The 52821-nt window shown below is 42.6% G+C and overlaps 1 long non-coding RNA gene across 1 annotated transcript; it reads right to left on the minus strand.

Annotated features, from left to right (window-relative positions):
• Window positions 1-10421: 10421 nt before the first annotated feature.
• LOC118856129 lies at window positions 10422-28513 on the minus strand. Its single transcript, XR_005010833.1, has 3 exons — window positions 28419-28513; window positions 24918-25043; window positions 10422-11083 (listed from the first exon to the last, which is right to left on the minus strand). It is a non-coding gene; the product is annotated as an uncharacterized LOC118856129 (long non-coding RNA).
• Window positions 28514-52821: the final 24308 nt, after the last annotated feature.

Below are 52821 nucleotides of genomic sequence, written 5' to 3' on the forward strand. Positions count from 1 at the left end.
GAAACAGAACTGTAGATTGCCCATAATTGCCCAGACATAATAATAATTCATAAAAACTAAAGAACAGCGTTCTCTTTTTTTAGTATCAATATTTATTTATTTAGCATGAAAGATTTGCAAACATCACAATAAATACAACTTTTACAAATGCATTTTGAAAAATATGTGCTGGCTATTTATTTTGGTTTCCGACTCTTAATTACTGCATATCTCAATTTCCTTATTCCTTTGTGTTCTGTAACTACCTAACTTACACAATCCCGAATTTAGTTCCAATCAGTCCACTTCCCTTAGTTTGTGAAGACAACACATCCATTAGAACTCTTAGGGTACTGGGTTCCAAATGTCCCTCTTCTTCAGGAGGGTCGCTATAAGAAAAGTATCATCAAATATGGCAAATGATGTGGCAATCAAAATGTATTCTAACCTTCAAATGACATTTCTGTTTAAAATTAACTTCAACTAAGCCAGCTTCTTCATTTGTAATTAGCGCTAGCAATTGTACATTTTTAAAGCTACTAAGATAGTAGGTATCTACGGTGTCCCCATCACAGTCCAGGCAAATGAGATCATAATACAGGGTGCTTATTGGTTGACTGATTATCTGGGGTGCTTTCAATGAGCCGGCAAAAGATGAGCTTGCATCCCAATACTTTTATTTAAGCCATTTATTTTATCCACCTGTGCAATTGTCCGTAGAACGGTCATTCAAAAAATAATATCAGGATATCAACTGGCAGGCGAACTCCATTGAATCCGATGAGAAGAATGCAAAACTGAAAACAACACATCAGCAAGGACATCAGCAGCCCCTGATTAGAGCCCAATGCGTTGTTGTTGCTCAGTCACGTCTGACTCTTCTCAACCCCGTAGAGCATTCTGTCCATGATGTTTTCTTGGCAAAGATACTGGAGTGTTCTGCCATTTCCTTCTCCATCAGATTAAGGCAAACAGAAGTTGTTAAGTGACTTGCCCAGGGTCACACCGCTAGTAAGTATCTGAGTATTTGAACTCAGCTCTTCCCAACTCCAGCGCTCTGTCCACTGATAGAGCATAACGTGGTATACTGAAAAAAACCCCACCAGTTTTGGAGCCAAACAACTTGGATTTCAATCCCAGTTTTCCTACTTACCCTTGTGGCGTTAGACAAGTTACATCATCCCTCTAGGGATATCCTCTCATAAAATGATGGAGTTGGATTAAATTATCTGTAACATCTCTTGAAGCTCTAAAACCAATTATCCTATACTGCATCTCTAAGTTTAAAGTTTACAACACTTTCCTCACAACAGCTCAATAAGATAAGCAAAGCAAGTGTTATTCCCATTCTGCAGATAAGAAAATTGAGGCTCAGATAGTTAAGTGAATTGCTCAGATTACATACAGGTCACGAGTCTCAGATCCAGGACAAGAACCAGGTCTTCTGACTCCAAGACCATTTGCTCTTTCTGCTGCTCCATCCTGCCACTGGGGAAATTAATAACACGGACAATGCAAAATACTGCAGAAAATATGGTGGTAACAATTAGCATTTATTTATTACTTTAATGTTTGCCTGACAATATCCCCACGAGTTAAGTAATGCAGGTATTATATTACTCTCATTAGCCCCAGGATGAGGACTGTCTTGCTCAGAGTCACACAGTCAGTATGCCAGAGGCCAGATTTGAACGCAGGTCTTCCAAATTCTGTGTGCAGCACATTCTCTCCGTTTACCCTATCGTTTCACAGTGTAAGTCATGGGGTATTCCTGAGGGTGAGACCGTGGTTCTCTTTCTTTTTAATCCCTCTGTTTCAGCTTCCTCGTCTGCAAAATGGGCAACACCACCAGCTATTTCCCAGGGTTGCTCCCAAGGAGATAATGGTTGTGATGGATTTGGTAAACCTTCCAGTGCCATATATATGGTAGGTGTTGTTGCTATTGACACAGCGCCCCACCCCCATCCAGCCCCACAGCGCCCAGCCCAGAGCTTTGCACATAGGCAGCAGAGGCATGAGACAGAAGGCTCAGTGACCGGCTCTCTGACTGGGGTTTTTGACGTGTCTCTTCAGTTCATCTCAGGAAGAGGGAGTCTTCCAGGGCTTGCCTCTGGCATTTAGGTGAGGGATGGGGAAAGGATGGGATCAGGGCGTGGTTCCGCTCCTAGTACTCACAGGAGGTACAGAAATTGCCAGAACCCACACACAAATGCTGGAAAGTCGATTATACCTACATGTCGTCGCACATCCTCCGAACAGGGACAGATTAAAGAGATGAGAATTTTAATCTGGAAAGACCCAGGTGGAAAAGGGATAATCTGAGTATCAGTCACCTGAGGGTACAGCACGGAAAGCCACAGAATGTTAGAGCTGGAAGGTGCCTTGGAGGCCATTTAGCCCAATTCCCTCATTAAAAAAAAATATTAATAGCTTTGTTTTTTCATGACCTTTACTGAATATAAGCTCCTTGAGGGCAGGGCAGCTACTTCATTTTTGTCTTTTTATCCCCAGCACCTAGCACAGTGCCTGGTAGGTTGATTAATTGATAGATCAGTTGATTCAGTATGTCCCTCTCCCATCTCCCAAACCCAGAAATCCATAAAAAGAAAGAGAAAAAAAAAAAGCAGTTTAGCAAAACCAAAAACCAATGCATGAATTAAATCTGACAGTGTGCATTATTCAGCCCGCATAATCCCCCACCTCTACAAAGAAGGGAAGGAGGGACATTTTCAAAACTCTTCTCCTCCTCCAAGCTTCTTGGTCATCGTAATTATACAGGATCAAGCTTTGCCTTTTTGTTCTTCCATTTACACCGTTGTGGCCATGGTCTATATTGTTTTCCTGGTTGTGCTTTCTTCACTCTCGATCAGTTTGTAATGGTGGTCTGGCACACACCCAGACCACTTTAGATGGTGCCTCTCCAAGTGAAGGATCCTAGGAAGCTGCTTCTGGGAGAATCATGATGCCAAGTAAGGAAAGTGACTTGGAAAGGCTCCAGCAGGCATGGATCTTCTGTAACTGATTCCTGTCTGCTAACCACATGATGAGAGGTTTTCTGATTGGCTTCAGGGGCATTTAAAAAGGCCTGTCAGAGTTTAGGTTTGCAGCCAACCCAGTATCAATGCCCCTAGGTATAAAGAAAGTGGAGCCTTCCTTGGCGTTCTATCATCCCAGAGTCTGAGTTTTGAAGCCGGCATCACTGCGATGACCTGAGAAACAAGAAATAACCTTCGGGAGTGACTCCAGACCAGCAGTAGCTGAGATAAAGGCCCATCTGGGCCATCATGCCATATCTGACCATAAACTTGGTGGGAACAGAGCTATGTAGGAATTGGGTTAAGTTCAGAGCCTACAAACTTCAAAGACAGGGTTAGGTAGGGGACAGTATGCCCAAGGTATTGGCTGGGGCAGAAGAGGAGGAAAATATCTGTGTTTGTTCTTTGAAGTAAATATCCCTTTTTGAAAACTAATCCTACGCTATGTGGTTAAATAGAACTGGGTTGCTAGTCACTGGCCCCATAACAGATGGAGAGAACAGAAAGTTACCAAAGTGACCCCAATAATAATAATAATATTCATGTGGCACTTTAAGGTTTGCAAAGATACAAATATCTCATTTAATCCTCACAACAACCTGGGAAGGTAGGAGCTATCATTATCCCCATTTTACAGACAAGGAAACGGAAGCCGACAGAGATTAAGTCACACAACTAGCGTCCGAGGTTGGATTTGAACTCTGGTCTTCCTAACTCCAGTTCCAATTCTCTATTCACTGAGCCACCTAGCTATCCCACTACTAGGTCTATACTCCCAAAGGAATTTTTAAAAGAGGAAAAGAATCTATATGTACAAAAATATTTATAGCAGCTCTTTTCACGATAGCCAAAAACTGGAAACTAAGGCAGGGTCCTCCTATTGGGGAACAGCTAAACAAATTGTGACATATGAATGTAATGGAATATTATTGTGCCATAAGAAATTATGAAATGTCCAATTCAGAAGGAACTGGGGTGACCTTTATCAACTAATGTGAGCAGAACTAGTAGAGCAATTTATACAATGATGACGTTATCCAGAAAAACAACTTTGAAAGCTTTTGGAACTCTGATCAACACAGTGATAAACCAAGAATCCAAAAGGATGAAAGAGAGGATGAAACATACTGCCCGCTTGACAAAGAGGTGGGGAACTTAAATTTCAGGAAGATGTACGTTTTTGAACATGGTTAACATGGGATTTTTTTTTTTTGCTAGACTATGCTAGCTATGTACTGGGGAATTTGTTTTACAGATTTTTTTTTAAATCGCCCATGTCAGGTAGTGAGAGTAAAAGATTAATAACAAAATAACTGTTACTTAAAAATAATAAAATATCAAAATGGGGATGGGAGACACAGATGGTGGGGACCCAAGCCACTGGCATTAGAGAAGAGACACCCTAGAACCCTGAGGGGGTGATGCAGCAACATGGCGCTGCCTGAGAGAATAGGACAGTTCATATAAATCTTCATCTGATTTTCTGAATTCCTCACATTTGTTGCTTCTTAGTTAACAGTAAAATTTCATTATGTTTATGTGCCACAGTTCATTTAGTCATTCCTCAGTCAAGGGGTAAATATACCTTGCTTCCAATTTGTGGTTACTCCCAAAAGCACTGTGATAAACATTCTGGTGTATGTGAGACTTTTCCTTTTTATCATTGGCTTCCTGGGGGAATATGGTTAGCAACAGAATCTCTGGGTCAAAGAGTAATTCCAAATTGTTTTCCGGAACGCTAACCCCCTCATTCTACCCAGGGTACTGGAGCTCTGGGGGTAGAGATGACTTGCTCAAGGTTATTGAGAGTTAGTCACTGAATCAGGACTAGAGGTTAGACTTCCTGCCTCTTCATCCCATGCTCTTCCATGGCATGCACCCAGTCTTGGGCCATTAGAAGTAGAAGTCTCTTCCTTAGAACCACATTCTCAATATTTCTTCAATGCACTCAGCATTAACACTATCATTACCACTACTGACTGACATGATCACCTTCACCAGCATCACCACCTTTAGAAGCACCGAGGGCTTTCCTCTATAAGAACATTCCCACTTTTAATTACTGGGTATAGTTTCATAGAATCTAAGAGTGAGCAGAAAGGATCCCAAGGGCCATCTAAGCCAACTTGTGCCTAACTAAGAATCTCCAATTTAGCGTTCCTTATAAGTAACTATCTGGTCTTTGCTTAAAGACTTCCAATGATAAGGAACCCCCAATATCTTCAACGGGTACAATGAATAGAGGGCTAGGCCTGGAGTCAGGAAGACTTGAGTTCAAATACTTGCTAGCTGTGTCACTTAGCCCTGTTTGCCTCAGTTTCCTCATGTGTAAAGTGAGCTAAAGAAGGAAATAGCAAACCACTCCAGTATTTTTACCAAGAAAACCCCAAATGGGACCACAAAGATTTGGACATAACTGAAAATGACTAGACACTAACTAATGTATGGGAATGCCAAAATGCAGACCAACTAATTACAGGTACAGTACAGTTCCCGAGCACAGCCCTTTCTTTTTTTACATACTTTTTAAAATTTTCTTTTTTGTAGATGGTGTTTTTTTTTCCAGTTAAACATAAAGATAGTTTTCAACATTCATTTTTATAAGACTTTGAGTTTCAAATTTTTCTTCCTCCCTCCCTCTCTCCTCCCCCTCCCCAAGACAGCAAGCAATCTGATATAGACTATACATGTGCAATCATGTTAAACATATTTTCACATTAGTCATGTTGTGAAAGAATCAGAACAAAAGGGAAAAATGTAAGAAAAGGAAAAAAAGTGAAAATAATATGCTTCAATCTGCATTCAGATTCCATAATTCTCTCTCCAGATGTGGATAGTATTTTCCATCATAAGTCTTTTGGAATTGTCTTGGATCATTGTGTTGCTGAGAAGAGCTAAGTCTATCATAACTGATCATCATACAATGTTGCTGTTACTATGTACGATGTTCTCCTGGTTCTGCTGACTTCATTTAACATCAGTTCATCTAAGTCTTCCCAGATTTTTCTTAAATCTGCCTGCTGACCATTTCTTGTAGCATAATAATATTCCATTACATTCATATACCATAACTTGCTCAGCCATTCTCCAACTAATGGGCATCCCCACAACTTCTAATTCCTTGCCACCACAAAAAGAGCTGCTATAAATATTTTTGTATATGTAGGTCCTTTTTCTTTTTTATGATCACTTTGGGATACAGACCTAGTAGTGGTATTGCTGGGTCAAAGGTAGGTACAGCCCTTTCTTGTCTGAATTCTTTCTCTGCCTATATCCCTGAGGAGTTGGGCTGTTCTCAGTTCTACTCTTATTAATACCCTTGACCTAAACTCAAACTAAGGTGGCACTAACAGAGTGGAAGTGTTCAGGACAAGCAAGGAACCAGCCCCACTGTGATTTGCACCGGTCAGAACATATCTGGGTCACTGCATTTGGTTCTAAGTGCCACATTCTAGGAATGGCATGGACAAATTGTGATACATTCAGAGAACAGCTACCAACATTGTTGACAGGACTGGGAATCATACTATACAAGGATTGGTTGAAAGATCAGTGATATTCAACCTGGAGAACAGAAGATTTAGCTAACTTTAAAAAGCTGAAGAGCTATCATTTGAAAGAAGAATCATACCTATTCTGTTTAGCCCAAAGGGTATATCACACAGAGCAATGGGTAGAAACTCACAGAGACATATCTTAGCCCCATATAAGGAAAAACGTCCTAACAATCCACGTTGTCTTAAAGTAGAACAAGCTGCCTTGAGAAGTAATGGTTCACCCTCCTTCCTTTCACTAGACATCTTCAAGCTGAAATAGCATGACTGTTTCTGAGATGACATTATATAAGAGATTCCTGTTCAGGGTTGAATTACATTCAGAGTAAATATGTTAGTAAATGTTTAACAATCAACTCTGGAGCAGGGTGGGGAAAATGTACAAACAACACACTTTTACATTGAGTCTTAATTATTAACATTTTCTTTATTGCTTTCTTAGATCTACAGGGTGTCCCTAAAGTCTGGATACATAGGAAATCTCATTAACATCTCATTAACCATTTCACCGAAGACTCTGTGTTGTTCAGCGACTTCTTTTTTCTGGGGTATGCTAAAGGAGGAGGTGTACTCAATGAAAATCGCAGATGCAACACGCTCAATTGAACACATAAAGAATGACTGTGCTAAAATTGACGGCAGTGTGGAGTTATTGCATCGAGTTCACGTGAATCTTGCAAAGTGCACCAACCTTTGCATCACAAATGATGGAAATCATACTGAAGATGTTATTTGTTAATATTAATTAAATAAAATGTTGTCAAAAATTTCATTCATTTCATTTCTTGAAAATGTGCATTTTTGCCTTTGTGTCCAGACTTTAGGAACACCCTGTAGACAATCAATGAAACAATAAATCAAGCACTAGTTTGTAGAATTTGCTGACTTCCAGGGTGAAATTGCTGATTTCCAAGGTGTGAATGCTGGCATTGAAAATTTGCCAACTGGGGACTGGTAGGCGCTGCCCTGGATACTGTGCTGGCCCTGAAGTCAGGAGGACCTGAGTTCAAATCCAGCCTCAAATACAGCCTAGTTGTGTGACCTTGAGCAAGTCACTTAACCCCAATTGCCTTCAAAAAAGAAAATTTACCAATTGGCTCTTCTTCTGGCTCTAGCACATCCCTGCCTTTGAGGGCCCTTTCAACTCCAAAATTCTGTGATTCTATCATCCCAACTTCTACTTGGTGGTTGTATAACTGAGGAAAAGTAATTTTGCCCCTCTGGGATTATTTCCTCATCTGTAAAAGGTGTGGGTTGGATAGATATCTAAGGTCACTCGCAGTTCCAAAATCCTGTAATCAATTTGCGCAACTCCTATTTAAGGCCTAAATTGAGTCAATCCTTGGTTTCTGTTATGGGTCACCCCTGCCCTTTCCTCTCTCAAATGATGATTTCGTAGACCATCTAGAACTAGAAGTGACCTTAATACCATCTGATCCAACCTTCTTCCCCATCCCCATTTTACAGATGGCAAGATTGACGCTCAGGGAGGGGAAGAGACTTTCCCCGGGTTTCACAATTTAAGTGGCAGAGCCAGGTTTTGAACCCCAGCGCCCTGAATGTTAATGTAGTTTCAGGATGACATTTCCAAACCTCTTAATGTTTCTAATCAGTTAATTTCTGGTATCTTTGAAAGTGAAAAGCTGAATGGTGTGGCAGTGAGGGAATCGGACTTGGAGTCAAGATGGCTCCCATCTCAGACACTTGCTGGCTGTGGGACCCTGAGCAAATCAGTTAACTCATTTATAAAATGAGGGGTTTGGACTCAGGTCCCTTCCAGGTCTAAATTTGTGATTCTACAACAATGAGACAACCATTTCATTAAACTATGTCCCATTTATAGGGGACTTTACAATGCTCAGAATGCTCCCCTTTGGCCTTCACAACAACCCTAGTGAGACAGGCAAGTAAGGAGGCTTTCCCCTCATTTTACAGATAGGGGAATTGAAGCCAAGTAAAAGGGCAAGGATTGGATCCCGGGTCTTCTGATTCCAAGACTTGGCCTGGTTCAGCTGGATCAGGCTTGTTTTCTACCAGGTCAAACCCATAGGATCAGGATTTAGAGCTGGAAGACAAATTAGAAGTCCTTATGTGCAAACTCCTCATTTTACAGAGGAGGAAACTAAGATGCCTAGAAGTTCTGTGATTTTCACAGCAAGTAAATAATTTAGAAGAGAAACCCTCACCAGCAATATCACTTCTATCACAGTGGCCATCACCATCTATATATTTCTCTCCTGAACTTGCCCCTAAACAGAATCACCACATCAAAGATGACATGGAGAATTGAAACTGTTGTCTGGGTACTTCAAGAAGAGAAACTCCCATTCATTGTTAAACAGATAAATAATATTGTCATTAGATAAATAATGGATAAGTAATATTATTAAATGGTCAGTTGAGTGGCACATGAATAGAGTGCTGGGCCTGGAGTCAAGAAGACTCATCTTCCCGAGCTTGAATCCAGCCTCAGATACTTACTAGCTGGGTGACCCTAGGCAAGTCACTTAACCCTGTTTTCCTCAGTTCCTCTTCTGTAAAATGAGCTGGAGAAGGGAATGGCAAACAGTTTTCAAATCTTTGCCAAGCAAATCCCAGATAGGGTTTCAAAGAGTTGAACGTGACTGAAACAACTGAACAGCAGCAAGATATTTTTAAATAGATAAATAATAGCATTTTAAAATCTAGATAAATGCCTTTGATTTTCATAATGAATCAACTCCATTCAACAAGTATTTTAAGCACCTACTACTCACAAGACACTGCCCTAGATTCTAGAAATATGAAGGCAAAAAGGAAAATCATCCCTGTCCTTTAGAAGTTTTCATTCCACTGGACGATGTAGCATCTATACAGATAAGTCAATACGAAATAATTTGAGGAGGAAGAAGACACTAACAACAGGGAGAATTGGAAGTAGTAGTTGAGTTGAGCCTTGAAAGAAGCTAAGGATTCAATGAGGAGTAAATGCATTCCATGCATGAGAGGCTGGCCTTTGCAAAGGTACCAAGGATGGAAAGGGGATGTTGAGTTCAGGGAGTGGCAACTAGGCCAGACTGGCTGGAATATAGAGTGTGTGAGCCCTTTCCTAGTCATACCCCCCACTAATGCCCTCCCTCTGAGATTGTCTTGTATTTACACTCTATATATCTTGTATAGGGTATTCCAGGAAGACCCGCACCTCGCCCTTTTCAGGGCAGCTCATCCACCTTTGGTGTCCACCTTTCCCCAACTCTCACCTGTGACTCCAACAAGCTGTAGTATGTACAGTGGTCACAGTCTGGTAAAACTGTCTCAGCAGACCAGCTAAACCAGTTCGAAAGTAACCAATGGGCATCCAATCCATTGATGAGTTAGAGGGATGATGACCCCAAGCATGTGAAGACTTCCCTTGGCAGAATGGGTAGATGAGAGCAATTTGTTCCAATGGCCATGAAGGCAGCTGAAGCAGGCTCCGTGGAGAGCTCAGAGCTTGCTCAGGCATCAAAGACACCAGCATCATGCACTACATCCCAGACCATCTCCAGTCATCTTGACTTCTGTCTTGCCACTGGACTTTGATGATTCAGGAAGAGAGAATGAGGCTGATGACTTTGTGCAACTCTGCCTCATTTCAATCCAATTTCCTTGCAAGTCAAGACATCACCTGTGATGTCACTGGTCCTTTCCAAAAAGTAAGGACAAACAACCTCTTTTATGTACAATTTTCTTGCATTAGAATATGATCTCCTTGTGAACAGGGCTGTGGGTTTTTTGTGGGGGTTTTCCTTTGCTTTGTTTTTGGTCTCCCCAGTATTTAAAAAAACCTAGTAACTGGTACATAGTAAATGCTTAATAAATGCTCGTTCACTGATTGACTGTGAAGTAACATGTTATTTGTGGAAAAGGTAGGTTAGAGCCAGGTTGTGAAAGGGCTTAAATGCCAAGCTAAACAATTTGTAGTTTATCCTAGAAGCAAAAGGAAGCGACCAAAAATTCTTGAGTAGTGGAGTGACGTGGTCGGACATATGTTTTAGAAAGATGACTTCAGCTTCTCCCTGAAACAATAGGCTTTCTTTTGTTAACAGTATTTGTCCTGTGATGCTAAGAGTCATAGAATATCACAGATTCAGAGAGACTGCGCTTGAGGGTCACTCAGAGGACAATGGAAAAGTACCTAGTGGGCATGAGTAAGCTGCAATACATTACCAGCCAAGAATTCTACAAGAGATGCAGCATGAAGGATGTCTTCAGAGAAATGTACAGTCAGAGAAGGTGGCTGATCGTGTGGCGAAGACCAAGGGATAAACAGCGGACAGCTGCATTCGCATCCACACAATGTCACAAGCTCAAGAGGGTGGACCCGCAGCTGTTGCCGCTGCCTGAGGAGATGAAGCTGGACCAAGCAGGAATTCAGCAGGCCTCACGACCTTGAAGATTAATTACATGGAGACTTTGCTTTGGACAGAACTCACTTCTGTTATTCCTTGGGCAAATATTCAGTGAAAACGTAAAGAGAAGAACTTCATCTCAGACCTGAAATGGCAAAAAAAAATTATTTGATTCCCAGTATTATGAGAGAGAAGCCCTAGGAGATGTATTCTGATCAGATGCTGTAAGGACTCTGACTCTCTTCTGGAGGCAAAATGTTGGAAAGAAAATTCAGTACGAGGAGATTCCCTGACTGCCTAATATAAAAACGCAATTTTTTAAAGTAGAATGCAAAATGGAGTACTCGAAGGAAAGAGAAAAATGCAGAAAAACTGGAATTCAGACGAAGAGCAGAGTGCAGAAGCTTCCTACTATCGTGGATCGAAAGAGTTAATTCTGAATAATTTTCACTTCAGTTATAATATCGAAAAGATAAGGAAAGCAGTATCTTTGGTTTGTCCATAAATATTATAGAAATGTTTGTGTTTGGCCTAGGTAAGAAGGAGGTCACTTGATAGTGCATCAATCGATGTCTTTTATTAAAAGAGAGAGATCTGAAGAAAGGCTTACAGCATGTTAGGTGGGCCTCTTGTATTTGATTTATGGGAGGACATAGTCAAGAGTCCATAAGCAGCTTTTGTTGAACCTGTGGGTTTTGTGGAACCCACTGGCTTTCCAGGGCTCATGATATTACTTGCTCCCCCACTGTCCCACTCCTTATTTTCCCATCCCTTCCACTGTGTCCCCGTGGAATTCCAGTTCTACAATTAGCCAACTTCCCTTCATTTTACACCTTTTCCTCTCATGCTCCTTCCATCTTTTGACTCTCACTGAGATTTGGGTCCTCCCACAAGACACAAAATCCCAAGCCTTCCTTTCCAGCACTGGTTATATCTTGTCCCATACCCTTAGACTGACCTGTCTTGGAGGTAGAGTCAGGCTACCCGTCATTTCCCACTGCCACTTCCAGAAACTCCATCCACTGCTCTCACTCAGCAACCTCTCTTCCATTGGGTTTCACAGTATCCAAATTTATCACCCAACCCAGATCCTAATAGCTATTACCTACTAACCTCCAGGACATTCTCCCTCCTTTCTCAACGATTTCAATGACTGGCTCACAGTAGTCCTCTTCACCTCATCAATATATAAATATATATATATAATATATATATATATATATATACATATATATGTATATATATATATTGATATTCCCTCCAATATTCTAGCCCCCCAGTTCCTCAGTCTCCTCAGCTGCTATGACCTATTCCCCCACTCCCTCTCAGCTTCACAGAAAGATGGCCACATTCTTGATTTTGTCATTAGCCAAAGTGTTCCACTCCTTAATCTATAACTCCAAAATACCTTTATCTGAACCCTGTTTCCAATCATTCCATCTTTCTCTATTCCTTATTCCTCTCAAACCTATTCTTCATGCCCATTATGACCCATAATCTCTCCATCTCATTGGATTTTGCCAGGCCATCACAATTGCTCTGGACATATTCTCTTCCCTCTCCCAATCTTGACCCCTTAATGAATCAGTTCAACTCTAACCATTCTTGGTTCCCTCACTCTTTTGTCCTAATGCTATTCACACTTTGAGAAATCTTGAATTATTCCCACCATCCACCTCTTTCTCTCCTACTGGCTGAAAGAAGATAAAGAGGTCCTAAAACGGGGCTAACTAATTGCTCTGTAAATGTAATTTATCTAATTACAATTGGTTCCTCACTGTAGCAAGGCAATTTCTGTATACTTCCCTAATTATTCCCTATCCCATTTCCCCTCAGTCATTCCAAGTCTTCTATTCTTTCCTTAAACCTCCAGTAGTATCATCTCTCCCATTTTCTCAACTGAAGCACTTGCCTCTTACCTTACTGGGAAAAAAAATTAAAGGTATTCAACAAGAACTCCCTCTTCTCTCCTCTTTCTCATCTGACAACTTCTCATTGCACAACCCCTTGACTTCAGCCCCCACCATTTCTTTTTTTCCTCCACTCTCTGACAAAAATGTGATCCTTCTCTTCACCAAAGGTAACCCATCTACTTTCAGCCAAGACCTTTGTCTTGCCACTGAACTTCCATGACTCTGAAGGAGAGAGTGAAGCTGACAATTTTGCAAAGCTCTGCCTCACTTAAATCCAATTCATTCACGAGTCAAGACATCACCCTCATGATGTCATTGGTCCTCTTCGAGAATTAAGGACAAACAACAACAACCCATCTACTTGCACCCTTAATCCTAACCCCTTCCTCCTCCAAGGTATCATCCCCACTCTCATACCTACTTCCTTTCTATTCTTTAATCCCTCTCTATCTGCTGGTTCTTTCCCTGATGCCTACAAACATCCCCTCCCTAGATCTTATCACCCCCACAATTATTGCCCTACATGTCTCCTCCTTTTCTCAGCTAAACTCCTTGAAAAGGCTGTCTACATTCAGTACTTCTGCTTCCTCTTAGTACTCTCTCCTTTTTTCTTTTTTAAATTTTTAATTAGTTTATGTATTTTGAGTTTTCAACATTCACTTCCATGAGTTTTACATTTTCTCCTCTTCTCTCCCTGCTCCCTCCCCAAGACGGCCTGCAATCTGACATAGGCTCTACATATACATTGCTATTAAACATATTTTCATGAGTCATGTTGGTACTCTCGTCTTAACCTTCCACAATCTGGCTCCAGAAACTCAACTGAAACTGTTTTCTCCAAAGTCACTAGTGATCTTTTAATTATCAAACTAATGGCATCTTCTCCATCTTCATCTTTCTTGACCTCTCAGATGCTTCTGAAAGAATTTTTATATAAAATTTTATTTTTCCCTAATTACATGTTAAAACAATTTTTAACATTTGGGTTTTTTTTTAAAGTTTTGAGTTCCAAATTCGATACCTACCTACCTCCCCTCCCTCTTCTCTGAGATGGTAAGCAATCAAATATAGTTATATAGGTGCAATCCATAGTAGTCATTTTGCACAAGAAGACTCAAATAAAACAATAGAACAAAAGAAAGGGAAAGGAAAGAAAGAAAGAGAGAGAGAGAGAGAAAGGAAGGAAGGAAGGAAGGAAGGAAGGAAGGAAGGAAGGAAGAAAGAAAGAAAGAAGAGAGGGAGGAAGGAAGGAAAGAAAGAAGGAAAGAAGGAAGGAAAGAAAGAAAAGAAGGAAGGAAGGAGGAAGAGAAAGAAAAGAAGGAAGGAATGAAGAAAGAAAGAAAGAAAGAAAGAAAGAAAGAAAGAAGAGAGGGAAGAAGGAAAGAAAGAAGGAAGGAAGGAGGAAGAGAAAGAAAGAAGGAAGGAGGAAGAGAAAGAAAGAAAGAAGGAAAGAAATAAAAAAGAAAGAAGGAAAGAAAGAAAGAAAAGAAGGAAGGAGGAAGAGAAAGAAAGAAGAAAAGAAAGAAAAGAAAAGAAAACAAAAGAAAAGGAAAGAAAAGAAAAGAAAGGAGGAAGGAAAGAAAGGAAGGAAAGAAAGAAGGAAAGAAAGGAAGGAAGAAAAGAAGGAAGGAAGAGAAAAACAGCATGCTTCAGTCTATAGTCAGATAATATCAGTTCATTCTGTGGAGGCAGACAGTATGCTTCATCATTAGTTCTTTGGGATTGTCTTGGATCATTGTATTGCTGAGAGTAGCTAAGTCATTCACAATTCATCATGCAATATTGCTGTTACTGTGTGCAATGTTCTCCTGGTTCTGCTCACTTCACTTTGCATCAGTTCATGTAAGTCTTTCCAGGATTTTCTGAAATCATCCTGCTTGTCATTTCTTACCTCTCAGATGTTTTTGACACAATTGATCATCCTCACTTCTTGGGTGCTCTCTTTCCTTTCTGTGTTTTCATGACATTGCTCTCTCCTAATTCTCCTCCTGCCTATGTGACTACTCTTTCTCAGTCTTCTTTGCTGGGGAAGCATCACACCCCCTAACTCTGGTTGTACCCCAAGGTGCTGTACTGGGCCTTCTCTATACTCTTACCACCCATCAGTTCAGTCACCATCTCGATGAATATGCACATTTTCAGCTCTATTCTCTCTCCTGATCTCCAGGACTGTATTACCAAATACCTATTGCACATTTCAGACTGGATGCCCCAGAAGCACCTCAAGCTGAGCATGTCTAGAGCAGAACTCATTATCTTTTCCCCAAACTCACCCCTCTACCAAATCTCTCTATTCAACTGGAGGACACCATCAACCTCCTAGTCACCCAAATTTGCAGCCTGGGTGTCATCCTCACCTCCTCACTCTCACTCACCCCACATCCAAAAAGCTGCCAAACCTTGGCATTTCATTGCTCCCTTTTTTCCTCCCCACTCACACAGCTACCACCCTAGCTCAGGCCCTTGTTGCCTTTCGCCTAGTCTGTTGCAAAATCCTTCTATTTTTGGTCTCCCTGCCTCAAGCCTCTCCCCACTCCATCCTCCACCCAGATGCCAAAGTCCTAAAGCACAGGTCTGATCATGTAACCTCTTGCTCAATAAACTCCAGTTGCTCCCTAGTGCCTTAAGAATCACATATAAATTCAAAATCTTACAAAAAGATGAATGTTGAAAACTATCTTTAGATGTAATTGGAAAATATAAAATACTATTAAGTACAAAAAAACCTTTTTAATTAAAAAAAGAATCAAATATAAATGGGACAGGGGGAGAGAGAAAAAAGAAAAAAGAAATTTACCTAATTTTGTTGTATATTTGGAAGGAAGAGCAAGTTGCACATGGTTGATTTGCAGTTTCACGTACAATTGTCTTTTTTATTACACTATGTTATGGAAATGCTTGTTTTATTCCATAAATTAAAAATAAAATTTTAGAAAAAGAATCAAATACAAACTGTGACATTTAAAGCCCTCGGCAACCTGATGCCCTCCCTGTCTTTCCAGTCTTCTCCCACATGATTTCCCTTCCCACATTCTATGGGATCCAGCCGTTTAACTCCCGCTTGGCATTCCACATACACAGCCCTTCACCCCCATCTCTGCGTTCCCCTGCCTAGAATGCATTCCCATCTCTCCTCTGCCTCTTAGAATCCTTGACTTCTTTTTCCCCTCTCATTTATTTGTTTACATTAATAATATTTATGGAATAAAGCAAGCATCTCCATGACATAGTAAATAGAAAAGATGACTGTACATGAAACTACGAATCTGCTGAGCATAACTGCTCTTGCTTTCTTAGCTCTACCTTCTACATGAAGCCTTTTTCTGATCTTCCCTTCCCTCCCCCCTAGATTCTAGTTCCCTACTTCCCAAAAATAGCTGGGATTCATTTTGTATAAACTTATGTACGTCCATGCTATTTCACCAACTAAAGTCTAGACTTCCTGAGGGCAGGTACCATTTCATTTTTGTCCTTGTGTCTCTGGCACTCAGCACGGTCCCTCACCTAACCTAGGTGCTTAATAAATGCTGTCCACTTACTTACCTGCTGACTAATGGGAGGGCATGGCTAGCTTGAAAATCTGTGTCAATGAAGGAAGACCCCACAAAATGGTCGTGTATAGAGTATGGAATAGATGAGCTGAGGATGCTCCCTGCAAGACTTTATAACATCAGTAAGATCACAGTTCTATAAGAGTGCCAAATTAGCAACAGGGAAGCACTGCGGACCTAGAGTCTGGAAGACCTGAGTTCAAATCCAGCCATAGACACTTACTAGATGTATGACCCTGGGCAAGTCACTTAACCCCCACTGCTTCAGTTTCCTCTTCTGTAAAATGAGGATAATAGTATTGTCCAAAGTTGTTGTGAAGACAAAATGAGATATTTGCAAAGCCCTTCAAAGACCTTTAAGCCCTATATAAATGCTAGCTAGTATTATTATTAGAAAATTAATGGAGGAGCAGCTAGGTGGTGCAGTGAGTAGAGCACTGGCCCTGGAGTCAGGAGGACCTGAGTTCAAATTCAGCCTCAGACACTTGACACATTTACTAGCTGTGTGACCTTGGGCAAGTCACTTAACCCCAATTGCCCTGCCCCCCCAAAAAAAGAAAATTAATGGGGAAAGGGGAGAGACTAGAAGCAGAGAAAACATTTAGATGGTTCTTGAAATAGCCCAGGCCAGAGGTGCTGCAGACTTAAACTGGGGTGATGGCAGAGAAACGGACAGATGTGAGAGATGTCGTGGAGGTAGACTGGACAAGGCTTGGCATCTGATTTGATATGAGAGGTGAAGGAGAGTGAAGGAAAAACAAGAATGACCATGAGCTGTGAACCTGGATGGTTGAAGAAGAATGGTGCTGTCAACAGAATTTGGGCAGTTTAGAAGAGGAGAGGGCTGGGGGGAAGGAAGAGAGAGAGAGAGAGATAGGCAGGCAGACAAGTAGACAGACAGAGTATATATTAATCACTTACTGTATGCCAGGCACTGTATTAAGCACTGGAATACAAATACAATCTAATAAAACCAATTTCTGCCTAAAGGAGAATTCTTTCTAATGGAAGAAGACAAGAGAAAAGAGGGAGCTGGGAGGGAGAATGGATGGCTCAAGTTCAGGGTGGCATGGAGTAGAAATAGCCAGGAAATACAGTGGTCTGAATCTCAGCAAAATAAAGCTGGCCAAAGAGATCCCAGGGTGAGATAATGAATTCTATTTTAAACATGTTCAACTTGAGATACTTCAGAACATCCAGGTATAATTGTCTACTATTTTCAAGGCACTGTTTTATCCAACTTATCTTATCCCTGATACCCTGAGAGGCCAGAATAATACATATCTCTCTATTGTCTGGTCACCTTTTGCAGGAAGATTTCCCAGATTCCTCCTGTCTGGTTGAGTTGGTCCTCTATTTCTAGGCTGTTCACCTGTTTCTATATGGGAGCTCCTTAAGGCCAAGGGCTATCTCTTGCATCAGATTCGGGGGTCTCTAAGGGAGGAAACTGTGTCTCTCATCAGAATGGGAATTCCTTAAAAACAGGGATTTTTTTGAGTACCTATGTCAAACTGGAAACTCCTTGAAGGTAGTGAATGAGTCCCTCTCTCCTCCAATCAGACTAGATGGTCCCTGAGGGAAAGAATTGTGTCTCTATCATCATGGGGGGAGGGGAGGGAAAGGGGTAGTGGAGTGTCCTGAAGAGTGGGGATTTTTATGTATGTCCCCATTATGTATGTCTGGGGTGGGGAGGGTCCTGAGGGCAGGGACTATATTTCTTCCTAAACATGAGCCTAAATCCCCCCTACTTTTACCATATGCAGCTGACTCATCTCCTTAGGACTGCAAGTTTCTTGAAATACAAAGATTTGGCCTTTCGGCTGGCTCCATGGCTTGTCACCACGTGGCCATGTAGAGAACAAAGAAGGCACCTAGACAAGTGGTTCTGGAGTCAACGTCACTGCCCAACGTCTGCTGGAGGGACAGTGAGACAAGGAGGCAACACCTTATCCTTCGACCAATTTTGAGACCCAAGTACAAGCACTCATACATAAACATAGAAACAGACAGCCCTCCCCCCAAACATGCACGTTCTCATATCTGGAGATATACATACACACTTCTATAAACATATATGCACACTCACCCTTGCACTGACAAACAATTGTACATAAAGAGATACACAAGCTCAACCAAACATACACACACACACACACACACACAGAGGATGAGCTCCCCACCCCCCAGAGAGAAGCCCCCAAGGGGCCGGTCCGTGTGTGCATCCGGAATTCACAGACAAAGAGCAGGCGAGGAGGGAGCTTTCATGCTCCTTGTGTTTGCTGAGAGTGACTGAGCTACATCATCATTCAGATGATAATGGGGCCAGTAGGGGCCGCAGCAGGAGGCTCCAAATTCTCCCCCCAGCCTCAACAGTTACCCAGCAACCCAGCCCCCAACACACAGAGAAACAGAGAGATGGGCATTGTACCTCAGCTATAAAATACACCTCACCCCAGAAACACAATAGATACAAAATCTCACCCCTATACGAAACAATTCCTCACCCCAGACTACACATGGGGTCCTGGGCACCCATGTCCACACCTAGAGATTTGTAAGGTGCTTACAGTCACCAGTGAAACACACACACACACACACACACACACACACAACTTTAGGCATACACAGCTAATCTCAAAATCACTTATAGGATCCTAGGATTAGGAGCTAGAAGGGATCTTAGAGCTCACCCAGTTCTTATAAGAACACCCTTTTTTGATAAAAGAGAAAACAGAGAGTCAGTGGCTCTCCTGAGGTCACGCAGCCAGTAAGTAATAGAGGGAGGGTTAAAACCCCTGTCCTCCACCTCTAAATCCAGCTCTCTTTCCAATTTACTGTGCTGTGCCCCCACATCAAATACCCACCAGAATGTCCACAACCACACAACACACGTCAGTGTGGGATCTGAGACAGAGGACACATTGCCTGCCTTTGAAGTTGGATGTGGGCTAAGCAGAGGATTAGGGATGTGAGGCAAGTCTTCCCTGAAACTGCCATTGTCTCCCTTTGGTGTCTCCTCTGTCTACTTCCACTTCAGAGAACTGTGACTCATAGATCCATCGTGACCAGCCCTAGAATGCCAGGGGGATTCCCCATTCTAGCCTAACCTAGACTTAGACTCTCAGTTGCCTTCACTCTGTTAAGACCAGACTTTGGAGGAAATAATACCACATACTATCATTGCCCTGGGACACCCAACAATGGTTCAAAGTCTTCAAGGACAATGTCCAGTGTTCTCAGGGCCGGGCAGGTCACAAGATTGGCACAGGATGACATCACCTGTGCCAGAACCTTACACCAGGAACATGAAGGCATCAGAAAGCAGAGAGCAGAGCAAGCTCTGTTTCAAGGACTAGAACCCACTCCATGTGGGGAACCTAGAAACTCAAGTGGGAGAGGGGTAATAGGGAAGGTTTTTTACTGCCTCTCTGCCCTTACTTCAGAGAGCAAGAACATCAGGACCCTAAGCCCCCAGACACCTACTACATTGGTGGCATGGCTTCCTAGAAAGAGGACCACCTAGCTAGCTCTGAGGAGGGCTGGGTGGGTTAGGTAGCTTAATGCTGGGGGAGTTAAGACTACCCACTCAGGGTTGTGAGTCCTAACCCACAATCTAGTAAAAAAAAAAAAAACATAAAATCATAGGAGCGTAGAATGTTAAAGCTGAAAAGGACCTTAGGGGTCTTTTACTCCTATCCCATCATTTTGCAAAGGAGGAAATTGAGTCTCAGAAGGCACTAATAACTTGCCCAAGGTGAGAGTTAGAACCAGAACTCAAACCCAAGTGAAAACCAGTCCTAAGGCTAAAAAAGCAGAGTAACGCTGGTACTCTTGTGCTAAATCTAATATAGATTTTTTTTAAAAAACTTGTTGAATGAGATTCACACTTCCAGATATAATCCTCTTTTCTATTCTTTGTATATCATACTGTTCCTATTTGTTGATGTTGTCAAGTTTGTTCTCTTAGAAGAAATTTTTTTTAAATGAACTGGGATGGAGGAATTCTTTGACCCCAAAATTCCATTGCTTGACAAATACAAGAGGTTAGGAACAGAAAGAAAGATTCTATATATTCCAAAATATTCAGAACAGCACTTTTTTAATGCTAAGAAAAAACTGAAAATAAAGCAAATGCCCATTAATTAGGGAACATATAAACAAGTTGTAGCACATTAACTTATTGGAATACTATTGCACTGTATTATAAAATATGATAAATATAAAGAATTCTGAGAAGCATGGGAAAATATGCATGAACAGATACAGAGTGAAGCAAACAGAATGAGAATGAAGAAAAATATATACATGATGACTCTGATAAGGTAAAGGGAAAACAACAAAAAGAATGCTATGTAAATATGCTGACCAATCTTGTCCCTGAAGAAGAGATTTAAAAAATGCACCTCCCTTGGGGCAGCTACCTGTCGCAGTGAGTAGGGCACTGGCCCTGGAGTCAGGAGGACCTGAGTTCAAATTTGACCTCAGACACTTGACACACTTACTAGCTGTGTGACCTTGGGCAAGTCACTTAATCCCAATTGCCCTGCCTTCCCCCCTCCAAAAAAAATGCATCTTCCTCCCTCCTTTGCAGAGGTGGGGGAATATGAGTGAGGAACATTGCATATATAACTGTGTTGGCTAATTTTGCTGAATTGTTTTTTCTCTCTTTTTTTATTTTGGGTTATAAGGGATAGCTTGCTAGGTAGAGAAGGGAAAAGGATATATTCAGAAACTCAGGTGCTATTAAAGAAAAAAGGCAGGCTTAGGGGTAGGATCTGTGATTTCATTGACACAGGGGATGCTTAAATTAGAAAAGTCCTTCTACTAACGAAGGTTGACATCTTCTCCACATTTGATAGGTAACTTGCTCAGATTCAGGTGTGTAGGAGACAGGACTGGAACCCAAGTCTTTCTGGCTCCAATACCAACTCTCTATTAGCTACATATACCATGGCATCCTGTCAAAAGATATCAGTAAAAATTAAAATAGAAAGAGCTTTTAGTTGACAAGTTCAACACAAATCAATAATATTGATTATTGATAATATTATTAATAATATTGGCTATCCCAAAGAATGGGGAGGGGGGGGAGCGGGGCACGATAAAAAGGGAACTTTGTTTCAAGTATGCATCAGTGTGGTCCGGTGGGCATAGCACTACCCAAGGCACAAGGCACAAGGCAGCACTACCCAACTGTCCCCCATAAGAGGACCCTTTTCTAACATCAAAAATTTTCAGGTGTGGCATGTCATCCAAACAAAAGCCACCCTATTTCCAGTTACATAAGCATGAGTACAGTAGATGGTCCCACTGTGCTCTGTCCTGGTCAGACCATATATGGAGTGATACCTTTCCAGTCTTCTTACACCTTACTCTCCAATAGGTATTCTTTGATCCAGTAACACTGGCCATTCCATGAACAAGACACACCACCTCTCAGCTCTGAGTATTTTTTCTGGCTGCCCCTGCCCCACCCCCACCCCCCCATGCCTAGAATGCTCTCTTTCCTCTACTAGTGACCTCCTAGACTTCCTTTAAGTCCCAACTAAAATCCCACTTTCTACAGGAAGCCTTCCCCAACTCCTCTTAAGTCTTGTTCTTTCCCACCTTTAATTATTTCCTAATTGTCCTAATTTATTATTTGTTTTCATGCTGTCTCTCCCATTTGATTGTAAGCTTCTTGAAGGCAGGACTTTTGCCACTTTTTGTATCCCCAATGCTTAGCACCATGCCTGACACGTGGTAGATGCTTAACAATATTGATTGATTGATTTCCAGCCATACATTTTAGAGAAAGGTCAAATTTGATTGTGTCTGTAAGGGGGCTGCAGGATAAGGAAAGGCCCAGAAGCAAGGCTATCAAACAGCTGGAGGAAAAAAGAATGTTTGGGTTAGATAAGAGAAAACTTCAGGAAGAAATAAGGAAGTGGGATGCTTCAAGCTTTTGACAGTAGCTGTCTCCAAGCATTTGAAAGACTGTCATATGGAAAAAGCACAAGACTTGTTCAACTTGACCCTAGAGGGTGGGACAAGAAGTAATAGGTGGAGGTGGCAGAGGAGTCCATCTTGGCTTCATATAAGAGAAAATACATAACGAATTAGATTTGACCCAAAGTGGAATGACTTGTTTTAGAGGAATTGTTTTTCTCTCTTTTTTATTTTGGGTTATAAGGGATAGCTTGCTAGGTAGAGAAGGGAAAAGGATATATTCAGAAACTCAGTGCTATTAAAGAAAAAAGGCAAGGATTGAGTTCCCCATCCCTGGAGGCATTCCAATTCAAGGTTAAGTTGAACAGCTGAGGACTCTTCTTACCCTGGCATTTGAAAAAGTCTCTGATTTGCAGGTGACAGGACACAGGTAGAGCAATAAAAAAACCTGCCATGCTTTCGGGAGGGTTTCATGTTGTCTGAGAGGGAGCCAGGCAAATAAACCCCCCAGGAAGCACAGGTAGAAGCCCAGACCAGCACAGGAAGATCCCCTGGATCCCCCAAAATCTTCATCTCAATATCCTTATCTTATAGCTGGGCTTCTCAAACAAGTTACTTATTTCTTAATCCCCTACGATTTACTTTCTATCCCCACTACTGTACTTAAAATGCCTTTTTGAATGTCTCCAGTGACCAACCAATGACTAATGAATCTAATGACCATTTCTCTGCCTGCAATCTATATACTCTTGACTCCTTAAAATTCACTCCTTGGCTTCCATGACAAGACAGTGTTCTGGTTTCCCTTTTCCCTCTCTGACAAGCAGTAAGCATCCAAAACAGGATCCGAACCCAGGTCCTCTGCCTACAGAGGCAGTATCTTCCACTGTACCATGTTGCATCTCTATTTTTTTCTGTCTCCAGGGTGGTACAGTGGAAAGAACATTAGATTTGGAATCAGAAGAATGGGATTCTAATTCCTATTGGCTCCGCCGCTTACTACCTGTGTGACCTTGGGTGAGTCACCTAACCTCTCTATGTCTCAGTTTCCTTATCTGGAAAATGAAGGGTTTGAACTAAATCAGCAGTTCTCAAAGTGTGATCTGTGGACCTGCAGGGGAACCTGAGACCCTTTCAGGGAGGTCTTCAACGTTAAAGCTATTTTCATAACAACGCTAAGACGTCATTTGCCTTTTTCATTTTCATTTTCTCACAAGTGTAGAATGGAATTTCCCAGTAGCTACATACACGACCGGTGAATGAAGGATTTAGCTGTAAACATGAAGACCGAGTTAGCATCTCCTCTGCAGAATTATACGTTCACCTTACAAATGGACAAACCCACAAACGTGGCTGGACTTGTTGTTTTGTATTCATGCAGCACCATCACCAATTACTCATCAAAGATCTTCTTTTTGTGAATGCTCGGTAATAATCCCAAGTGGTGTTGAGATATCCCAAGCATTGGATGTTTTTAATCCCGTGGTATATCCTGGAAGAACTGTATGGAAGTTTATTGTAGTAAGAATGATAACAATGATAACTGGCATTTATATAGGGCTTTTTGGTTAGAGCGCTTTACAAATATTAAGTTCATTTGATCCTCACAACAACCATGGGAGATAGATGCTATTATTACCTCGTCTTACAGGTGAGGAAACTGAGGCAGAGGTTAAATGAATTGCCCAGGGTCACTAAGCTAATATGTCTGAGGCTAGATTTGAACTCAAGCCTTCCAGGTTCCAAGTTCTGCGCCAACCAGCTGCCTCGGATGGCTAGTGGGTAAAACTGGGGCACCTTCTCATAAATCAAGGCAGCAATGCCGAACTATACTTGTAGTCATATTCTTCACTGCTACATACTCAGTTTAAAAAAAAAAACAACTTTTACTTAAGAATGCCCTTGACAAAAGAATAAAAATTTTATTAAATCTCTGCCCTTATGTACGCATCTTTTTAAATATTCCAGGTGATGAAATGGGATGTACACAGAAAGTGTTTCTACTGAATACAATGATTGTCTCAAAAAAAAAAACCACTCGTGTAACTGAGCTGAGAGCTGAACTAACCACTTTTTTTTATGGAACCTCTTTTTACTTGAAAGGACAAGTGATAGACAAGAGTTATTCAGACTTGGGGGTCTGGCTGATATTTTCACCAAAATAAATGGAACCTTTTCCTTCAAGGAAGGAAATAAGCATTTATTAAGCGCCAGCTATGTGCCAGGGACTGTGCTAAGCACTTTTATCTCACTTGATCTCCACAACACCAGGAGGAAAATGTGTACCAGACACCCCGATCTTTACAGATCCCCAACACTTAAAAACACTGTTTTCAGATGAGATCAGTGGTGATATTAACTAATATGATTTTTTTAATATTGTAAAATGAAATGTATCAACATTTGGAACATCTGCAAAACTTGCTAAACCAATATTCTTCAGAATCAATGCATCATGTTACAAGACCATACGTGGGTGAAAGATCCAGACATAGCGCAAGAGAGCCCAATGGATTTTAATGTAACAGAGTATACGTTCATTGATGTGGTTTAAGTTTCCACATTGTAACTAACCTTTATAACATACCTTAGCTTTAGTTATAACCAGTTGTCTGAGTTTTGGTGCAGTTATCCACAATCATCAGAAAAGGTTATTGAGACACCTCCCTTTTCCAACCACTTGTCTTTCTTTCTGAGGTTAGTTTTTCTTCAGCTGAAACAACAGATCACAACAGCTTGAATGGACAAGCGTATATGACAGCCCTGCTGTCTCCTAAAGTGAATTGCAAAAATTTAAAATAATTGTCACTCTTCTCCCTGATTTTTTTGTCCTGGAAAAAATGGCTATTTTAATTAAAAATATTATTTATGTTAACATGTAATGTTCTCTTGTTATTTTTAAATGAATGAATGCATATTTTTAAATTTATCTGTTTTAATTTCTAACATTGGTAGATATATCAGTAATAATATCGATCTTTCTAATATGAATGGATATAAACCCTAGAAACAAACGCTGTCTGGTCCCAAGACCAAAAAGTTTAAGTATCACTGGACTAAACGAACTCCAAAGTTCCTTCCAGCTCTAATGCTATGATATTCTCGTAATAAAAAAAGAGCAGAAGCTCAGAGTGGAGAGAGAATGATGAAAAATCAAATCTCATTTTGAGGAGCTAAAGCAAGTCAGAATAAGAAGCTTAAGGGTTACCTGATGGAGGCCGGATAGATCTATGTTATTGACCCTTCCAGTCACCTTGCCCTGGTATATTAGTTCCTTTTTACTTTGTAAATAAACCTTACCTTGGAAGGCCACTCATCAGGGTGCAGCTGAAATGAGAAGGGGGAAGAAATGGGAAAGAGTTACTGGAACTGAGTACCAAGCAGCAGAAGAAAGGGAAAGGTCAGTCTCAGAGCCATAACTAAAAATTTCTGCACCTGGGGTGGAGGAAGGAGTTCACTTGAGATGATATGAATCCTAGATTTTAGAGCTGGAAGCAACCTTAGAAATCATCCAGTCCCAAGGCTCACTTTGTTGTTAGTTAGTTCTTTCGGTCTTATCTGACTCTCGGTGATCCCGTTTGGGGTTTTCCTGGCAAAGATACTGGAGTGGTTTGCCATTTCCTTCTCCAGCTCATTTTACAAATGAGGAAACTGAGGCAAACAGGGTTAAGGGATTTGCCCAGGATCACATAACCACTAAGTGTCCAAGGCTGGATTTGAACTCAGGTCTTTATGATTCCAGACGCAGTGCTCTATCCACTGTGCCACCTAGCTGCCCGCACCGTTTACTTTACAGATGGAGAAACTGAGGCACAGAGTGGTTAAGGGATTTGCCTAAGGTCATTCGGGTAGTTAGTAAACAGGCAAGACATGAGCCCTTATGCTCTGATTCCAACTATTCAGTGCTGCTTTCAATGTGTGACCCAGCAATGCCACTTCTAGGGCTGTATCCCAAGGAAATCATAAAAATAGGAAAAGGACTCACGTGGACAAAAATATTTATAGCAGCTCTTTTTCTGGTGGCCAAGAATTGGAAATTGAGGGATTGCTCATCAATTGGGGAATGGCCAAACAAGTTGTGGTATATGAATGTAATGGAATACTACTGTGCTACGAGAAATGAACAGGCAGACCTCAGAAAAACCTGGAAAGACTTATATGAACCAATGCTGAGTGAAGTGAGCAGAACCAGGAGAACATCATATACAGTAACAGCCTCATTGTGCGATGACTGACTTTGATAGACTTAGCTCTTCTCAGCATGCAAGGTCTAAGACAACTCCAGAAGACTCATGATGGAAAATGCCATCCACATCCAGAAAAAGAAATAGGAAATCCGAATGCAGATCGAAGCAGACTATTTTCTTTTTTTGTTTTGTTTTGTTTTGTTTCTTTTCTTTCTCACGGTTCCTTCCATTCATTCTAATTCTTCTATACAACATGACTAATGTGAAAATATGTTTCATAGGAATGCATATGTAGAGCCTATATTGGATTGCATGTCATCTTAGGGAGGGGGTAAGGGAGGGAATGGGAGAAAATTTAAAACTTATGGAAGTGAATGTTGAAAACTAAAAATAAATAAATTAACTTATAAAAAAAGAAAATAATTAGAAGTTGAAAGGAAAGACATCGTACACAATGGGTATGATTCATGTGCTTCTCACACCAAATGCAAAAATCACTAGTGATTTATTTCTTGAAGCAAAAGACACTAAGTCTGGCATTAGTCTATAAAGTAAGAAATACCACATGCTAATTAGACACTTGAATGTAATTTAAAAATAAAACCTGAATAAGCAAAAAAAAAAAAAAAAAAAGGCCATTGCTGCCCTGCCTTAGTTACATCTCTTAGCAAATCAGCTGAACACAGGGAGCCAAGCAGGCTTAGGATCAGGAGGCTCAGTATTTCCAGTTAAGGCTCAATGATCAGGAAGGAATTATAAAATAGTAAAGGTGAAAGCCCTGGGGTCCAAAGGCCAAGATCCACTGGATAAGTTCCAAGCTGAGAAACCATTGGCCCCAGGAAGCTAATGGAGATGCATTTAGGCCCAAGGTCCAGGCAGCTGGCTTCTTCACAGACTCTGCCCTCAAGCAGCTTCCTGGATTTTGGGGGAGACACAGGTCCTGCTTTCAAGGAACCCCCTAATTTGAGAGGGAGAAAAAAAAGCCAGAACACAGTCAGAGGAAGAGAAGCAAAGACCATGGTCGCTCCAGTCAGACAAATTCTCCCATCGATACATATGAAGAAGCTGGGGGGCTTGGGACAACCAGAGGTTCATGGGGTCAATCCAATAAGGCTTCCCCAAGAGGTAGATTTTAAGCCATCTTTGGAAGAAAGAAAGAGACCGAGTTTGGGAGAATGGTGTAGAGAAATCTAGAACAGATTCTAAGGCAGAAAGGAAAGACAAAGATGGTATGTGGAACTGGAAGGACAGTGAGTGAATGGACTTCATGGCCTACCAGATAGAGCTGAAAGTACCTTCGAGGTCATCCAGCGCTTAGTGCAGTGCTTGGCACATCATAGGAGCTTAATCAATGTTTGTCAATTGATTGATTTAGTCTAGTCTCATCCCCTCACTTTACAGGTGCAAAAACTGAGGCCCAGTGAGGTAACTTGCCCACAGACACACAAGGAGTAAGTGGCAAAGCTTGGATTTGAACTCAGGCCCTTTGACTCCAGTTAAGGGGTACAACGGATAGAGCTCCAGCCCTGGAGTCAAGAAGACTGATCTTCATGAGTTCCAATCCAGCCTCAGACTCCTGCTATCTGTGTAACCCTGGGCGAGTCGAGTTACCCTGCCTGCCTCTGTTTCCTCATCTGTAAAATGAGCTAGAGAGGAAAATAGCAAAGCACTCCAATATCTTTGCCAAGAAAACCCCAGATGGCGTCACAAGGTGGACACTACTTGAACAACAACCTTCGACTCCTGTCTAGGCCTCACTTTCCCCATCTGTAAAATGAGGGGGGTGAACCAGCTGGCTTCCTAATTTTAAATTCTTTGAGCTCTTGTACAAAGAAGACCTCATCCTGAATCTCATCAGCATCCCAAGGCTCTGCCCTTTCCCCAAGTCTGGGAGGACTTACAGGGCCCTCCAGGCTGGAGGCAGTACAGAAGGGCCTCGTCTTCTTCCAGGACTCCCATTGCCCTCAGATGTTTTAGTTCTCCCAAATCGACCGAACCTGTCCATAGCAAGGGGGTGGCATATTGGACTTTACCCTCTGGTTCCTGTAGCAGGGAACTCACAAGTCCCAGATCTGTTTGTTCGCCTTAAAGTTACAGAGACCTCTTTGCCTGGGGTGAGTGGTGAATTGGAACATAGGAGGAGCATAGTTTGGTGTGGGATTGGTTGGAGGAAGCCCACTGGTGCTCTCCTTCTGCATCCCCGCCACCCCAACCATAATGCCTGCCCAATACCACCCAACTAAGTCCTCCACCCCCAACGCACTTATACACATACACACACCTGGGTCAGTATGTAAGCCAACAGCACCAGGGTAATCATTAACATAGCTGGAGTAGGTGGCGGCCCTTTAATATCCCTGGGAAGGGATGACAGAATCACCCCCACTGGACTTTGGACCCCTGAGACTGATGTGAGGGGGGAAAACAGCTTCTCTCTCTTGAATGTGTTTTGATATATTGTTCCAAAGTGTCAGACCCAACCCAGGTAGGCACATGGAGAAAAGGGTGGGTTTTCCTGGCACCAACCTCAAATTCTCAGGACCCTTTCGTGTCCGTCTCCAACTTCCAGAAAGCTGGGCAGCTGAGCCCATAGAAGAAGGGAGGAGACTGCTCTCTGATCTTTAGTGATGCCTCAGAAAATAGATCTCACGTTGCCCTTTCTCCTCTACCCCAATGTTTCCCGCCAATCAGTTAGTCCACCACCTGGTCTGTAACCTCAATCCTTCCTGTTTCAGTGAGAGCCCACTTTTTTTTTTGTTGCATCATCCAGGAAGAGGCACAGTCAGTAATATCGGTGACATATCCAAAAGATAACAATAGAACATGTACAGACAGATGCAAACAGATTTTCCACACTGCTAACTTGCTGCTCCCAATGGTAATAAAGAGTACCCATGACAGTAACAATCTTTAAATCGAATCATAGGAACAGAAATGCCCCCTCCTCCAGGAAGGCTTACTAGGCTGATCAAGGAGAAATCCAATAGCTTTCTTCCCTCCTTCATTAAGGTAGCAGGTGACGCAATGCTTAGAGCATTGAATCTGGCATGAGGAAGACCTGAGTTCAAATTCAGCTTCAAACACATACTAGTTGTATGTCTCTGGGCAAGTCACCAAGGATCTCTCAGCCTCAGTTTCTTCACCTAGGAAATGGATATAATAATAATAATAATAATAATAATAATGCCTATCCCCCCAGGCTTTGTTGTAAGGACCAAATGATATGATAGTTGCAGAGTGCTCTGTAATCCTTAATGTATTATATAAATGCTAGCAATTTTGTATATTTTTTTTGCATATCCTTCGGTGATTTTGTATATTCTTTGTGTATTCTTCTGCCCACTGATGTCTTGACTTAATGGCATTCTACTGTTCGCTCATTCAGTTTCTTCCTCTGGAGATTGTGTTATTTAAATTCTTTATTTACTGTTCTGTTAATCTGGGCATTTTCTATATTTCTAAATGTTCATCCATTTCATTTAAACTGTCTGCGCCATTGGCATATAGTCGGGCAAAATGACTTCTGATAATTTCCTTTATTTTTTCTTCATTCTCCTTTTCATTTTTGATATTGGTGATTTGTTTTCCTCTTCTTAAAAAAATCAAATTAGCTAATGGCTTAGAATGTCTATCTGTACCGACAAGGGCAGGGTCCATATCTTTGTCACTGTGCACAAAATCGATGAATATTAGCATCGGAAGGAACCTAGGTGACCATCTGGTCTAACCATTCCCCAGAATGGCATCCACATAACATACCTGCCGCATGGTCATGGAGTCTTTACTTGCAGGCTTCTGGTGACAGGGAACCCACTACCTCCCAAAGCATCCCTTCCCACAGATGGATAGCTCTAATGACTAGAGAGTTTTTCTGCAAGCCTCTTTCTGACAACTCACCTCAGTGCAAGGGCTCCAATTTTTTTCTTTATGGGATCAAACAAAACAAATAAATGTAATCCCTGTTCCGTATAGCTCTTTCAATATTTGAACACAGCTACAATGTCATTCCCCATCTTCCCTAAGGCTTCTCTCATTCATACAAGACATACCCAGTTCTTTTTGTCAATTCTCATGATGTGGATGTAAAGTCCTTTCATTGTCCTGATTTTCCTCTTCTGGCTGCTGCCAGTTTATCAGTGTCCTTCCTAAACTGGGGTGCCTAAACTAAACACAACACCCTGATGTGAGCTGACTAGGGCAGTGTACATACAGCAGGACTTTCACTTTCTTCTTCCTCTCTCTCTCTTTTTTTTTTTTTTTTTTGGTTTTTGTTCTTCCTCTCTTAATGAAGCCAATATTCCCACTGGCTTTCTTTGTTGTCCATAACACTGTTAACTAATTTGGAGTCCACTAAATTAACCTCCAGCTCTTTTCCAGACAAATAAGTACAAAGAACGGAACAATCCCTACTTGAAATGAGCTTGCTTTCTAAAAGGGGAATTCAACAAACATTTATTAAGCACTTACTATATGCCAGTTACTGTGGATTAAAAGAAAAAAAAGAAGGAAACACTCCCTTTCCTCAAAGAGCTCAGGTCCTACTGGGTGGAAACTAGATAGAGATAAGTAAATACAAAATATATGGAGAGTAAATATAAAATGACTTTGACCTTGAGAAATCACTACTTCTCTGGACCACTGTTATCAATACAGACCCATGACATCAGCCTTCAAAGGAATGGTCAAAGATACAACCACTGATTTGTAGCTGTCCCCAGCTTCCACAAGGATAAAAGATCTAGGTGCTGGGGAAGGGAAGAGAAGGAACCGAATTTAATTTTTGCAAATGAGTATTAAGCATCTCATGTGTGCAGAACACTATGTTAGGCACTGTAGGAGATATGCTTCATCTCGCTGAAGCCTGGACTCCTTCGCCCAGCTCCTCTTCCATAACTCCTGATTGGCTGTCATGTGTATCCCAACAATTAGCATAGTGGCTGGCACATAGCTGACATTTAATAAATGCATTATCTGTCTGTCAGTCAGTCAGTCAATCAATGAGCTCTCACCACATTCCAGGCACTATGTATTAAGCCCTTGGGATACAAAGAAAGGCAAAAGTCAGTCTGTGCTCTCAAGAATCTTACAGTCTAATGAGAGAGGAGGGAAGGAGGGAATAGCCATTTATATAGCCCCCACTATGTGCTATATAAGCATTGTACTAAGCACTTTTTATACATATTTATTACAAATATTATTTCATTTGATTTAATGAAGACAGTATGAAAACAACTGTGTACAAACAAGGTATGTATAGGATAAATTGGATTTAATTAATAAAGGGAAGGTCATAGCATTAGGAGGGAAATCAGGAAAGGCTTCTCAAAGAAGATTTTAGCCGGGACTTCAAGGAAGCCAGAAGCCAAAGATGAGGAAGAAGAGAATTCTAGGCATGGGGAACAGTTGGTAAAATTTTAAAGAGTCTGCAGATGGAGTGTCCTGTTAGAGGAATAGCAATGTCATGTATTCAAATTGTCCATGAGAAGAAGTAAGATATAAGAAGACTGGAAAGGTGGGAAGGGGCCAGATTGTGAAGGGCTTTGAAAATCAAACAGAGGATTTTATATTTGATCGTGGATGTGATTAAGGAGGCACTGGAGTTTACTGAAAAGAGTGGGTGGGAGGAGGGAAGGGGAGGGTGCTTTAGGAACATTAATTTAACAGCTGAGTTGAAGATGGAGTAGGAAGAGTTGAGGACTTTACATCCACATCATGAGATCAACCAACAGGCCATCGTAAAGGTCCAGGCCTGAGAGATCAGGGCCTGTACTGGGGTGGGAGCAGTTTTAGAGGAGACAAAGGGTTTATCTATCTATCTATCTATCTATCTATCTATCTATCTATCTACCTCCCTACCTACTTGCCTATTTGTTCACTTGTTTAAGACCCATGGAGCTGAGTTTTTTGATAAATATTCTTTCATGCCTGCTATGTGCAGACCCCTGTACATAGCAGTCTTTGGGGTGGAGAGAGAAAGGACAGATTGGGGTAGGAAATACAAGTTAATCAAAAGTCACAGCCTGCTCTTGAATATATACTCATCTGGATGAGATCGAGAAATCCTCAGGTATGAAATGAACTGAGAACAATTAAAAGAAACAGTGTCAATAAAGGTAAAATTATATTCTACAGATGGGAAGGGGCCGCTAGGTGGCACAGTGGATAGAATGCTGGGCCTGGATTCAAGAAGACTCATCTTCCCAAGTTCAAATCCAGCCTCAGACATTTAGTAGCTGTGTGACCCTGGGCAAGTCACTTCACCCTTTTTCCTTATGTATCAAATGAGCTGGAAAAGGAAATGGCAAATCATTTCAGTATCTTTGCCAAGAAAACCCCAAATGGAGTCATGAAGAGTTAGACATAACTAAAACAACTGAATAATAATGACAAATGGAAAACCCAAATGCTGAGTAACGGAAGAGTCAGGGACCACTGAAAAATGGTCTAGAGGCAGTCCAAGGTGGCTTCTTAGAGAAGACTAGTCCAGAAATCAATAAAGGCTGTGACACCAGACCCAGGAATCCACAGAATAGGGGGAACCCTCAAAGAAATGGCCAGATATAGAACCATTATTGGATTTTAGCTGTCCCCAGCTTCCAGAGGATGAAGGGTCCAGGTGCTGATTTTGCAAACAAGTATCAGGCATGTCATTGGACACAGCACTCTATTAGGCACCGTAGATGATATTTTTGTTGCTTAGTTGGGTCTGACTCTTCATGGCCCCATTTGGGGTTTTCTTGGCAAAGATGCTGGCGTGGTTTGCCATTTCTTCCTCCAGCTCATTTTACAGATGAGGAAGCTGGGACAAACAGGGTTAAGTGACTTGCCCAGGGTCACATAGCTAGGAAGTGTCTGAGGCTAGACTGGAACTCGGGATGATGAGTTTTCCTGACTCCAGGCCAGGCACTCTATCCACTGTGCCACCTTGCACAGTCTTTTTGGTCTCCAGACCTTTCCCCAGGCTGACCCCAATGCCTCCTTACCTCCAGCTCTTAGAATCTGAAACTTCCCATGTGATTTCCCAAATACCCTCACTCCTCATACCCCACCCCCAGTCCAGGTTACTACTGTTCTCCCTTAGCTCTCCTTCCCTAACCCCTCTCCCAGACAAATGACATAACTGGAGGCAGTGTGGTATCGTGAATGGAGCAGTGGATGTGGGGTCAGGGAAATGCAGGTCTGAATTCCTCCTCAAACCCTTACTAGGTGTGTGACACTGAGGAAGCTCTTTAACCTCTCTCAGCCTCAGTTTCCCTCACTTGTAAAATAGGAATACTCAGTGGTGGGATTCAGCCGGTTTGCACCAGTTCAGCAGAACTGGTGCCTAATTCTAGGTTGAGTTCAGTGACCTGGTTGTTATCAGGGGCTGGGCCTGCGCCAGCCACTTCTGCAGCAACACCTTGGCTTGGTTCCATGGAGAGCCAGTTGTTAATTTATTTGAATCCCACCGCTGGATACTGATAGCACTTACCTTATTATGAGACTGTTGGGAGGCCTTAATGAAATCAACATATGTAAAATTTGCAAACCTTAGAAGTTATATAAATGCTAGCTATTACTGTTTTTCATTTATCTGCCTAGGAGCTATTTTTTTCTAACAGAATTTAAGTTCCTTGAGGGTACAGACTATTTCCTTTTTAATTTTTGTATTCCTATATATCATATAGTAAGGATGTAACCATATAAACATTTGTTGAATAATGGAAGTTAGACATTAAAAGACAATAAAAAATAAAAGACAAAAAAACCCAGAATAAAAAAGACAATAAAATAAAAAATAGCGAGATAACAAAAGGAACTTTTCCATTGTTAAATAGAGCAAAAAGCACTGGGATAGAGGGGATGGGGGGAGGAAGGGAGGCCATGGCATCTCTGTCCTTGGAAATCTTTCATTTGCCTAGGCTGGAGTTAGGGTGGGGTGGGGTGGCGTGGGGGCATCCTTCCTGCTGACAGAGGGTCAGATAAGTTGACCTCTAGTGTGGAGCTGGAGAAGCAGGAACCCTCGCCCTAACCCCAACAGACTTGGGTATTCTTAATGCCAGCAGGTAATCAGGGGTATTGGGGACCTGTTGTTTTCCTGAGCTCTTGTTGATTTCACCTTTGACCAATAACAACTCCTTATTAATTCTCTGACGCTGGCTCAGGCTGGAGAGCCGTGGTAGTGGAATAGCAGCGAAGATCAAAGGTGGCCCAGGAGGCAAGGAGTACATTCTAAAAAGTTTTTTTCCAGATGAGGGCCAGAGGTGGGGCCCAAAGTCCAAACTTAGTTCACTGCTTCATTCCAACCAAGTGAGAATCAGATACTGCGGTGCTATTGTGGCTGTATAAATACCTGAGCTGTATAAATAACTGAGAGGATGCCCGGGAAGCCAGGGGACCCTTTCCCTCCACCCTCATTCACCTGGCTCTCTGGGCCATCTTTTTCAAATTCTTTTCAGTTTATTGGAGACCTTTGAAAGGAAGTCAGAGAACCTGGTTCAAGTCCTGGTTTTGCTGATTATTGACTGCAAGTCCTTACTCAAGTCACTTCTCATCTTCAGGAACAGTTTCCTCATCTGTAAATTGAGGATGGGAGGGTGTCTTCAAGCTTTAGATCCCATGATCCCACGTGCCCAAGTTGGGGAGGGAAGTTTCAAAAACAAGCTTCTCTCTTTCATCTGCTAGATGCATCCCTTGTTTTTCCACTTAGTCAATCAACATTTACTAAGTACCTGGGGTGTATGGGGTGCTCAGGGAGGAACAGCACCTCTGGTATGAGGGTTTGCTGAGCCCTTTTCAGGGCTGCTCACCCACCTTTGGTGTCCACCTTTCCCCAACTCTCACCTGTGGCTCCAAGAAGTAAAAGCTTGCTCAATAGCCATAGTCTGGCAAAACTGTCTCAGAAGACAGGCTAAACCAGATCGAGGGTGGCCAGCAGGCCTCAAACCCATCGATGAGTTAGAGGGATGTCTGCTCTACACATATGAAGACTTCCCTTGGCAGAATGGGCAAAAGGAGGCTGAAGCAGGCGCTGTGAAGGGCTTAGAGCTCAGTCAGCATCAAAGATGCCAGGGTCATCCACTGCATCCCAGGCCATCTCCAGTCATCTTGACTTCTGTCTTGCTACTAGACTTTGATGACTCAGGAAGAGAGAATGAGGCTGATGAGTTTGTGCAACTCTGTCTCACTTTAATCCCTGTGATATCATTGGTCTGGTTAAAACAATGAAGGATGAACAACATTAAGTGCCTACTATGTGCCAGGCACTATGCTAAGTGCTAGGGATATGAAGAAAGGCAAAAATTATCCTGGTTCTCAAGGAAGTCACAGATAAATGGGAGAGACAACACACAACTATGTATTAACAAGCTATATACCAGATAAATTGGAGATGATCAACCTAGGGAAGACACTAGAATTAAAAAGGATTGGGAAAGGCTTCCTGGAGAAGGCGAGATCCCCTCCCCCACCTTATATACACATCCTACATTCCTGGAATGTCCTCCCTCCCAGTCCTAATCTAAAGAATCCTATCCGTCCTTCAAAGTCCAACTTAAATGCCACTTCCTCTAAGAACCTCCTAATGATTCCCCAAAGTCAAAACATTCTTTCCTTCCTTGGAGTTCTTTTACATATTTACCAGATTCTGTTTGTATTATAATAGCTCACATCTATATGATCTGCATGCTTTAAAGGCAGACCTGCACAACGTGGCAGTAGCTAGGGGCCAAAATTAAAATACACTAAACTTCTTCAGACTACAGATGGTTTTTAGCGGCTCACTTTCCAAGTAAAGGCATAATTAATAATTAAACCATTTTGCAAATAAACCATATTTTTTAAAAAGGGAAATTTCAATTGATATCAATTAATTACACTTATTACTCAAGATTTTTATCTATCATGAAATCACTGCTCTAACACTAGAGACAGAATGACGATGGTTGGTTGCCACAGGTCACATGCCAAAAAGGAGACCGTGCGCTGTGGCAACCCACCCACCAAGTTACATGACAGGCACAATAGTGACTGGTGGAAGACAGGTTAGGTGGGGCATAGACAAAGCACTCTATATTTTTGGAGGGCAGCCTGAAATCCTTTGGTGGGCTGCTTGTGGGCCATATATTGTGCAGGCCTGCTTTAAACACCACAAAGTCCTTTCGCCACAACTACCGCATAAGATGGGTTATATAATTATTACTTCATTTTACCTATGAGGAAACTGAAATTCGGAACATGAGAATTACTTGCTCAGGGTCACACAACTGATAAGATTTAAACCCATGCTTTCTGAATCCAAATCCAGTGCTTATACCATCGTACCATACTCCTTACAAACTTATCATAACCCCCTACCAGACCATAAACTCCATGAGGACAGGGACAAGATCTTATCTAAATTTTGTACCTCCCTTAGTTCTGCATACAACAGGCATTAACTATGTTTGTTTCTATAGAAGTTTAGAGAAGAGGCCTCTAGAACCTACCATTCATAGATTCAGAGGCTTTGGGAAGTTGGAAAAATGTCTTGGCAAGGGGTGAAGGTAAAGAACAGTGTTTATACACAAGGGAGGTGAGATACGTGCATGCAAACTACCCACCAAGGGCAGTACCAGAATCCGGAACCTGAATATTGCTATGAGTAACCAGTTAGATTTGTTTCTTAGACTTCTGGTTTACCATTCTTTGGATCCTCTTGATTCGAGAGGGTCTAATTCAGTTCCCAATTTTAATTTCAATTCCTTTCTATGGGCTAGATTTTCCAACCAGGTTCTTGTTGGATTTAGACTTGCCTCTGCTATTCCAACCTGGCTCCTGCTCAAGACAGAATTTCTGGTACAATGGAGTCCTTTGAAAGACTTTATCCTTAATAGATTGGCCAACACCTTCTGTAGGCTTGTTCTTCTGTATTTCAAAAATACAGAAATCATTGTTGGTTGCAGTAGCCAGGGAAGGCTTCTTGAAAGAGATGAGTCGTGAGTTGGGCCTTGAAGGACAAGTAATGGAAAGAAATTGCAATATATCTCTGTTTACAAAACATTCCAGTGTATTCTTCGAAGCATGTTCAGAATATTTTAAAAGGCAAGGCCTTTTTAATCAAAAGCAGACCGTGTCAAAGGACTGTGTCAGAAGTCAACCTTGTAAAATTTCTGAAAATCTACAGCACTTAAAAAAGCAACGAGCCATAAGTTAAAGCTGCCTATTGGGAGGAGGGGGTTAAGGGACATAAAAGCTGGCTCCTTGGTCGGACAAATCCCATCTGATTGGAAAATGCTGCTTTCTCATAATCTATTTTTCTTCTTCTAGTTTTGACCAAGCTGTATGGGACAGAAAATCAGTGTTTTTCTGTACAAAGAAAAAGAGTCTGAGTAAACTATTAAAAAGAGCTGAGGAAATTGCCTTATATTTAGCAGTATCCAATCAATCAGTAAACATATATTAAGTGCCTACTATGTTCCAGGTACTGTGCTAAAAACTAGGGATACCAAAAAGAGAGAGAGAGAGAGAGAGAGAGAGAGAAAGAGAGAGAGAGAGAGAAAAAGATTCTCTGCCCTTGAGGAGCTACCAATCTAATGGAACAAATATATGAGTAAATACTGACTAACACAGTTAAGAACTAGTGAGAAGGGTACTAGATTATACCTCAGTGTTTTCAAATCTTGCCTGAAATGTTGCTCTTTTCGTAATGCTATGTTAGAGTCAGTAATTAGTTATTAGTTAATATTTTCATTCTATAGAGATTATTTATGGAAAAGCAAATGGACTAGAATCATGTGATTGTATTGCTTTTTATCCATGCCTTTGGGGAAGTCTAGTTGTGGCAGATAAGGCAGGAGCCACGTGTCTTCCCAAATGCCACTCTAGTACACTCAAATTCCTCTCCTTCCCCCCTCCCCTTGCTCTCTTCCCTTAATCTTCTCCCTTTCCCCCTTCTTCTCTTATTCCCCTTCCTTATCCCTTCTCCTTTCCCCCAGTCACCCTCCCTCTAGCTTTCCTCATTCTTCCTCTCACTGTGTTTTCTGCCCCATGCCCAGTGACTGAAGCAAGGGCCTCTCCCATCACAGTTGTAAAAAAGCAGAAGGAAATGAGGCCTTGGGGCCTTGGGGCCTTGGGCCTGGCACAGAGGCAGATTACAGTGTCTGGGCCCACACTGCCCACCATATAATCATCACCGTGTAAGTGGGGCTGGACACAGACCCATAATTCTTCTGCTGGGGCCCAGCATTCCCTATCTTTAGCCAGTCCTGGCCTAACTCTTGGCTTATAAACAGAGAGTCAGAGAGGGAACATCATGGAGCCATTCCCTTGCAGCAGGGCAATTTGTGGCTTTGCAGGGTCAGAGACTTAAAGCTCAGAATCCTGGAATGTCAGAGGATAAGGGTGCTGTAGGCAAATAAAGGACCAAGGAGCTCTGTGGGTACAGCAGGATGCCAGCAAGGGTCAAGATCACCTATTCTCTGCGCCCCACTCCCCAACCCGTCCAAGTTCCTTAGCTTTGAAAAGAGAGTAGTTCTATTTCCTAGCTACAGGTGGAATCCATAAACCTAACTCAGAACACATAAGTGTCATTGGACAGGAGAAGACCAAGGGAGAGTGTGGGTAGATCGATGTATTGTCATCCCCATCTTTAAAAAAAAAAAAACTGCTGAAGAACCGTGTGTCCCAGTGATGAGGGACAAGAACCTTCCATCCTCATAAGTGGAGGGCAGAAAATGCATGCGCTGGTCAAGCTGTCAGAGAAATCCCCCAAGGGGTTGTATCATCTATCATATCATCTATCTGAGCTGGACTAATCCAAATGCATTGGAGAAAAGTGGAAATCTCTTCTGTATTCTCAGGCCCCAGCCTCTGGGGAAGGCGAAGACATAGCCTCAAGCTTCCCAGTCACCTAGTTATCCCAATCTCTGCTACCTTTTTCCCCTTAACCCATCACATGCTATCAGTGCCCCTGGCCAGTGGCCTCCTGGGCACCTGAGTCATCCTGACTCATTGCACTCTGCCCTCGATCTTGAGAACACACGTTCCCTCGTCTGGTCCCGGCAAAATGGTGAAGCAGGCAAAGTTTGTCCTCAATCACATACACACACATGCACGTACAGAGGTCCACACACACACACACACACACATCATGGAAAGAATTTGGAGTCAGATGAACTCGGGTTCAAATCTGTCTCTGCTGTTTACTGGCTGGGTGACCTTGGGCAAATCACTTATCCTCTATGGGCCTCAGTCTCCTTAGCTGTAGAAAGAAGAAGCCAGACTAGGTAACTGAGAAGGCCCTTTCCATCATCATCCAATGATCATATCTAAACTTCCTGTTCACCGTATCGTTTTATCCCCATTCTCCACCTGAAAAGGAGCAATCTGTATTCCCATTAAATAGACGAAGAAAAAAAGCCCTGAGAAGCAGCCCTGCTCTTGGAATCAGAGGACCCGAGTTCCAATCTGCTTCTGCTATTAACTAAACATGCGACCTTTGGCAAGTCATTTTATGAATCTCTGGACCTTGGTTTTCTCATCTGTAAAATGAAGGCATTGGACCGGGTAATTCTAAGGTCCCTTCCAGCTTTCAGGTCTGTGATGGTTACAGCAGGATGCATATCCACATTGAAGCTCCGAGCCATGAACTCCTACACACACACACACACATACACACACACACACACACACACACACACACACACACATATGCACGCACTCACTAGGCTCACACACACAGCAGGCACAGAGGAAGCTCAGGAACTGGGAAAGTACTAGGGGGTCCATGTTTCCCCACTTGGCCAGACCTCTGGTTTCCCAATCCTGTGTTACTGTTGGGGCAGCACTAACTCTTAGGAGAGATGAGCAGCCCCCAAAGGGGGAGCAGTGGAGGACCATGAGGGCGGAGGCTTCATCTCCTCCAGCAGAAAGGGCCAGGAAGGAGATATGAAAGTCAAGGAGGTAGCCACCTCAGTGTGAGAATGGGGAGGGGGAAAGAAATGGAGAAACAGTGAATGTTGAAAACTAAAAATAAACTTATTTTAAAAATCACCAATAAAAAATATACAACAACAACAAAAAAAAAGGAGGATGACTCCTTATCAAAAAAAAAAAAAGAAAAGAAAAGAAAGGGGGAAACATACAGTGCATTTCACAAGAGGACTTGGGATCTGGGGGTAGCCTGCCCTTTCGCAAGAGAAGAAGAAAGAGAAACAACGTCCTGAGCCCTTAAACATCTCACCTTGGGGTTATTCTATGAACAGATTCCTGTACAGAGAACTGAGGAAGGAGAGACACACACAAAAGGAAGAAACAAACCACTTGTAGGCCAAAGTAGATTAAATCACCATTCATAAACCAACCTCATGGTTGTATAGGATCAGTGGACATTCCGCTGAACCCAGAGTTGGGATGATCTGGGTTCAAATCCTACCTCAGACTTTTGCTAGTTCTGCGACTCTAGGCCTCAGTTCCCTCACCTCTAAATGGAAGAATGTGTATTTGATGATTTCTGAAGTCCCCAGGTTCAAAGGTTTAGATCTGAAAGGGACGTTAGAGGTCATTTAAGTCCAATCTGCCACCCCCCCCAACACACACACACACACACACTTATTTTGTACCTGAGGAAACTGAGGCACAGAAAGATTAAATGAGACATCTAAAGTCATACGCTTAGTGAGTGACTGCTGGGGCTTGAACCAAGTCCATTCTCATTCCAGTCCAGCTCTTCTAACTCCCAGTCCAATGCTTTTCCCACTGCCCCCATGTAGATAATAATAATCATAGTTCACATTTATATATAGCACTTTAACAAAGTTCTTTCCTCACTCCAACTTCATGAGGTAAGTAATGGCTCACATTCGTGGAGGATTTTATGGTTTACAAAGTGCAGCCGAGTTTTGTTACCCCCATCTGACAGATAAAAAGCAAGGCTCCGCTTTCTCATTGGGAAAATGAAGGAGGTGGGTTGGACTGGCAAATTCTCCTCAGTTTCTTCCAGCTCTGGTGTTCTGTGATGCTGCCTGAGCTGGAGGAAGTAGGGAAAGCTGGAAGGAAGAGGTTAGAGCCAAGCATTAAAGGATGGGTTGGATTTCCACCCAAAGAAATCAGGGGAGGACGTTCTAAGAAAAGGGAACCATGCGGGCAAAGACACACAGGCAGGAAAGCAGAAAGTATGCTTCGGAAGTCTCGCTGAAGAGAGCCAAGGGCAGAGCATTGAGGAAGGATTGCTTTTAGGCAGCCAGGAAAAGAAACGTTCATTCAAAAGGAGAAAGGACTTATCCAAAGACACACAGCTCATTAAGTGGGAGAACCTAGTCTCAAAACCAGATCTCTTGATGCTCTCATTCCATCTACCTGTACACACACACACACACACACACACACACACACACACACACACACCAAAGGGAGTGTGGTACAATAGAAAGATCATTGTCTCTGGAGTCAGAAAACCTGAGTTTCAAAGAAGACCTTGCCTCTGCTACCTGTGTGACCTTCACTTACCTGGGCTTTTAGTCTCCTTACCTGACAAATGATGGAGTGGGAATAAATGGCCTCAAAGGTCCGTTTCAAGTTTAGCTAGCTCTGTGATCTAGGAGCCATATGCCTTTGCTGCATCTAATTCAGGGAAAGCTCCTCAGGCTCCAGATATTCCCCTCATTGGTGCCTGGAATCCCACCATTAAAGAGTCACTCCTTTGGGTTCAACATTGTCTCTTTCTGTAGCTTAAAAAGGCCAAGGTCTTGTACCGCATCCAGGGCCATCGCCAGTTGTCCTGCCACTATGTCTTGCCGCTACACCCCAGTGACTCTGGAGGAGACAGTGAGGCTGATGACTTTGCACAGCCCTGCCTCACTGAAATCCAATCCACTCACAATTCACATCAGTGATATCATTGGTCCTCCTCAAAAACAAAAAACGAAGAAGAAAGAAACAATGTCCCATACCTGTGAGTCTAGGGACCTTAAAGGTCATGATTTCTCGCTTCACAGATGAGAAAACTAAGCCCCAAGAAGTTATCTGTCCACTGTTCAACTAGGTGTTACATAGCTAGTCAGTGTCTGAGGTAGGACTTGAATCCAAGTCTTCTGCACTCTGAGCCCATCTGTGCTGCTTCTAATTCTCAACAGGGAGAGAAGAAATTGCCACCCCTCCCAAGGGGGTTTGCAATTTTCCCCCCTAGCCTGTGATTTCACTGATGTATTTAATCTCCTCCTGGTGTGGAAACTCCCTTTGACAATATAGATAAGCAACTGTATAGTCCTAGAGTCACCTCTGGTCCTGAGAGAAAATAAATCATTTGCCCTGAGGTCACAAACCCAGTTTGTGGTAGAGGATGGAATTGACCCCTGGTCCATCCAGAAACTAAGGTCAACCCTCTATCCACTTCACTTCAAAAATGGCAGGACCATGCTGGACTTCTTGGATTCTCCACGTGTACAAAAGATCCAACGAATATAAATGGGCTTCTTTGGTAAGAAAGACTCAGGTCAGGTAGTTTCATCTTTGATAAAATGATAGGAATTGAATTAGGTGACCTCTAAGGACCCTTTAGTTCTCGATCAAGAACTTAATTTCCTCCAAGGAAATTAATCTAAGTTGGGATTGGGTATGATTGAAACAGCTGGGCAGATCAGTGGATAGAGCTCTAGACCTGGAGACAAGAAGATGAGTTCAAATGTGACCTCAGAAACTTAATAGCTGTGGGACTCTGGGCAAATCTCTTAACCTCTATCTGCTGGTTTCCTCAGCTGTAAAGTGGAGATAATGATAGCCCCTCAGGGTTGTTGTAAGGATCAAATGAGATAATATTTATAAATCACTGAGCACACAGTGCCTGGCATACAGGAGGTGTTTAATAAATGCTTATTTTTTTCCTTCCTATGTAGAGTGGTGGTGGTGGTTGTGGTTGTTGTTGTCCTTCATACTTGGAAAAGGACAAAAATGACATCACAATGTCAGGGTCAAAGTTTATTGTGTCCAACTGTGGCTGATCAGACCAATTCGAGCTTGGAAGACCCTACCACAAATTGGGCCCAAATAATCCGTTTGAACATTTGGGATGGAGATGTTTCTAAATTTGCACATCTCACATTTCTTTTGAACTACTACAATTCCTCTTTGCTCATAGAGCACGGCACCTTCATTGATGAGGGCACTCCAGGCCAGTGTCTCCCATGTCTCCCAAGCAACACCAAAGTTCTTCAGGCAGACCTTGAGAGTGTCCTTGTATCACTTCTTCTGACCTCTGCATGAATGCTTGCTTTGTGTGAGGGAATCACACTAGGGAAGTTTGTCATCTACCCAACTCTGAAAAGCAGGATGGGCAGCCCTCTGTCTCTTTGACCCGTTTGAAGACAGGGAACTGTGACCTTTCTCAGTTCTAAGTCTCTGGGAAGGGAAAAGGAGTGAGGATAATGGGGGGAGACGGGTATTAGAGCAGTATGATTATACCAACAGTCTTCTTCCTCCCTTCTCTCCCCTCCCCTCCTCTCTTCCCCATCCCCAACCCCCACAGATGAGCTATTCCCACTAGCTAGGTCACCCACCATGGGAACTTCCTGTTGGGCAAAAGACAACCAACGGCACAGCCACGATGCCTGATAAACGAGACCTCGGGTGGCCATTTCCCAGAAGTCTCCAGAGGAACTTTACCAGCAATTAGCCCAACCTGCCACCACAGCTGGCACCTCTTCCTCCTCCTGCATTTCCATCTTGCACCCACAGCCTGGAGCCTCTTTATTAATAGAAGGCCAAGTCGGGGCTGCGCCAAGGTTACATCTTGTGAAGCTAGATACAAAGGAAAGGCTTGCTGAGCCCTTTTCAGAGCTGCTCATGCACCTCTGCTGTCTCTCTGGCACTCAACTCTCACCTGTGGCTCCAAGAAGCTGTAGCATGTGCAGCAGCCCCACCCCAATAAGCTGTCTTGGCAAAGGTGGGCGTAAGTCCCAAGGCTGGGGGCTCTCGCACTGAGCATTTCTTTTGAGAGCATCAAACATTTTGTTTTCAGTATTTTGTATTCCCAGCAACCAAAAGTGGGGCATAGTATCCGGCACATAGTTGGTGCTTACTAGCTCATCATCAAAGCCAACATTTTGATACCACATGAAGGTTTGCAAAGCACTGAGGTGGGTACTGTCATTACCCCATTTTACAGATTTGACAGCTGAGGCCTGAGGCCTGGGGAGATGACTTAACTTGCTGTAGATCACATGCATCAGGAGCTGAACTCAAATACTCTGGCTCCAAATCCAAGACCATTTCCATTACACCGTGCTTCCTCTTGGGCAGCTAGATGGCACAACAGATCGAGCATAGGAATCAGGAAGACCTGAGTTCAAATCCAGCTGTGGCATCCTAGGCAAGCCACTTAACCCTGTGGGTCTCAGTTTCCTCATGTGTAAAAGGAGCCAGAGAAAGAAATGGCAAATCTCTCTAGTGTCTTTGCCAAGGAAACCCCAAATGGGGTCATGAAGAGTTGAACACAACTCAACAAGGATAGCATACCACCTCTGGTTCACAGAATCTCGACAAGACCTCAGGACCCATTTAACCCAACTCCCATGTGAGCAAGAATCCCTTCCACAGCACGACAAGCGGTGGTTACCCAATCTTTGCTCAGAGGCCTCCAGTGAGGATGAATCCTATCACCTCCCAAAGCAGCCCATTCCCCTAAGGATAGCTCTGCTTGTTAGGAAATGGTGGTTAACAAACCTTCCTCTGCCTCTCTGAAGCATTCATCCTCTGCTCCTAATTTTGCTTTCTGGAAGTGAAACAAGAATAATCCCCTTCAAATACTTGAACTGAGCTATCATGTTCCCCCCCAGTCTTCCTTTCTATCTTCCCAACCAATCCACAAACAATATGGTTTCTTCATCATTTTTGTTTCCTCTGTATTTGCTATAGCTTTTCAATGTCCTTCCTAAAATATAGCCACTGAAAACATAGTGCTGAAATCTGTCGGGAGAATTTAAGCTGTTCCAATGGAAAGAAGGGGACAGATAGGTGGTGCCATAGCGCACAGAGCACTGGGCTTGGAATCGGGAAGACTCATCTTTCTGAGTTCAAATCCAGCCTCAGACAGTTACTAGCTGGGTGACCCTGGGCAAGTCACTTAACCCTGCTTGCCTCAGTTTTGTCATTTCTTAAGTGAGCTGGAGACAGAAATAGCAAACCACTTCAGTATCTTTGCCAAGAAAACCCCAAATGAGGTCTCAAAGAGTTGAACACAACTGAAAAATACTGAACTAGTTAGTACAAAGTAAGCCCCTTGAGGGCAAGGACTTGTAGAAAAAAGTCAATGTCTGAAGAGCTTTAAAAGCCAAAGAAGGTTACTTATGGTCCTGGGGGTAATGGAGATTGCCTGAAGCTTGGTGAACAGGAAGGTGACCCAACTGTCCTCAGCACTAGCAAAGTGCCCAGCCAAGCACATAATTGATATTTAATATATGCTTAATATATGAGCATATGACAGCTAAGGACTGGGAATGGAAATTAAGAAGGATTTGGGGGAGGGGGAGAAAATTTGGAACTTAACTTTGGGAACTGAGTGTTGTAAAAATAAAATTAAAATTAAAGAATTAAAAATAAAATAAAATAAAATAAAATAAAAATTTTTTTAAAAATTAAATTTAAAAAAGTAAAATAAAAAATAAAATAAAAATAAAAATTTTAATTTTTGATTAAATAATAATCAAATTAAATTTAAAAATTAAAATTAAAAATTTTTTAAAAGAAGGGGTAGGATAACTAAAAGAAAAAGATACAGGTGGGGAGGGGCACACATAGAGGCTAAATGCCACAACTCTCAGAAATGCAAGACTACCCAAATGAGATAATATTTGTAAAGCACTATGTACAACACCAGCACTGAATAAATGCTAGTTCCCCACCCCACCCCACTCCCACTGTCCGCCCTGCCCAGGTTCCAGATCTCCCAAGCAAAGCACAGGCTAGCTCGTGTTACAAAAACCAGGAGGAAAGGGAAAATTACCCAATTCCCCCTTCCACCTTTCTACATTGCTGGTTTCCACATAAGGCCCGTGGCTTGTTCTGTTAACCCTCTGTCATAGAATCATAGATTTCGAGTTGAAAGAGATTTTAGAGGTCATCTGGACAAAGTTTCTCGGTTTGTCCAAGATTCCATGACTCCAAGATCCAAGGCATTTTCCAGTCTACACACCACTGAACATCTTCTGCCTGCCCAGTCTCATTCTGGGTGCAAAGGACTAGGCTAAGGGACAGACATAGTCATGGCCTTCGGGGAGCATAGATCATAAGTTTTAGAAGTGGAAGGGACCTCAAAGGTCCAAGCCGCTCATTTTATAAATGGGGAAACTGAGGACCAGAAATAAAAGTTATACAGCTAGTCAGAATCAAAGCAGGACTTGAACCCAAGTCATCTTATCTCTCATACTATGTTGCTTCTCACCCTGATGAGACAGATGCAGCCTCTGCCTCCCCAGGGAGTTGCTAGATCGATGAAGCAGAGCAGACCCTCACCCAGAGGTGACAAATAGAGGGCAGGCAGAATCCCTGAAAGCACTAAAGGACCTAGGGGTTCCTAGAGGAGACTAGCATTGAACAAGTTTTCCTAGAAATGAAGGAACAGGGTTTGACAGAGATACTGGAGCTCACCCTAGGCCTTCCTGCAGGCAGAAAGAACCGGAGTCTTGGCCTGGCTTGTCCCACCCCAGTGTTATAAATACCAAGGCTGCCAGATAGAGCATTATTAATAGTCCACGAGGTGTTTATTGGTGAGCAACGGTCAGCAGGGCAGAGGGGGTCACAGGACACAAACAAGGTCAGCCAAACACGGAGGGGGAACGGGCCAGCTGCTTCTAGAAGCTATTCCCCACCCTCCCTTCCCGTCATCCCCCTGGGGGGCTTGTCCCAAAGAGCAACTGTCCTCAACCATGCCCTAAGCAGCCCTCCCCTCTCCCTTCCCCTGCCTCCCTCCCCAGAGCTTACCCAACCCAGAGGCTGGCTCCCTGGCCTCTGGTCCCATGACTTCGGAATGCTGACCCCTGCCACACTTTGGGTTGGGGGAGTTGGGTTGGGGAGGGACCCTCTGCTCTGGTGCTCTGGGTTGGAGGACACAAGCAATGGTGGGGATTCGGTTTAGCACACACTACAGCCTCCCCTGCTGGGGTCCAATCAGCCATTATGCAATGCTCGACCACCACTGTGACCCCCAGCTTCCTGGGAAGGGAGGAGAAAGGAGTTAAATTGGGTTGGGCCGTGGGAGGCCCTAGGATCATTTTGACCTGGTTGTGTAAATCATATAAAAGTCAACATTTTTATTTCTTTCTAGCCTAGGGATTGGAAAAGAGGAGATACCGCCCAGTCCCCAGGCCTTCTCCTCTCCCCCCTCCCCTTTAGATATTGTTCCATGCTCTAATAATAATCATAGTTCATATCCCCATGGTACTTGGAGGTTTAAGTACGTAGAATAAGTTACTCACCACATTTTACAGGGAAGGAAACTAAGACTCCATCATTCAAATTAGTCAGTCAGTCAGCATTTATTAAGTGTTTACTGTATGCCAGGCATTGCCTAAGGGCTGGAGATAAAGAGAAAGGCCACCAAAAAAAAAAATCAGTCCCTGACCTCAAGGAACTTACATTCTTATGGGGGAGACAACATGTAAATATGTACATACAACACATATACAGAGTTTGTTGTTCAGTCTTGTCAGACTCATTGTGACCCCATTTGGGGTTTTCTTGGCAAAGATACTGGAGTAGTTTGCCATTTCCTTAAACAGCTCATTTTGCAGATGAGGAAACTGAGGCAAACAGGGCAAAGTGACTTGCCCAGGGTCACACAGCTAGTAAGTATCTCAGGCCGAATTGAACACAGGAAGATGCATCTTCCTGATTCCAAGCCCAGTGTTCTATCCACTGCACCATCTAGTTACCCCATGTACAGAGTAGATGGAAGGTGATTTCAGAGGGGAAGGGTCTAGCAGTGAGGAAGGATAGGAAAAGCCTCCTGTAGAAGGTAGGACCAAGCCAGGGAAATTACGATTAGGAAGTAAAGCATTCCAGATATAACGAACAGACCATCCAGAGACCTGAAACCAAGAGATGGTGTGTTCTATTCAAGGACAAGCAAATAGGCCAGTGTCTCTGGGTCTGGAGAGGAGCAAAATCTAAGAAAACTGGAAAGGGAGGAAGGGGCCAGGTTATGAAGAGCTTTGAATGCCAAAGGAGCTTAAAAATTGATCCTGGAAGTAATAGGGAGTCACTGAAGCTCATAGAGGACTGGATTTGGTGTAGGCAGATCTACACTTTGGGAAAGTCACCTTGGAAATTGGATGGAGGAGAGATTAGAGTGAGAAGAGGACAGAAGGAAGTAAAAGCAATGAACCCAAGGTCACGCAGCTAATAAATGTCCAAGTCAGGATTCAAATCAGATCTCAAATCCAAATCCAGAAATCTTTGCTCTGATTCAGCACGAGAGTAAGTGGAACCTATCAAGGCAAGTCAACTCAACAGACATTTATTTATTAATGCCCTACGACATTCCAGGCACTGTGCTAAGCGCCGCTGAGAACAACCACTTTATGCTGACCCTTGAGCTCCAAAGGGGCTAGAACAACGCAGACCCAGAGACAGAGAAATGTTTGAATCCTGAGTGATGAGAATGAAGCATTCCTTGTACATGACATCCTGTATCTCATTTCCATACCTCTGCACAGGTAGTCTCCCATGCCTGGACCGAGCTCTCTCCTCACTCCCACCTCTTAGAATTCCTATTTTCTTTCAAAGCTCAGCATCAGTGCCACCCCCTACAGGAGCCCCCTCCTGATTCCCCCTATAGCTAATGTCACCGCTCCCTTGTAATTACATTGTCTTTATTTTGTGTGTATTTACATGTGCACGTGTTGTGTATGTTGTCTCCCCTGAAGGGCAGGCAGCGTTTCGTTTTTTTTCTTAGAGCTCATGGTTTATATATTCAGAGCTGGAAAGGGCATTGGAAAACATGGGGTCCAATCCTTTATGTTACAGAAAATGAAACTGAGTATTACAGAAACTGAGCGCTTTGTAAACCTTAAAGCATTATAAACATATGAATTATTATGGTTATTTACATCAGAAGAGTGTGACCCTAGCACCAAGAACAGTGCCGGTATAAAAGTTTTCTTGCTCACTTGAAATTGATTGACTTGTCTCTCCTCTCTACCATCCTCCCTCCCTGGCCTACATCTGATTACCTTCTCTTGCTACCCTCTGGCTCCACTGCCTTCAAAAATCTACACCTCCCCCCCATCCCCACCCCAAACTCAGCCTTTTGCTTCTCCCTCTACTCCATTTGGCCCTGTTTCTGCCTTGGATTTTTTCTCTTCCAGGCAGATTATAAATATTTCCTTTTCCTTCCCTCACCCACTCCCTGCATGCTGATGGATGATATCCTAGGCATGGTGTGTTATCTCCCACCCAGTATCTCTTCAGGCAGCCTGGAAAAGCTTTCCACCAGTCATTGTATCCAGTCCCCCTGTGTGTGGGAAATACTCTGCTAAAGCCACCCAGGCAAATCAAAGAATCTTCTATCTTTAAGGACTTCAAGAATAAACCCCAATGGCCTCCCATTCCTAATACCTCACACCTGTCCCTCTCTGGTAGTTCTTCCTTATATCTAAACTCTCATGCTGGAATCAAGCTTATCTTGCTGTCTGTCTTCAATGGAAAAGAATCCCTCTCTTTTCTATCCTAAGCCTTAGAGACTGATAGTCCAAATACCTAATTGTGTCACATGGGGATTCTGTCTCCTCAACTAGAGGGCCTGCAACTTGAGGACAGAAAACCATGGCCTCTACTTCAGTACCTCCCATGTCACCAAGAAGAGGGAGCTCTGAATAGAAAAAAGTGGAAAGAAATAGGAAAGAAGGAAGGAAGGAAGGAAGACAGAAAGAAAGAAGGAAAGAAAGAAAGGGAAGGAGGGAGGGAGGAAGGAAGGAAGGAAGGAAAGAAAGGAGGGAGGGAGGGAGGTGTATTTTAAAATTTACAAAACACTTGTATTCCAATATCACTGAGTTAATTTCTGTAATCCTCAGTTTGTTTCTCTGTAAAATAAGGGATTGGATCCTATGACCTCTAATGTCCTTTCCAGCTCTGAATACACATGCCATGAGCTCTAAGACAAAAATGAAACCATGCCTGTCCTCAGAGAGCTTACATTCTCTAGAGGGAGATACATGACACAACATGTTAGAGGACCTGTGTTCGAATCCCAACTGTCACTATGTGACCATCAAGAAGGCATTTCACTTTCCTGAGCTTGTTTCCTCATCTGTACAATGAGGCGTTGGCCAAATGATTTCTGAAGTTCCTTCAAGCTCTAAGCCCTGTGCTCCCATAGTCATGTTTCTACAAAGGCCGGCTATTCTCTGCTGTTCTCATGAGAACAGGGCTTTCAGCTCTTTATTTAGCTCCTCTTCTCCAACCTCCATCCAACCCTTCTTTTGCCTGTTTGCATTTAGTCTAGACTATATTACTTTGCAAATTGTTAACGTTCTTGTCTGGGACTTTGCAAATACCACTTCTCAATGCAGCAAGTTCTTCCAGTTTCTGTCATCTATCCAAATATTCTTCCCCACCCCCACCTGCACATTCTTCCAAGGCTCACCTCAAGTTCCACCTCCTCCAAGAAGTCTTCCTGGACTACTCCAACCTACTCCTATTGCACTTATAGTCATTAGATTGGAGTGGAAGCTCTTTGAGGGCAGGGATTATGCCATTCTCCTCTTTGTACCTAGCACAGTTCCTGGTAAAGTGGGCACCACCCTTTGGTACAGTCATTACCACCCGTCTGGACTATTTCAGTAGCCTCCTAATGTCTTCCCGCTTCTGACTTTTCCATTTTCCACCTCCCTTCAATCTGTCATGTCACCACCAGATTCCATGTCATTCCTCTGCTAAAATAAATCTTCAGTGGCTCCCAATTACCTATCAAATTCAGTTTTCTTTGCCTAGCATTCATGGTCCTTTCAGGCTTTGCCACCATCTTACTCTTTAAAATATCACTCTGTGTTCCAGCCAGTCTGGACACTTCTCTATCCCTAGAACATACGCTGCACTCTCCCATTTCTGCACCTTTGCCCCAGTCTGTCCCTTCTGTATACAATGCTCTCTATTCCTCTTTTTTGCTTAATTTCTACCCATCCCTTAAAGCCCATTGAAAATGTCACCCCTTTGGAGGAAGTCTTCCATCATCACCCCGGTCAGTAAGTTTCCCACCACACAATATACTTCATTTTGCACTTCACCATTGCACTCGTCGTGTCATATCGCATTGGTCTTCTCCCCTTACTAGACTGTAAGTTTCATGAGGTCAGCTGCTACGTCTCATCTAAACTTTGGATCACCTCCAGTGCCTTGCACTGTCATACGGTAGTTGCTCAGTCAATACTTTGGTTTAACTGTGCGTTCAAACTGATTAATTAATTGTTCTGCTTTCTGTTTTTGACATCCCATTTAGATTTTAGAAGGCAGGGACTGGCCTTCTATTTTTGTATCTCCTGACCACCTTCCCACTGAAATATAGGCCTGGCCATGTAAAAGACATTCAATAATATTGAGAACAGAATTTAGAACTAGAGGGGCCCTTAGAGATCACCTACTCCAAAACCCTCATTTGACAGATGAGGTAACTGAGGCCCAGAGATGGAACATCATTTGTGCAAGGTTACACAAAATATAAGTCACAAAGCCAGGATTCAAACCCAGGTCTTCTGACTCCTTTAGTGATTGAAGAAACAGAGAAGGTGACTGAGCTAGCTGTTAAGTGGTAGGAAGAAAAGAAGAAACTAGAATATCAGAACCAGGGATAAGAGTAGGAAGAGTACTTAGTAGTCCTATTCAATACCACCCAGAAATGACACCTCAAGAATATTCGGCATTCCCACTGAGAGCAGAACAAAAATGAGTGTATGCCACAAGAAGCTGGGGTGAGAAAGGCACAATGCCAATCAATATAACCATTTCAATTATTTGCTTTCTTCATTCAATGGGTCAAGCGAATGATTCAAGGGGGAAGCATCTCCGACCAGAACTATGTTATACTGAGTTTTTGATTAAGTCCCATAAATCATCCCCACCCACATCCACCACCAAACCTTTCCACTCCCACCTTCCCATTAACCTGCCCCAATGGAATGGAGAACTCAGAGGAAATCCATGAATTGACCCATCTTCTTTCACCCTTCTTTCTAGTAGTGCTCAAGATTACCCCAACTAACCTTCTCTTCTTCCTCTCGCCAAGAGGCAGAGCAAGGCACTACTTGACCCCTGAAGGCAAATCAACCAGCCTTTAAACTGTATTTCTCCAAGATCCCATTT

This window comes from Trichosurus vulpecula, chromosome 7 (assembly GCF_011100635.1).
Source record: "Trichosurus vulpecula isolate mTriVul1 chromosome 7, mTriVul1.pri, whole genome shotgun sequence".
NCBI lineage: Eukaryota > Metazoa > Chordata > Mammalia > Diprotodontia > Phalangeridae > Trichosurus > Trichosurus vulpecula.